The sequence below is a fragment of the Adiantum capillus-veneris genome, chromosome 4 (assembly GCF_014529385.1).
Source record: "Adiantum capillus-veneris isolate H3 chromosome 4, ASM1452938v2, whole genome shotgun sequence".
Lineage (NCBI taxonomy): Eukaryota > Viridiplantae > Streptophyta > Polypodiopsida > Polypodiales > Pteridaceae > Adiantum > Adiantum capillus-veneris.
In genome coordinates this window covers 117,989,468-118,061,556 of record NC_140934.1, presented here as the reverse complement: position 1 = coordinate 118,061,556, position 72,089 = coordinate 117,989,468, and the positions used below count along the sequence as shown (strand labels likewise).

At 40.4% G+C, this 72,089-nt stretch overlaps 1 protein-coding gene across 3 annotated transcripts; it reads left to right on the top strand.

Moving 5' to 3' along the window:
- The first annotated feature begins 15,303 nt into the window (after positions 1-15,303).
- On the top strand, positions 15,304-50,417 carry LOC147459880 (uncharacterized). 3 transcript variants are annotated; one of them, XM_086511062.1, is made up of 3 exons: positions 15,304-16,218; positions 16,358-16,562; positions 50,008-50,417. In XM_086511062.1, exons 1-3 carry the CDS (start codon positions 15,399-15,401, stop codon positions 50,153-50,155), a joined length of 1,173 nt encoding a protein of 390 aa, XP_086367188.1. In that variant the 5' UTR covers positions 15,304-15,398; the 3' UTR covers positions 50,156-50,417. The 3 variants fall into 3 exon arrangements, with proteins under 3 accessions (XP_086367188.1, XP_086367189.1, XP_086367187.1); XM_086511063.1 differs by lacking the exon at positions 50,008-50,417 and adding an exon at positions 16,809-16,983 and having other exon boundaries at positions 15,307-16,218; XM_086511061.1 differs by lacking the exon at positions 50,008-50,417 and adding an exon at positions 16,688-17,251 and having other exon boundaries at positions 15,313-16,218.
- The last annotated feature ends 21,672 nt before the right edge of the window (positions 50,418-72,089 follow it).

Genomic DNA, 72,089 nt, shown 5'->3' with positions numbered 1-72,089 from the left:
TAGTATGATGGGATCCGGTGAAAGAAGTATTTCATTGAGTCTTTTTGGGTCAAAGAAAAACACTATACGTTGTTGAAAGTATATTTTGTGGCTAATCTATGCGTTAATTGTAATAGATCGCACAGAGTGGAAGCGATAGAAATTCACATCATGTGGATTATTCATTTAGGATAACTCTAGTATGTGCAACATGTAGATATGAGAGAAGAGAATTTTCCCTTCCAAGCCCTATTCTTGCCCGTAGGCAATAAAGATATTGTGGAAACAGATACACCTACAGTAAGGAGAACCTAGAATTTATAGAGAAAATGACTTTCTAAGAGTGAGAGAAATAGATATGGTTCGGGAGATGAAATTAGATATATATGCTGGATTGGAGATGAAAAAGAAAACAATAAGAAACCAACAAAAGATCAAAGTAAAACACATCTTACTTGACAAACTCTTTGAGAGCTATTCACCATTATGATGGATAGATAAGAAGAGGGAAGACTCTAGTGAGAATTTGTGCTGGCCTTTCGGGCCTGTCATTTGCTCCCTCATGCCTTGCTCCTGCTACCTTATCCTCTCCCTCACGCCTTGCTCTTGCTACTTGATCTGCCAAATGTACCCCTACTCATGCTTGCATTTCCCATCTTCTATCCTTGCTCACCTCCATGTCCATGCAAACTCTGCATATGCTTCTCTGAAGCATCTATCAAAGATTCGTCTTTGCATAATTTTAGGCCGGGTTCAAACGGAATGGTGGCACAAGCATGCTATTGAGTTGGCATCATTTTATTGGCCAAAAAATTCAACTTACATTTCCGGACCTACCACTTCTTGGGCGACCCCCAAAAACAAAGTGCTACTAGACACTTGTCAGTGCAGATTGCGGAGAGCACTTTTTGATCTCAGATTGACGGCACAAGAGGCCTGTTGCAAAGCAGTATGCTACAACTCTTCAGATGCTCCTCTTGTGAACAGTTGCCTAGAGGCAGTCATTGAGCTCGCAGGTTTCCATCGTGCTTGTGTGAACCCGGCCTTACTTGAATCATGTACACATACCATCACTTTATATATATAGAAAGCTACCATGATGTACGCTCTATTTTCCTAAGTTGCATCTATTTTCTTGCTTGTTCTTCCCATTGAGCCTTGTCAATAGCTTTCAAGCCCGATCACCCGATTGATGAGATGCACCATCGTTTCCTACAAGTCGTTGGCCAAGTGTTTGAAGCAAGAGTTGAAAAAAAGGAGATGTTACACCATCTGAATTCTTAGTGTGAACACTGAACATTGAGCTCAAAGTGCAACACAAATTCAACTTGCCTGCAAGCCAATGTCACATTTAACCTTTCTCTTACAAGTATGGTTCACACCATGCACGAACGATGTCAAAACTACAATAAGACACTTCACATCAACCCATTCCATTATAGGCCCAAAAACTATTCTTTTTCTTTTTTCTCTAGCCAGCTTATACCACGAAGGGTGTGCATCCCTGTGCAAAGAGCTTGACTGAGCAATATTTATGCAAGGAGTTGTTGCACCCATGGAAGAGTTTTGGATAGACAAATAAACCACATCTATGGTGACTAGGTACCGTGATGGAAAGCTGCCCCAAAATTAGAAGGCTCCAATACCTTCCAAGGGGTGTTACCCTTTTGGAGAAGAGCTAGGAAAATGCTAACCTTCAAAAGGATTGTAGGAAATTGGAAGAAATACTTGAATACCCTTCTAGTTTGTATAGAAAGAAAAGGGGAGTTTCTTCAAACCTTCAAAATGAAAAGTAGAGTCACACTTAAAATTTGAGGGGGCTGGTGGGAAGGCATCTTTGGTGAAATTTTTCAAATGTACCTATGTAGTAGTTTGGTGTGTTGAGAGCCGTATAAGTTTATGGATGTAGAACATAAATTGTCATTCATATACACACAACCACATCCTAGAACTCCATAACTCTTTTAAGAACGTCCACTTGCAAATGATAACACTCATTTTTTGAGCCTCACCTTCCATGAGTTTCCATGTGTGCTTGAGTACTCTATGGGACACTCTCACCTTACCCAAATTTTGGAGCTTTACAATGAGATCCATGTACAAAGGGAAGATTCCCAAGGAGTAAGTTGCATCTTAGATCCCTTCTATAATAATTTCAATGTACAAAGAAATTTATATTCTCATTAGTATCATAGTTACCTAAATCTTAGACTCTTCCCCTCTCCTCATCTCTCATCCCTAGCCAGTACATGCTATTTATATTTTACTACACAAAATAAGTCTACAAACAAAAATGGTATTTTTAAAATCTAGATACATAGAAACTCATCAAAATTTACTACTTAATCAAGAAACATAGTCTTTGTGTACAGCCTTAGGTGTCCTCTTTTTTGCTTCTAGTATCCACTTTCTATATAGGACCTACAACTACTTTGTGATTTGTGTGTGCGCGCATGTGCATGTATGCGAGAGATAGATAGATCGATAGGTCCCTCAGAGGTCAAATATGATTATATGAGATACGGGACAAAAGATACACGTGATTTAGTATGTATGGGGCTAATAAGTGATTCTCAATGCTCTAGGATTGTGGTGATGAGAGTCATAAATGAAAAGCCCACAATGTGGTTGGGAGAGAAATTGGATAGGTCAAAGTCATGGTTGAAAATATGAGGGAAGAAAGTTTGAAAAAGAGTAAACACTTAGCACTCGAGTAGAATGTGGTAGTCAGACTCTCAAACTTTGTGTGTGTGTGTGTGTGTGTGTGTGAGAGAGAGAGAGAGAGAGAGAGAGAGAGAGAGAGAGAAAGAGAACAATAATGTTCACACCATCAACAACCACACATGACCTTGAAAATGACATGTGAAGGCTATAAATATGTTATTTGTTGGACGCAAGGGACACACATTACAACTTATAATCTAGCTCAACAATGCTATTTTACAATGCACTAGCTATATCTATTCATCACATGAGAAGATCTTTTGAAAAGAGTAGTAAATTTGAGCCCAAATTATAAAAATCTCTTAAGTTTTAATAAAATCTCTAACTAAGAAGCTCACAAAATTATAATCCCCTCCCGATCATTGATTGCGCCAATGATACATGGTTATTAAACCTTTTAATAGGCCGCGGTTTAATGTTTACTTGTTTGAAAAGATGCATTGTGTACTTAAAAAGGTTGCGTGATTTTGTATTAGTTGACTTAATGCTCGCTTGATGCATTGTTTATAGAACTTTACTAGATGCATCATTGTTTACCTAATTAAAAACATGCTTAAGTGTCTATAGGCAAATATGTCTAGTCTATTGGTCCGGTCACGTTTGATTTAGCACCCTAGTTATTATATACTCAAAGGATGTATTGTTTACCTTTTGGCATTGTGGTCATTGTTTACCCTTTTAAAAAGATAGAACATTGTTTATTCAATTGTATCTACCATTGTTTAAATGGCTGAAAGCATGCAATTGTGGTACAAAAAAGGACCTTTTTTGTTTGTACCTAGTTGGTACTTCTACAAAAGCAAGAGGTTGTTTTGAAGGGAACCGTTTTCAGCCTCTAAAATTAAATGGTGTCGGAGGGAAGCTAGTAAAAATCAAAAATCCAGTGACCACTCCGTTTGAAGAGACATTGTGGGTGGGGCCAATGATGGATTGGAGTTACAGCATGTTTGAACTCGTGTGACATGCCATGTGTGTCCTGTGTAGTACCAGTGGCCTTTTGTAGTCGTTCTCAACTGCGCAACGCTGTCACAAAGCTCTTAGGCATGACCTTCAGAATTCCCCTGTGCAGCTAGCGTGGTCTCTTGCTGTGCATTGTGCCACAATGAGGATGCTCGCGAGGAATTCTGCTATTGCCAAGGGTTCACCTGACAAAGGCAAGAAGCCCAGTAAAATGGATGCAACCTCTCTCCTCAAAGGCACAAAGTCTCCCCGAAGCATCAACACACCGAACACAAGGGCTAGCAAGGGGAGAATTTCTATGAAGAAATTAGCAAAGTCTACAGCACCTTTTGTGAAGGACGAGAATCGGTCTTCAACTAAAACAAGAGGTTGGTGTTTCTACGATGTCATGTCCTGTTACAGGATTTGATTTTGTTTCATGAGAGGTAGCTATGTCAAAGGTTGTAACGTCATTGCATGCAAGTTTATGTACTGTTTCTTGCCCAAGAGCCTTGCATTATGCATTCATGAAAGCATATGTTCCTTGAACCGAACACAATTTCAAGAGAAATTTCAACAATTGCACGAGTGTATTGTTTCATCTATGCATTTCATGTAGGTCAATGTTTTGTTTCTTGCTCAGGAGCTTTGCATTTCTATCCTTTTTTTGCATTGCATGCATTCATGACTCAAGCATATGTGCCTTCAGCCAAACACAATCTCGTGAGATTTTTTAACAATTGTGAATGTATTGTTTCATCTATGCATCTATGCAGAAGGGTCTTCTTGTATCCCTATAATCATACCCTGTAGGACAAGAGGGTTTACTAAGAAAATGAGGAAGTTAAGAGTTCAAAATATGGTACTGTACACTACCAAATTTGGTACTTTATAGTACCAAATTTGGTATTGTACAATGATAACTCTGTATAGCCTCAAATTTGGTCAGTACCAAATTGTGCATTAGCAAGGTCATCTGTGTGACCAAAGGGCTGTTTAGGGTGTAGGTTTTAGTTTGACATTACTAAAATGTTGCCAATAGAAGGTCATTTAGGAAGCATGCTTAGGTATTTTGGATTGTTAGACGGAGGGCATGTCTAACATTTGAGCTTTGTGTTTCCATATTGCAGGCAAAAACAAAATGGAAGAATACCCTATTTTGACCAAGTTCTGTTGTATAGCCGAGGAGCTTCACGAAGAGTATGGTCTCAGCATGGAGGGGGTGCTTGCAAAGGATCTTAGGGATGAAGACCTCCTACAAGATGAGTAGATGACGGTGTTCAAGCAAAGCTACCAGAAGAATGCAAAGATCTGCTTGAATCACGTGCACCCAAGACTCCTTGAAGATTGTAGGTTCCTCTTCCACAAGGTATATCAAGCCTCTCCATCTTGTGGGGAAATCACTGCAAAGTTTGCACGCTGCTATACTTTTGAGAGATGCCATGCGGCAACAAAGGACCCTGCACGCCATAAAGTCGCATGGGTGAGGTTTGGAGAGGCAGTACTTAACATGTGTGCCAGCCACCCGGGAGGGTTGGAGCGGAACGTCGAAACTTGGCAAAGGGCAAACGGTGCCTCCCACGACGGTTTAGGGTCATCTATTAAGAAGCCTCGCCTTACACAAAGTGGTAATAACCTCTATACAAAGGTAGACCCCCCACAACTTCACGTAGAGTCGCCTGATTATGTTATAGAATTGGAAAGTATTTTTGAAAGAGTGCCTCAGAAAAGTGCAACTGCATCGGACAGGCTGAAAGAGATGAAAGCATCTCTGTACATAAGAACAAGGAAACATTGTTGAGAGCCAAGGTTTCCAATGTTTTTGTGAAGTGGATAAAGGATGACATAGAGCACTATGAAGTGCAGCTTGCAAAACTAAAGCAGGAAAACCCTTTCAATGATGAGGACATCAAAGAGGTTGAGGATGATCTGGGAGCCAGTCGATGCATGCTTCATCGACTTGGAAACAGTGAGGACATGCTGAAGCTAGAGATGGAGGTTCATCTACAACAAGTAATTCCTATCATGTCTTAAGAAAGTGGTTTTGGTAGTGCAATGCAGCTTTTTAGTATCTATAAATGCTGCTTTGCTAGTTTGACAGAGTTTGGTGGTTTTGATTCTGTATGGCAATTGCATATTCTAGGTAGATTGCTAGGTCTAGGTGGATTTTTTGAATTTTCTCTATGTTATTTTGGTACTTTTTGTCCATATTGGTATCTTTTGGGTTTTTTTGGATATAGCTTCTTGTTTTGGTATCTTCTCTCATGTTGTTTTTAGTAGTTTGGTAGTCTGATAAATCTGCTCTTTTGGTAGTTTTGGTAGTTCTGGTTGTATTGCTAGTACCACTAAACCCTTACAGGTAGATTTTGGTAGTTTGTAATGCTTTGGTAGTTTCTGGAGTGGATCTAACAATGTTCTTTTGGTAGTTTTGGTTGCTTTGGGTAGTTTATTGGTGAACTTGGGTGTATTCGTAATGCTTTTGGTACTAACTGGTAGCATTTGGTACTATTCTAGAACTCCCTTTGGTAGTTTATGGTTCTTTTGTAACGACACTACTTTGAATGTATTGGTACTTTTAGGGTTTTAGTGTAGATTCTTATAATGCTTTTTTGGTGGTTGTTTGGATTTTTGGTATTAATTGGTAGCTCATGGTTATGACTTGGTACTAATTGGTAGCTCATGGTTATAATTTGGTACTAATTGGTAGCTCTTGGTTATGATTTGATACTAATTTTTGTAGTTTTCTTACATTGATGACCTGCTAGTTTTTGGTACTAATTGGTAGTATGATGGCTTTGGTATTGTCTGCTAGGTTCTGGTACTAATTAGTAGTATGATGGCTTTGGTACTGTGTGCTAGTTCTTGGTACTAATTGGTAGTATGATGGCTTTGGTATTGTCTACTAGTTTTTGGTTCTAATTGGTGATGGCCTTGGTACTGTCTGCTTGTTTTTGGTAATAACTAGCAGTATAATGGCCTTGGTACTGTCTGCTACTGTTTGGTACTAATTGGTAGTATGATGGCCTTGGTACTGTCTGCTACATTTTGGTACTAATTGCTAGCATGATGCCTTTGGTACTGTCTGCTAGCTTTTGGGTTCTAATTTGGGACTGTTTATATTGTTGTTGACAACAGGCTGAGTATGATATGCCGAAAGAAACATGGAAGGAAGCACAAGGCCATGTCCTATTTGTGAAGCAGATGATTGCTGATGTTCAACGCGGGAAGAGATTTATGTTATATCCTAGGCCCCAAGTTGTTGATTCGTGGGAGATGATCCATGTGTTTGGGATCTGTGTTGCATGTGGTGAGCTCTTAGAGTCTGCAAGAGTTGTAGAACCTTTATGCTTGAGTGTCGACATCAGTATCACCCCCTTTGCTTCAGTGCTTTGCTACTAAGCAGGGATCATTGTGGCAAACCTAGTTGTAAAATGGTGATCCCCGAGGTGGCAAAGTCTTGGGTCGGTGGGCATCGTGGTGTGAAGAGTAAGTATGGGTGTGTTCTGCAAATCATATGCTTACCTGCACTGAATGTGAGGTTGTTTGTATGTATGTGTTGTCTTTCTCTGTTTTTGCAGAGAAAGAGGATGCTGTAGTGGCTAGGACCAGTGGGAAAAATGGAGAGGCAGTCAAGGATGGACCACATGCCACAAAATCTGTTGCAAGTCATGCATGGGAGGAGGATGAGGATACTGCACAGATAAGGGATGTTCTTCGGGATTTAAAGCATGGTGGTGTGGAAGGGAAAGGGACTGAGAAGGGACATCATTGTGATACCATGCGGGACAACAAAGAAAACAGTGACTAGAGGACAAAGATGCTAAAAGGAATAAAGACAATGTCAGAGGTAAAGTGCTTCACATAGTGGAGCTGGATGGATCAGATGCTGCTGCCAAGGGGCTTAAGAATCAAGTCAATATCCAGGACGAGAACAGGCAAAGGGAAGGTGCAAGAGAAAAGGCCACTATGGGGAGGAGGACAAGAAGGGGGTTGAGGGGGAGGCCAAGAGGGGGGTGGAAGCCAGGGATGACAAATGTGCAGAGGATGCAAAGAAAGGGGGTGACGGGGAGGCCAGGAAGGGGGAAGAGGCAGAAAAGGAAAAGGTAGGCAATGTAATGAAGGGGGACGGGCCCGAGGATGCCAAAAAGGAAGTGGTAGTGGAGGATGCAAAAGTGGACAGTACTGACGGGAGTGCGGATCCTGAAGTTGAAGATGCTGTGAAAAAGAGGTACAGATGGAGGGGTACTCTTACAGATTAGATCCCCCTGACCTAGGAGATTCCTTAAGTGTTGTACTTGGTGAACTTGTGTATCATGTCACATAAAATGTAATGGAGATTCCTGAACTTCGGTACTTGAACCAAATTTGTATCGTGGCGTGCACATATATAATGGAAACCCACTATTTTTGTACACTGTCTTGGAGCTTGAACTGTACTGTATTTTTTTTGTGTATTGTCTAGTAGTTTCTAGTATAAAAGCATCTTTTTTAAGATCCCTGACATTAATGTTAAGACAATGGTATCAGTAAGTACCAGTACTGTGTGTATCTGGGTGTTACACAGTACCTGATTTGGTACTCACAATACCAACTTTTGGTAGCCTAAAGTTGTAGCTTGGATCCATGGTCTTGTGATTATGCAAAGTTGGCTAAAGTACCAAATTTTGGTACTTCTTGTCATTATTTTGGTACTGGTTAGCACCCTTTCGGTACTGGTTAGTACTGTTTTAGTTCACTACAAGAGGTTGTGTGCTCTTGTGACGCTGTTAGCGACGGAAATACACTGGGTTTTTATAACCCCCGGCGTCGCTAAAACCGTCGCTACGAGAGCGTCGCTATAGGCGTCGCTATAAGCATCGCTATATAGCGACGGTTATAGCGACGTTTACACAGAAGACTATAGCGACGCTCATAGCGACGCTACAGAGCCATAAATAGCGACGCTTATAGCGACGCCCGAGAGAATTTTTTTTTGGTGGCAGGGCATTGAATGCCCTGCCACCCATCAACCATATTGTACTTGATTCACTTTTTAAAAAAAGTGCAAGGGTAGATAATAGACCCAAAATAGTCACCCACAAGACGCATTGTTTGCAAAATTGACAATTGTACACATCATAGGCAAAATGAATTGATTGGCAAATGTAATAATGACAATTGTACAACATCATAGGCATAAAGAATTGATTGGCAAAAGGAACTGCGGTGACAAATGTAATAATATACATGGTTCAAAAAGATGTATAAAATCCGTCTCATGATACATAAGCTATGAGAAACCCTAAACTAATGCTATCTAGCTACGGCTAAACTGACGTCGTCTAGTGAGACGTCTCATCGCGTCCAAGCGACGTATCTGTCGGATTCTGCAAAAAAAGACAATAATACAGCTTTCAGTAAGTATAAACATATAACGACATTTATAAAACAATACAAAAAATAAAAAAGAGTAAACCCTAATACTAACCATGCCGCCGCGAGAACTGAGAATGTCTATCAAGGCGTTTAAGCCCTTCCTGCCTGCGTACTCGCGCTCGTACGGTGTGGGATCACGTCCTGTCATCGACCACTGTCAAAACATACAAAGATTTCATTATGTTAGAATTAAAAAACTCATAAACCCTAAACTATTGAACATAAAGAGCAATGTGAAAACACTTACAAAATCGGCCTCAAATGATGCCCATCCACCGCTCCCCAAGTGGTGCGAGCTCCCTATCTCTACTCGCGCTCTGGCTGCATCCTTTTGTTGCTTCCACTTGTCGGGATTCTCTAGCGCTGCTTTCTTCGTATTCTTCCAATCTTCTTTGGCCAGCCAATCTGGCATGTTTCACCCATTCTTGATTGCTTTTTGCACTTCGGAACGCTTGTGTTTGCAGTATTCGCGCATTCGAATCTTCATCAGGTCTTCATTGAAGCGCTGATCCCGTGTTGGAACGGGAAACTCATCATGAAGTATGCTGATGACTCTGTTTTTTAAATCACTTGGTACTTCACTCCATTTGTTTAGTATGTAGTGTCTAAACAGCTGAGAGCAAAGACCACGCATGCGCGAGATCACCTTCTTGCCGTCATTATCTATGATGATGCCGCCGCTGAAGTCGATGGAGTAAGACAAGCCCTCTGACCAGTGACGCGTGAACCTGGGTGTCCCGGCAGGGGTCTCTAGCGGCGTGTCGATGGGGGTACGGACGTCAGGTGTCTCCACCGGCGTTTGGGCCCCGAAGCGAGGAGTGTCGAGTGGGGTGGCTCCTGGCGGAGTAGGTAGAGGTGTGTAGCTTCTAGGAACAGTCAGCCGTGCAAAACCTGGCGTAGATGGCGATGCTGTGGCTGGTGTGGGGGCGGGCAAAGAAGGGGAGGGTAAAGAGCCTCGTCGAACACGAGGCGGTGTGGAGGCATCGATGACGGAATCCCCACAACAACCGCCACCGCCACCACTAGAGCGCCGGTGTCTAGACGAGTGTGAAGCTCGTCTCGTCGACGCCGAAGCTTCGGAGCGTGCCGAATGCTCCGAAAGAGAGGGAGATGCGGATGGAGTAGGAACGCGTGATGATGCGCGATGTGACACATGCTCTGTATCCACCACCTCTATGCCAATCCACAATTGTTGTAGCTCTTCCAATAGTGGACGAAGATACACATCCATATTCCCCACTTTATATCGCCCTGGCACAATCAAGCTTAGCCATAGGTGCCCCTTCTTCGTAGTCAACCACGGGGGAATGTTGTAGTTGACGATGACAACGGGCCATACACTGTAAGATGTTGATCTTTGACCAAATGGATTTACGCCATCCATAGCCAGGCCTAAGCGCAAATTTCGAGCTTCCCTGGCAAAATCCGTCGCACAGTATGCTTGCATTGATTACAAGGACATAAGACCCTCGTTGAGAGATAGGTGTTTTGGTTGGACGGTCCCACATCCTCGTCGCTACTCATAATGAGGATAAAAAACTTATAACCTGGACAAAAAATTTAATATTCTATTGGAATTCTTCGTCTTATCTCTCTCTCTCTCTCTCTCTCTCTTTACCTCACATCCTCTAGTCATGTCCAATCCCCGCACACCTCGGTCTAGAGGTGCACGAAGATCAGAACCACCGGGTTATAATCTTGTCTTTATTGGTCAATACCTATATTTGTGGGTACAAGAAATCTACACACCCACGTCTACATGATACTGCATGTAGTGGAGAAAACCCCTTTGCCTCTTCTCTAGCTGTAGCACTTCACAGCATCTTAACATCTTTTCACAGTAGATCTTTTCACTGTTCGTCTAACTCCAAACCCTAAACCGTAAGTAATTCTTGCGTGGACTCGATCTAACGTAAATAAGCGTAAATCTAAATAAACGTAAATCTAACTAAAAATAAACCTAAATCTAATTTAACGTAAGTCTACATCTAACCTAATCTTTAACGTCTTTTGGGATAGTTTCCTACGACGTTAAAACTCTCTTCTTTTGTGTGTGTGTGTGTGTGTGTGTGGGTAAACCTAAATAAACCTAAGTTTAATCTAATATAACATAAATCTAAATCTAACGTAAATTATGTTATATTAAAAACAAAGAACTAAACTAACAGGGATTATAAGAACCTTAAAACTGATTTAACACATAATTTTTCACATAACTCAGCAAGAGTTGGCATTCTCATCACTAAAGATGTGAGAGTTAACTTCCGGCGGTGACATTGCCTCATCTCCATCCACATCTGACGACAGCAATTGGCCCTTTAGACCGTTCTTGCTCTTGTTACTAACTTTGAAGTTGCTGTTGAATGACTAGAGGTTGTCTAGATGGTCATTGTGTCGGGGATGTAGTGACTCTTGCCGCTCTGAAGATCCACCTTCTTCCCTATCTTCTGAAGACATTTCACCAGTACTTTTGGATCGACGGAGCCCACCATGAGTGAAGGCAGCAATACCCTATATTCCATTGAGGGCTTTCTTCACCCGCTTCATGCAGGCATCGTAGTCTATGGAGACCTAAATCTAATCTAATATAACGTAAATCTAAATCTAGCGTAAATAAACGTAAATCTAGTTAAAAATAAACCTAAATCTAATTTAATGTAAGTCTACATATAACTTAATCTTTAACGTCTTTTAAGATAGTTTCCTACGACGTTATAACTCTCTTCTTCTTGTGTGTGTGCGCGTGTGCCAATAAAAAGAGATAAATGGTATAACCTTTCTATCACCCATGCCAAGTATGATAGATTGATTATGCCATTTCCCTCTTGAATAATAGGTCTTGAGTTCAACTCCTCGTCGGCTAGATCTTTAGGTCTTTTAATTTTAATTAGTTTCCTACGACGTTAAATTAGTTTCTCTCTCTTTCTCTCTCAATGTGTGTGCGTTTTTTTGGATCGTATGCATGTTTTCTCTCTCTTTTCCTCTCTCAATGTGTGCGTTTTTTGTTTATGCATGTTCTCTCTCTCTTTTCCTCTCTCAATGCGTGCGTTTTTTGTTTATGCATGCTCTCTCTCTCTTTTTCTCTCTCAATGTGTGTGTGCATTCTTTGTTTATGTATGTGTGTGTGCGTTTTTGTTTTTGTTTGTACTCTCTCTCTCTCTCTCTCTCTCTCTCTCTCAAAAACACTATGTGTGTGTGTGTATGTGTGTGTGTGAGAGAGAGAGAGAGGGAGAGAGAAAGAGAGGAAGGGAACATAAGAATGAGGAGAGGGAAGGAGCATACCTGGCTCTCCTTCCTCTCCTCGTGTGTGTGTGTGTGTGTGGAGAAGAAAAAGAGAGAGAGAGAGAGAGAGAGAGAGAGAGAGAGAGAGAGAGAGAGAGAGAGAGTGAGTGAGGGAGAGCGTTACCTGCTCCTTGCTTGAGGGCGCCGAAAAACTCAGATCTGAGATCTGAGTTTTTGGGCGCGCTCGGTTTATTTTTTAGCCCAGCCGGCGTCGCTAGGAGCGTCGCAAATTTACAAAGAAATTTGCGACGCTCATAGCGACGCCAGGATTTTTTTTTTTGAGCATCACTGTGTGAGCGTCGCTAATATGAATAGCCTCTTGTAGTGGTTCTGGTTAGGGGGAAGTCTTAAGAGACAATTAGTAATTGGAGACCCTGCTGTTCATACTTGTATTTTGGTGGCCTAGGGTTGCAGCTTGGATCCATAGTCTTGTGATTATGGAAAGTTGGCTACAGTTTCAAAGTTTGGTACTTCCGGGCATCACTTTGGTACTGGTTAGGACCCTTTTGGTATTGGCTACAGTACCAAAGTTTGGTACTTCCTGCCATCATTTTGATACTGGTTAAGATCCCCGGGGCAGTCACTTATCAAAAGATCCCTATATCACGTGCGTTCAAGAGGTAATTAATAATACCCCAATATACATACTATACTTACACTGTGAGCCTATTTTAAAAATCCCCACCCCCCTCTGTATGTATACATTTTTATACATTTTGGTCTTGTAATAATCCTCTCCGGTTAACTCACGTGATATCATACACATTCTAAAAAGTGACCGCCCCAGGTTAAGACCTTCGTGATACATGATTATTAAATCCCAGTGAGTGTATATGTGTATGTATGTATATATCTCTCTATATATGTCTACCTTATATAAAGAGATAGAGGTGTGAAGATTAGGTGTAGAGGATAGACAAGCGGTGTAGATTGGGTGTAGACATAGAGAGGTGCGTAGATTAAGTATAGGGAGATTAGATGGATGTTAGGTTCTAATAGTTACAAACTAATCTCTTATAGATATCGGACAAGAGACCACCTACTGGGGAGAAAGTCTCGCATTCTTCCTTTGGTTGGTAGCTTGGTTCATGTCCTAGATGGGGTCCCATCTAGGTTGAACGTCGCCTCTAGTGGACTCGAATCTTGAGGAGGTAAGTCCAAGCAATGGATTTAGGTTTCATTTATCTTTAGATAGTCCATAGGTGCAATGGCATTCATATCAAGGTAGCGATCACCGTGACAGGCGGAGAGGTGGGGGCTCATGTTGAGATGCATGTTTTGGTGGTGGAGGGGGGATGGGGTCACCTTGCCGCTCCAGCCACATGTAGTGGATGAGGATACTAATGGTCCCATGATATGCATAGATGCTACTATAGGGTCAAGTATGGTGGTAAGGTCAATTTTTCGCACTGCGTATGGTAGAGCATAGGGCATTTTGACTCCACCTGCAGTTTCTTATATACTCGATGTATAGAATTATTTTATTAAATTCAAAGACCAATTGTCCGATCATGCACGCTATGTCTAGGAAACGTTGAATACTTGATTTTTGAACGCTTCCAGTGAGTATTTCTCGATGCAATGGTTGGAGAAGTATATCAATTTTTTTTGCAAAACAAACAATCAAGTGTACGGCACACCATGGCCAAGCAGGTCGCAAATCCAAAGAGGAGCTATCGTGAAGGCAACATGTCAGATACACAGTGGGAGTGGGCTATGCATGAAAAGGGGTGAAGAAGCAGTAATGGGCTCATTCCACAATCAACAGCTCAAAGCTCGAGCCAAGCAAACTTCTATGCACTATGGCTCGGGAGGCAAAGGAGATTGGAAACATAAATATGTAAGTAATTTTTAGTTGTGCAAGTTCTGTATAGAAGATGTTTTAGCTTGTAAAACTTTTGTGGTTATTTTTATCTTAGGAAATATCACTCTAATTTGTCCTTTTAGAGAGATGGTCAAGTATCGAGAGAGAGAGAGAGAGAGAGAGAGACACAATGTTCGAAACTTAGCAATGGTTATTGGAAAGCCATCATATCTCTTAGGGGCATGTAGACTCAGCAATCGGATGTCTACAAGCGGTTTTATTGAATTATCTAATTTGGTTTTGGTTATTGTAGAGTTGAAGTGATCAAACTTATGTACCTTAGGACGATGAACAGGAGGACTCAGATTGATAAATATTTTTTTGTAGTCCTCTTTTATAAGTGCAAATATGGCACAATAAACACTCGTGATTTGTATATAAAACTTATTTAATTTGGTTTTATTTGTAATTGAATTTAAGTATTATTCTTTTGTGTTTAATTCGAATTATGCTAATAAGGTGTGACATGTAATTTCAAAGTTTATTATCTTTATTTTTGAAAACCCATGTAGCGGCAATATACGTGGTATTACTAGCGATAGGTGGCGCAATAATAGTCATGGATATATATCCACGACTATCACCACACATTGTTGTTGGACCACTATCGCGTCCTTTGTAGTCGCTATTGTCGCTCACACATTTGTTTCTCTTTTTATTTTCTTTTGTTAATCCTCGACAATGCTAGCAGTCCTTCACTTTTTGTCTTATAGTGCCTTGAGCTCATCCACGTCAATCACCATGTCCTAGTTTACAAAATGTGTCTGAAGTTACGAATTGGGACACATGGATGCGCACAATGGCCTCCCATTCGGTGCCCCAATTCCTACGCATTGATCCCATCATGTGTGAACATGGGGTCTTCAATGAAGACCCCATCCCCATCGTGGGATCCACGGCCGAGAGCTGGGTGCACGAGATGCTAGGTGATCCGATTTTACTTCTTTTATTCTAGTTTACTTTTGTACAGGAAAAAGTCACCCGGTGGATTCGTCGAGATGAAATCCCAATGTGGATCCGTTTAGATGTCAAACTTTAAGGAGCGCCGGCGAGCGTGCAGTAACTGTAGCAAGCGTGAATCGAGCGTGTAGCAGGCGCCGGGCTATATTATTAAATTGGTCACAAAGGAGCATTTTGACGACGCCATAACCAGGTGAACGAGCAGTGGCCTCCAGTTAAGTCTCGCCAGAAGACAATGGCGCCTATTTCAGAGATATTGGGAGCACTTCTGAGGGCCATTTTACGGGAAATTAGTGCAGTGACAGGCGCGAGTTCTACGAGTGGAGACGACGCTGCTTCAGATCAAGAGCCACATCTGTACAACAGCAAGCAGAAAATACTGCTTGTGGGAGAAGGTGACTTCTCTTCCTCAAAGACTTTGGCGACAACACCCGTAGCTGCTGCTCATTCTGTAAATAGGGACGACGCTATCGCAGTTCAGGAGCCGAAGAAAATAAATCTGTACAACAGCAAGCAGAGAATATTGCTTGTGGGAGAAGGTGACTTCTCTTCCTCAAAGGCTTTGGCGACAGCACCCATAGCTGCTGCTCATTCTGCAAATAGGGACGACGCTATCGCAGTTCAGGAGCCGAATGAAATAAATCTGTACAACAGCAAGCAGAGAATACTGCTTGTGGGAGAAGGTGACTTCTCTTCCTCGAAGGCTTTGGCGACAGCACCCATAGCTGCTACTAATTCTGCAAATAGGGACGACGCTATCGCAGTTCAGGAGCCGACGAAAATACATCTGTACAACAGCAAGCAGAGAATACTGCCTGTGGGAGAAGGTGACTTCTCTTCCTCAAAGGCTTTGGCGACAGCACCCATAGCTGCTGCTCATTCTGCAAATAGGGACGACGCTGTCGCAGTTCAGGAGCCTAAGAAAATACATTTGTACAACAGCAAGCAGAGAATACTGCTTGTGGGAGAAGGAGACTTCTCTTTCTCAAAGGCTATGGCGACGGCTTTTGGTTCAGCTGCGACTAATATGGTAGCCACATCTCTAGATTCCCGAGGTATGAGTGCACAACGCAGAACAATATTGGGATTAATGTCTTCTCCTGTAATCATAGAAGTCAAAAGATGGCGAAAGTAGAGGAGAAAATGTACAATTGCTAATTTATCGTACTAATTGTGCTTGGTTGAATGCTGCAGCGAAGCTGCTGATGTGCTACCCTAACTGCGAGAGCACCCTTGAGTTTTTGAGGCGCGCAGGAGTCGAGCTTGTGCATGGTGTGGATGCCACCCGCATGGCTGCCGATGAGCGCTTCATAACACGACGCTTCGATCGCATTATCTTCAATTTTCCGCACGCAGGCTTTGCAGTGGGTGTCAATGAGACAAGCCCGGCAAGAATCGCGTAAGCTTCTCTCTCTCTCTCTCTCTCTCTCACACACACACACACACACTCACTCACACACACACATACACAGGCTGACATGAGCTAATTCAACGTTGTACCTGCTGATCAATATAATCCTGCAGAGCGAATAAGGAGCTACTGCGTAAGTTCTTTCCAAACGCTAAGTCATTGCTGAGGGAGGGAGGGGAGGTCCACATCACGCACCACGTGGGACGACACCCTTACACGGCGTGGAACTTGCAGGGTGCAGCTGCTGAGGCGGGATTCCTGCTCAAGCAGTTGAAGGCTTTTGACATGAGCAATTTCCCAGGCTATGTCAACCGAAAGGGGGATGGTGTCTTCTGCGCAGACACCTTCCGCCTAGGCCCCGTCTCGGCTACCTACATCTTCGCACTCCCCTCTTTTTCTTCATACTTCAGTGTGTGAGTGCCAATGACGTATCAAGACCCATCACGTATTGAGCACTCATTTGGCTAATCAGACCCCATCTTTAAGTAAAGTTTCTACTTAGTTTTTTTGCAGAAAACTAGTACCACTCATGCGTACGCTTTACTTTAGAGTGTTGAGGTCTTGGTCATTTCGCTACGAGATGACAATAGGATTAGGCCTATGGAAGAGACACTAGCCCCCTTGTATATTAATGCAACGACAGATCGAAATAAAATTTCTCACTAGAATTAATATTATGAAGGGTGCAAAATTTTTTAAAAATAGAATACAAAAGGGCTTTAAATTGCACATTGTAAATGACATGGACATTGGTCAAGCCATTAAACAAAATTTGGGCATAAAGGAACTTTTTAAGGAGTTTGAATTTATCTCTCTTTATTAAAACGGACGTATGGATAAATTTTTGTAAACAAATTTTAAAATTGACGGAAGTTTGACAGTTAGAATATCTTCTTCAAGCTCTATCTACTGATATATAGCACGTTATGAGATTTTTCATATTTTAAAAGATTTTTTTTTATTCACTTAAATTTCGACAGAGTTGTCATATCATAGGTGAATTAAAAAAAATCTTTTAACATATAAGAAATATTATGGCGTGTTATATATCAGTAGATAGAGCTTGAAGAGGACATTCTAATTGTCAAACCTCTGTCAACTTTAGAGTTTGTTTGCAAAAATTTATCTATGCGTTCGTTTTGGTAGAGAGAGGTAAAGTCAAATTTTTTAAAGGACTCTTTTGTGAATCCAAATTTTGCATAATGACTTTTTGTTGCTTCTTTGTTCCTCATGCAAACGACGCTCCGAAGGATTCACCTAAACAATGTCGGGGATATATTGTATTGTGCTCGTTGCAGGAAAAAGAATCCTTTACCTAAACAATGTCGGGGATATATTGTAATGTGCTCGTTGGCAGGAGAAAGATTAGACCAAGAATAGCTTGCCTTGCACTTAGCAAGGTTGCTCCTTATAATAGCAATAGATAGTTACAAAGGGATGTTCACACTACACCCTTTGACGGATTAACCCTACACACCACACCTTCTCCCTTGGGAGAAAGAAGATGGGACATCTTTTTACAATGTTTGAAACTAAGAAGATACTTGACATAAAGAGACCAATACCAATGCTTCGTAGGGAGGAGTTATCATACAACGACTTAGGACTCATGCTGGACTCGAAGAATTTGATGACTTAAGAGAGGAAAGATCATGACATCATGTCGAAAATCATCAAGGCATGCAACTCATACATCTCGTTTAGGCAAACATTAGGTTGCTATACCAATGTAATGGACATACGAGGAAGACCAAGGGGCTACTCCAAAGCAATGGGGATGAATTTTTAGTGCGACATGTATCAATTTTCAAAAAAGGGTTGAGCAATTGTGTAAACGAAAATGAATTATTGCGAAGGAACCTAAAGACGAAGCTCAAATTAAATATATAAGGAATTTTTCTCTGGTCTTTTTTCACTAAACTAAAATAACAAGTATCTCTGCAGCATGGCAACTCTTGTTGCTCTTATTTAGATCTCTATTGGTTAAAAGTCGACTTGTAAGATCAACATATTGAACCGGTGTTAAACTTTTCTCTGCAAGAACCTCATTATCAAGGCACTTGTAGATGATACAATATTGAAGTTGAAACTGATCATTCCTAGGTTAATGTGGTGTATACTCCATGTAGGAAGACATCATATAGCGTTGTAAAAATTGAACTTCGGAGACCATTTGTATAGTGTATCATGAACGTTGCCTGGCATAGACTTTGATTGAAAATGGAAAAATATTTTAGAATATCTTGAGAGAATCCAATGGTTGATCCACATGTAACTCCAACAATGGAAAGTTTTACTTTACATGTCTTATCATAATTTGCATACTGTGGGAGTGAGATTGTATAACAAGACCCCAACATGTGTACTGCATAACAAAGAATTACTAGTAATGTGGATTCATGAAGCTCTATCAAAATTTTAGTGGATTGAAAGCAATAAAGCAACATAGAGAGGTTGCGAGGAAAGGTGGTTGTTGACAATGAGTACCACAGCGACGAACAAATAAATATGTGCAACAAATCTAAAGCAACGATATTGCTGCATCGACACTAGAAGGATAGATGGCATAAATTAGAAAATAGGCTCCTTGTAGAAAAACCCCAAGTATGGAGCCTGATTTACCCTTGTAATTTTCTGTGGTAAAATCGCACATTTGTAAGGCTCCCATTATGAGGAGAAGCCATCGTGCGTGAAGAAAAATCACTCACCGGAAACCAAAATTTTCATGGACAAAAATCAGGGGCAACTTTAAAGGCCTCGGGGGCGGAGGCCCCTGAGACTTTTTTTTTTCGCCGGAATATTATGGCTGGACGGCGGCCGGAAAGTGGTCGGAAAACAACTGGTCGGTTGGCCGGTGGCCGGTAGTCAATGGCCGATAGCCGGTGGTCGGAAGTCAATGGTCGGTGGCCGGTGGTCGGAAGTCAATGGCCGGTGGTCGGTGGCCGAATTCAATGGCCGGTGGCCGAATTCAAAAGCGGACTTGTCTTCTCAAGGGCGGCCACACATGGGCGGATTGGAGGGTCCGATTTGGACTTATTCGCACAAGGGTGGCTACACATGGCTGCCTCTCATAAGAGAGGGCAGCCCTTTTGGCCTATAAAAGGAGGCCATTTCTACACACATTTCATAGTGTGAAGTTGATGCAACAAGGTGAGTGTGAGGTGGTGAGAGTGAAGCAAGGCGGGAGCTCCATTAAGAATATAATCCCTTTGTAAACTACTTCTTGTTTTGAAGTACTAAAGCCATTGAGTGGCTGCTTTCCCGTGGACGTAGCCCACATTGGGTGAACCACGTATATCGTGTGTACTCTCTCTCTCTCTCTCTACTCTATAATCTCGTGTATGTAAATCTATCTCTCTCCATTAAGTAATCTAATCAATTATCTATTTAGCTACGTCTTATTTCCTAACAATTGGTATCAGAGCAAGGTTTGCTCGTAGCTAAATTATCTCAAGGAAAGGATTCCTTGAATTGAGTGGGAGTTATGGCGGAGGAAGGGAAGCTCAAGATTGAGAAGTTCAACGACAAAAACTACCAACATTGGAAGATGTAGATTGGAGACTATCTTTACCAGAAAGACCTCTATTTGCCACTAGGCGGTCTTGCGAAGAAGCCCGCAACAATGGCAGATGAAGCATGGATTGTCCTTGATCGAAAGACACTGGAAACAATCCGGTTAAGCTTGGCGTCAACGGTGGCCTTCAATGTTTCCGAGATGAAGACCACGGAGGACTTGATGAAGTCACTTGATGACTTCTACGAGAAACCATCGGCATCCAATAAGGTATTTCTTATGAAGCGCTTGTTCAATCTAAAGATGGCAGAGAATGGTTCAGTTGCAGAACACCTAAATGACTTTAACACAAACATAAGTCAACTTCGATCAGTGAAAATCAATTTCGATGACGAAGTGCGAGCTCTCCTTATACTATCATCTCTACCGGATAGTTGGGACAGCCTTGTGATGGCTGTAAGTAATTCTATCTCTGGCACAAATACTCTTAAGTTTGATGATGTTGTGGGTGTTCTCCTAAGCGAGGAAATGCGAAGGAGAAGCACAGGAGAATCATCAAATGCTGCACTATCAGTGGAAACAAGAGGAAGGCTTAAGGAGAGGTTCAAAAACCAAAAGGGTCGTGATCGCTCAAGGCGGAGCAAATCACGCACAAAGTCAGTTCTTGAATGTTGGAACTGCGGCAAGAAGGGACACGTTAAGAAGGATTGCTGGTCCAAGAAGAAGAAGGAGACAGAGTCTCAAGACAACAAGCCAACATCGGAGGCCAATGTGGCAGGTAAAGTAGAGCAAGATGCTCTAATTCTCTCATTAGACAATGTGTCTAATTCCTGGATAGTAGATTCTGGGGCTTCATTCCATGCGACACCACACAAGCAACATTTCCAAGACTACACCAAAGGTAATTTTGGGTATGTATACTTGGGAGATGATGAAGCTTGTGAGATTGTCGGCAAAGGTACAGTTTCTGTCAAAACTGCTAATGGAAATGAATGGAAGCTTAATGATGTTAAGCATGTTCCTTCTCTTCGCAAAAATTTGCTCTCTACAGGACAATTGGATGATGAAAGTCACAACATTGCATTCGGAAACAAACGGTGGAAGATCTCAAAGGGATCTTTGGTGGTTGCCAAGGGTGAAAAAGTCGGTACACTTTACTTATGTACTGTTAGCACGCAACCTTCAGCTTGTGCAGCAACTACAGAAGTTGACAGTGCGGTGTGGCACTACCGACTTGGGCATATGAGTGCCAAAGGAATGCAAATCCTTCAAACAAAGAAGCTTCTACCAGGTTTGAAAGAAGTGGACTTAAAGTTCTGTGAAGATTGTGTTTATGGTAAACAAAAGAGGGTAAAATTTCAAAAATCAGGAAATGAAAGAAAAAATAAAAAACTTGAGTTGGTTCATTCTGATGTTTGGGGTCCTGCAAGTACACCATCACTTGGTGGCTCATTGTACTATGTAACATTCATAGACGATGCAACTAGAAAAACATGGGTTTATGTCATGAAGAATAAATCCGATGTATTTTCCATATTTCAAAGGTGGAAAGCCTTTGTGGAGAATGAAACAGGTACCAAGGTTAAATGTCTCAGATCCGACAATGGAGGCGAATATTGCAGCCAAGCTTTTGAAAGCTTTTGTGCTAGCAATGGCATTCGGAGGCAAAGGACAACCCCAAGGACACCTCAACAAAATGGGATTTCGGAAAGGATGAACAGGACAATCATGGAACGAGCACGAAGCATGCGGCTACATGCAGGCCTACCGCTTGAGCTTTGGGCGGAAGCTGTAAGTACGTCTGTGTACTTAATCAATCGGTCACCCTCAACGGCATTGGATGGGGGAGTTCCAGAAGAGGCATGGACAGGTAAACCGGTGAATTATGCATTTCTCAAAGTGTTTGGGTGTGAGGCTTTCATGCACATAGATAGAAGCCTAAGATCAAAGTTAGATGCAAAGTCCAAAAAGTGTTTCTTCATTGGCTATGGAGAAGGAGACTTTGGGTATCGCCTATGGAATCCAGAAGATGGTAAAATCTTAAGGAGTAGGGATGTAATTTTTAACGAAAAAAATATGTACAAAGATTACTTGGAAAGAAAACAAACAAAAGAAACAGGTGATGAGTACATGGAGCTTGAGGACGGTGAAGACTCAAGGACTGCAAACGGTGACAATGTGCAACAACGTCAAACAAATGAGGAGCCTCAACTTATTCCCCGAAGATCTACAAGAGCAAGTAGACCTCCAGAAAGGTTTGTTCCTTCCTTCAACCATCTCTTGATCTCAGATTCTGGAGAGCCGGAATCATATGAAGAAGCTATGCAACATGAATCCAAAGAAGAATGGACGAAGAGCATGCAAGTGGAGATGGACTCACTACATCGCAACCAAACATGGGAGTTGGTTGAGTTGCCTAAAGGTAAGCGGGCACTTCAAAACAAATGGGTGTACAAGCTAAAGGAAGAAGAAGGTGGGAAGAAAAGGTACAAGTCTAGGCTTGTGGTAAAAGGTTTTTCTCAAAAGAAAGGTATTGACTTCAATGAAATATTTTCTCCTGTTGTAAAAATGAACTCAATTAGGCTTGTCTTAAGCCTTGTGGCTGCTCATGATCTAAATCTCGAGCAAATGGATGTAAATACAGCATTCCCTCACGGTGACTTAGAGGAGGAAATCTACATGCTTCAACCAAAGGGGTATGAAGTTAAAGGTAAGGAGAAAATGGTTTGCAGATTAAAGAAGAGCTTGTATGGTTTAAAGCAAGCATCAAGACAATGGTACTTGAAGTTTGATCGATGGATGTTGGATCATGGATTCACAAGATGCAACTCGGATCACTGCGTCTACACGGAGAATTTGGGAGATGGGAAATTCATCATCCTAATGTTGTATGTTGATGACATGTTGATTGCAAGTGCTAACATGCAGGACATCAAAGACCTCAAAGAGGAGCTGTCCAAATCTTTTTCAATGAAAGATTTAGGTGCTGCAAAGAGGATACTTGGTATGAAAATATCAAGGGACAGGACGAAGAAGACAATAAAGCTATCTCAAGAAGATTACATCAAGAAGGTACTAGAAAGGTTTGCAATGCAAAATGCAAAACCAGTTTCTACACCTTTGGCTGTTCATTTTAAACTAATGAAGGATATGTGTCCAAAGACACAAGAGGAGATAGCCTATATGTCTAAAGTTCCATATGCTGCAGCGGTAGGTTCTCTAATGTATGCTATGGTCTGGACAAGGCCAGACATTGCACATGCAGTGGGAGTTGTGAGTAGGTTCATGGACAACTCAGGTAAAGAGCATTGGCAAGGTGTGAAGTGGATACTTAGGTATCTAAAAGGGACAACAACAAATGCTTTGTATTTTGGAGGAACTGATATTTTTCTAGAAGGGTATGCTGATGCAGATATGGCAGGTGACAAAGATACTCGAAGGAGCACTACTGGCTATGTGTTCACGGTTGGAGGCACAGCAGTAAGCTGGGCTTCAAAGCTGCAGAAAGTGGTTTCACTTTCTACCACGGAAGCAGAGTATGTAGCAATGACGGAGGCAAGCAAAGAAATTCTGTGGCTTCACAGATTCTTAGAAGAGCTTGGATTCAAACAAGACAATTGTGTCTTGTACAGTGATAGCCAAAGCGCTATCCATCTTGCGAAGAACTCAGCCTTTCATTCAAGGACAAAGCACATTGAGGTGAGATATCACTTCATACGCACTCTTTTGGAAGAGGGACAACTAAAGCTAGGAAAGGTGCATACAAGTGAAAATCCTGCAGACATGTTTACAAAGGTGGTCAACAAGGAGAAGTTGAGCTTTTGCTCATCTTGAATCGGCATTCAAGGATAAGAAGCCATAATGGAAAGCAGTCATCGGTTTGGTTTGGAGATCAGTCTCCAAGTGGGAGACTTCTTAAGTATGGAGCCTGATTTACCCTTGTAATTTTCTGTGGTAAAATCGCACATTTGTAAGGCCCCCATTATGAGGAGAAGCCATCGTGCGTGAAGGAAAATCACTCACCGGAAACCAAAATTTTCATGGACAAGAATCAGGGGCAACTTTAAAGGCCTCCAGGGCGGAGGCCCCCGAGACTTTTTTTTTTCGCCGGAATATTATGGCTGGACGGCGGCCGGAAAGTGATCGGAAAACAACCGGTCGGTTGGCCGGTGGCCGGTAGTCAATGGCCGATAGCCGGTGGTCGGAAGTCAATGGCCGGTGGCCGGTGGTCGGAAGTCAATGGCCGGTGGCCGGTGGCCGAATTCAATGGCCGGTGGCCGAATTCAAAAGCGGACTTGTCTTCTCAAGGGCGGCCGCACATGGGCGGATTGGAGGGTCCGATTTGGACTTATTCGCACAAGGGCGGCTACACATGGCTGTCTCTCATAAGAGAGGGCAGCCCTTTTGGCCTATAAAAGGAGGCCATTTCTACACACATTTCATAGTGTGAAGTTGATGCAACAAGGTGAGTGTGAGGTGGTGAGAGTGAAGCAAGGCGGGAGCTCCATTAAGGATATAATCCCTTTGTAAACTACTTCTTGTTTTGAAGTACTAAAGCCATTGAGTGGCTGCTTTCCCGTGGACGTAGCCCACATTGGGTGAACCACGTATATCGTGTGTACTCTCTCTCTCTCTCTCTACTCTATAATCTCGTGTATGTAAATCTATCTCTCTCCATTAAGTAATCTAATCAATTATCTATTTAGCTACGTCTTATTTCCTAACAACTGGTATCAGAGCAAGGTTTGTTCGTAGCTAAATTATCTCAAGGAAAGGATTCCTTGAATTGAGTGGGAGTTATGGCGGAGGAAGGGAAGCTCAAGATTGAGAAGTTCAACGGCAAAAACTACCAACATTGGAAGATGTAGATTGAAGACTATCTCTACCAGAAGGACCTCTATTTGCCACTAGGCGGTCTTGCGAAGAAGCCCGCAACAATGGCAGATGAAGCATGGATTGTCCTTGATCGAAAGACACTGGAAACAATCCGGTTAAGCTTGGCGTCAACGGTGGCCTTCAATGTTTCCGAGATGAAGACCACGGAGGACTTGATGAAGTCACTTGATGACTTCTACGAGAAACCATCGGCATCCAATAAGGTATTTCTTATGAAGCGCTTGTTCAATCTAAAGATGGCAGAGAATGGTTCAGTTGCAGAACACCTAAATGACTTTAACACATACATAAGTCAACTTCGATCAGTGAAAATCAATTTCGATGACGAAGTGCGAGCTCTCCTTATACTATCATCTCTACCGGATAGTTGGGACAGCCTTGTGATGGCTGTAAGTAATTCTATCTCTGGCACAAATACTCTTAAGTTTGATGATGTTGTGGGTGTTCTCCTAAGCGAGGAAATGCGAAGGAGAAGCACAGGAGAATCATCAAATGCTGCACTATCAGTGGAAACAAGAGGAAGGCTTAAGGAGAGGTTCAAAAACCAAAAGGGTCGTGATCGCTCAAGGCGGAGCAAATCACGCACAAAGTCAGTTCTTGAATGTTGGAATTGCGGCAAGAAGGGACACGTCAAGAAGGATTGCTGGTCCAAGAAGAAGAAGGAGACAGAGTCTCAAGACAACAAGCCAACATCGGAGGCCAATGTGGCAGGTAAAGTAGAGCAAGATGCTCTAATTCTCTCATTAGACAATGTGTCTAATTCCTGGATAGTAGATTCTGGGGCTTCATTCCATGCGACACCACACAAGCAACATTTCCAAGACTACACCAAAGGTAATTTTGGGTATGTATACTTGGGAGATGATGAAGCTTGTGAGATTGTCGGCAAAGGTACAGTTTCTGTCAAAACTGCTAATGGAAATGAATGGAAGCTTAAAGATGTTAGGCATGTTCCTTCTCTTCGCAAAAATTTGATCTCTACAGGACAATTGGATGATGAAGGTCACAACATTGCATTCGGAAACAAACGGTGGAAGATCTCAAAGGGATCTTTGGTGGTTGCCAAGGGTGAAAAAGTCGGTACACTTTACTTATGTACTGTTAGCACGCAACCTTCAGCTTGTGCAGCAACTACAGAAGTTGACAGTGCGGTGTGGCACTACCGACTTGGGCATATGAGTGCCAAAGGAATGCAAATCCTTCAAACAAAGAAGCTTCTACCAGGTTTGAAAGAAGTGGACTTAAAGTTCTGTGAAGATTGTGTTTATGGTAAACAAAAGAGGGTAAAATTTCAAAAATCAGGAAATGAAAGAAAAAATAAAAAACTTGAGTTGGTTCATTCTGATGTTTGGGGTCCTGCAAGTACACCATCACTTGGTGGCTCATTGTACTATGTAACATTCATAGACGATGCAACTAGAAAAACATGGGTTTATGTCATGAAGAATAAATCCGATGTATTTTCCATATTTCAAAGGTGGAAAGCCTTTGTGGAGAATGAAACAGGTACCAAGGTTAAATGCCTCAGATCCGACAATGGAGGCGAATATTGCAGCCAAGCTTTTGAAAGCTTTTGTGCTAGCAATGGCATTCGGAGGCAAAGGACAACCCCAAGGACACCTCAACAAAATGGGATTTCGGAAAGGATGAACAGGACAATCATGGAACGAGCACGAAGCATGCGGCTACATGCAGGCCTACCGCTTGAGCTTTGGGCGGAAGCTGTAAGTACGTCTGTGTACTTAATCAATCGGTCACCCTCAACGGCATTGGATGGGGGAGTTCCAGAAGAGGCATGGACAGGTAAACCGGTGAATTATGCATTTCTCAAAGTGTTTGGGTGTGAGGCTTTCATGCACATAGATAGAAGCCTAAGATCAAAGTTAGATGCAAAGTCCAAAAAGTGTTTCTTCATTGGCTATGGAGAAGGAGACTTTGGGTATCGCCTATGGAATCCAGAAGATGGTAAAATCTTAAGGAGTAGGGATGTAATTTTTAACGAAAAAAATATGTACAAAGATTACTTGGAAAGAAAACAAACAAAAGAAACAGGTGATGAGTACATGGAGCTTGAGGACGGTGAAGACTCAAGGACTGCAAACGGTGACAATGTGCAACAACGTCAAACAAATGAGGAGCCTCAACTTATTCCCCGAAGATCTACAAGAGCAAGTAGACCTCCAGAAAGGTTTGTTCCTTCCTTCAACCATCTCTTGATCTCAGATTCTGGAGAGCCGGAATCATATGAAGAAGCTATGCAACATGAATCCAAAGAAGAATGGACGAAGAGCATGCAAGTGGAGATGGACTCACTACATCGCAACCAAACATGGGAGTTGGTTGAGTTGCCTAAAGGTAAGCGGGCACTTCAAAACAAATGGGTGTACAAGCTAAAGGAAGAAGAAGGTGGGAAGAAAAGGTACAAGTCTAGACTTGTGGTAAAAGGTTTTTCTCAAAAGAAAGGTATTGACTTCAATGAAATATTTTCTCCTGTTGTAAAAATGAACTCAATTAGGCTTGTCTTAAGCCTTGTGGCTGCTCATGATCTAAATCTCGAGCAAATGGATGTAAATACAGCATTCCCTCACGGTGACTTAGAGGAGGAAATCTACATGCTTCAACCAAAGGGGTATGAAGTTAAAGGTAAGGAGAAAATGGTTTGCAGATTAAAGAAGAGCTTGTATGGTTTAAAGCAAGCATCAAGACAATGGTACTTGAAGTTTGATCGATGGATGTTGGATCATGGATTCACAAGATGCAACTCGGATCACTGCGTCTACACGGAGAATTTGGGAGATGGGAAATTCATCATCCTAATGTTGTATGTTGATGACATGTTGATTGCAAGTGCTAACATGCAGGACATCAAAGACCTCAAAGAGGAGCTGTCCAAATCTTTTTCAATGAAAGATTTAGGTGCTGCAAAGAGGATACTTGGTATGAAAATATCAAGGGACAGGACGAAGAAGACAATAAAGCTATCTCAAGAAGATTACATCAAGAAGGTACTAGAAAGGTTTGCAATGCAAAATGCAAAACCAGTTTCTACACCTTTGGCTGCTCATTTTAAACTAATGAAGGATATGTGTCCAAAGACACAAGAGGAGATAGCCTATATGTCTAAAGTTCCATATGCTGCAGCGGTAGGTTCTCTAATGTATGCTATGGTCTGGACAAGGCCAGACATTGCACATGCAGTGGGAGTTGTGAGTAGGTTCATGGACAACCCAGGTAAAGAGCATTGGCAAGCTGTGAAGTGGATACTTAGGTATCTAAAAGGGACAACAACAAATGCTTTGTATTTTGGAGGAACTGATATTTTTCTAGAAGGGTATGCTGATGCAGATATGGCAGGTGACAAAGATACTCGAAGGAGCACTACTGGCTATGTGTTCACGGTTGGAGGCACAGCAGTAAGCTGGGCTTCAAAGCTGCAGAAAGTGGTTTCACTTTCTACCACGGAAGCAGAGTATGTAGCAATGACGGAGGCAAGCAAAGAAATTCTGTGGCTTCACAGATTCTTAGAAGAGCTTGGATTCAAACAAGACAATTGTGTCTTGTACAGTGATAGCCAAAGCGCTATCCATCTTGCGAAGAACTCAGCCTTTCATTCAAGGACAAAGCACATTGAGGTGAGATATCACTTCATACGCACTCTTTTGGAAGAGGGACAACTAAAGCTAGGAAAGGTGCATACAAGTGAAAATCCTGCAGACATGTTTACAAAGGTGGTCAACAAGGAGAAGTTGAGCTTTTGCTCATCTTCAATCGGCATTCAAGGATAAGAAGCCAGAATGGAAAGCAGTCACCGGTTTGGTTTGGAGATCAGTCTCCAAGTGGGAGACTTGTTAAGTATGGAGCCTGATTTACCCTTGTAATTTTCTGTGGTAAAATCGCACATTTATAAGGCCCCCATTATGAGGAGAAGCCATCGTGCGTGAAGGAAAATCACTCACCGGAAACCAAAATTTTCATGGACAAGAATCAGGGGCAACTTTAAAGGCCTCCAGGGCGGAGGCCCCCGAGACTTTTTTTTTTCGCCGGAATATTCTTTTTCGCCGGAATATTATGGCTGGACGGCGGCCGGAAAGTGATCGGAAAACAACCGGTCGGTTGGCCGGTGGCCGGTAGTCAATGGCCGATAGCCGGTGGTCGGAAGTCAATGGCCGGTGGCCGGTGGTCGGAAGTCAATGGCCGGTGGCCGGTGGCCGAATTCAATGGCCGGTGGCCGAATTCAAAAGCGGACTTGTCTTCTCAAGGGCGGCCACACATGGGCGGATTGGAGGGTCCGATTTGGACTTATTCGCACAAGGGCGGCTACACATGGCTGTCTCTCATAAGAGAGGGCAGCCCTTTTGGCCTATAAAAGGAGGCCATTTTTACACACATTTCATAGTGTGAAGTTGATGCAACAAGGTGAGTGTGAGGTGGTGAGAGTGAAGCAAGGCGGGAGCTCCATTAAGGGTATAATCCCTTTGTAAACTACTTCTTGTTTTGAAGTACTAAAGCCATTGAGTGGCTGCTTTCCCGTGGACGTAGCCCACATTGGGTGAACCACGTATATCGTGTGTACTCTCTCTCTCTCTCTCTCTCTACTCTATAATCTCGTGTATGTAAATCTATCTCTCTCCATTAAGTAATCTAATCAATTATCTATTTAGCTATGTCTTATTTCCTAACAAGAAGATGAAAGAAACTACTCCACTAGTGTAACATGCTTGCTAAAGGAGAGATTAGACCAGGAATAGTGTGCCTTGGCATTGAGTAATTGGGACTCCTTATATTAGCACTAGGTAATTACAAAGGGATGTTCATAGTACAACCTTGGATGGACTCACGTTCTATACACCACAATATGTAGGACGTGTCACCTATGAATTATCAAAATGGTTATATTAAATTTCTAAAGTTCTATAAACTTGCATATACAGTTGGAGTTTTTTAACCAATTTGGATGTTTCTCGAGAAAAGATAGTTATTTGTAAATATTTGTGAAGAGAGTTTTTTTTAAAGGTACTCGTTGCTTCCCATGTGTTTTAGAATTCAAGCGTTCACTACTTTGTGTGTAATAAGTGAAGTTGAGTATGAGTGGCTTCTTCCACTTGATAGATCCGTATCAACAAGGATCATATGTACAAAAAGAAAGAAAAAATGTTTCCTAGGAGGAAGAGAGGTGTGTGTTGTATGCACAAATATTTGCGGGTGTGTATGTGTGTGGAGATAGATACCATTAAGACTATGATGTTATCAAAACATTATTTGAACTATTAATCAAGTTGAAACACACATTATAGACTTCTGTAGATTAAATGGCTATATTGCTTCTTCATTAATTCAATATTACTACTCTTGGTCATGTAGCATTTAATGGTCTAGTAGCTTGTGTGAGCATTTCATTAGGATAGATTCTTAATGAGACTAACAAGAGTGTTTGGGTGGAGAGAGCAACAGAAAGCATACCACCTAGTTAGATAGTCATAAACAATACTTCAAAAAGAGAGAAATTAAGCTATTGACAACAGTTGAGGACTTGATTTACATAGAACCGGTTCCCCTTCCAGAAGGCTTTGTATTATGGTTTCTCCCATCAAGAGAGACATTTTACAATAAAATTCTAGTTGTTCCTTCAATACTAGTTAGTGCTATGAAGATAGAAACTTCAAGCACTAAGGACAACACTTATTAAACACAACATCAATTTGTTGTACGCGTGTAGCACGTGTACGGGGTGTGTGCAAGAGAGGGGAAGAAGAGAATGGGGAAGGGGATGATACACAGACAGTCTTTGTGTTTGGTTAGTGGAGAAGAAATAGAAGAATCAACCTTTTCTCTTTTTCTCTTTATATTGATTAGGTGAAATCAAGTATACAAGGGTGGTTTCTTACGACCACCTGACCTACATCCCAACAACCTCCCACTTGAAGTTCATGGTGGCCAATAGTGGCATTAGTATAGTTAATTTATACAAAGTTGATGAAGCATTGCCGAGGCTTCATCCTACACCCATAAGTTCTATACAATGTGTAAACCGTTCCGAGGTTAGGCTCTTTGTGAGAGCATCTACGGGGTTGTCGTCAGTGTGAACTTTGACAAGCTCGATACGCTTGTCAACCAATGCATCTCGTATGACATGGTATCTGACCTCTATGTGTTTCGATTTTGAGTGAAACACTGGATTCTTTGCCAAAGCAATGACACTCTGACTATCACAATGTAGTACTGGAACCTCGTGAATATCCAAATCTCCCACTAGACGAGCCAACCATATGGCTTCCTCGTTGGCGTCAGACGCAACAACATATTCTGTCTCAGTGGTAGATGAAGACGTACAATCTTGGAGACACGATCTCCAAGAGATAACTGCTCCAACAAATATGAATACATAGCCAGATGTGGATCTTCTACGATCCACGCAACCCGCATAATCCGCATCCGTGTAACCTACAGTAGATGCATCATTGTTTTTGAAGCGTAAACACTTGCTAGCTGTACCTTTCAAATATCTGAGGATTTTCTTCATTGCTTTCAAATGCTTCTTGCTAGGGTTTTCCATGTACCTACTAACCACTGCCAGTGCATGTGCAATGTCTGGTCTTGTGGCTACCATAGCGTACATCAAACTGCCAGTTGCTGAAGAATATGGTACTTTCGCCATTTCCTCTTTTTCAGCCACTGTCGTGGGAGGGTCTTCCTTGCTAAGTTTGGAGTATGCTTGCATTGGCATACTCAATGACTTCCCCCCCTGCATACTAAAACGTTGCAAGACTTTGTGAATTTACTTTTCTTGAGATAATTCAAGAATTCTACGTTGTCTGTCTCTCTTGATGTGCATACTAAGAAAGTGATTGGCATCTCTCAAATCCTTCATGGAAAAGTGAGTGCTCAACATCTTTTTCAAGTGATTGATCTCATCAATTGATTTGCCTGCGATAAGCATATCATCTACATACAAAATCAAGATGATTAAAGAACCATCATTCAATCTTTTTGTGTATAAGCAGTGATCCTCTTTACTTCTTATGTAACCCTGAGAGTGTATGAATTTGTCAAATTTTTGTTACCATTGCCTTGAACCTTGCTTGAGGCCATAGAGTGCCTTTTTAAGTCTACAAACCAATTCTGTCCTCGTTGGTTTTTGGGTTTCACATATGAATCCCTCTAGCTGTTTCATGTAGACATCTTCATCTAGAGCTCCGTGAAGAAATGCTGTGTTCACATCCATTTGGACAAGTTCCATGTCCTTAATAGCAGCCAAGCCAAGCACGGTGCGAAGTGTAGTCATCTTGACTACTGGAGAGAAAATCTCATCAAAATCCACACCTTTTTACTGCTTGAAACCCTTGGTAATTAGACGAGCCTTGTATCTAGGCTCGGGATCTTCCGCTGTATACTTGTTCTTGTATACCCACTTACAAGGTAAAGCATTTTTGCCTTTTGGTAATTCAACCAAATCCCATGTTTCATTAGCCACAATCGAATTGTATTATGATTACATAACTTGCTCCCATTTAACGCTAGCATCCATCTGTATAGCTTCTTTGTAGCAGGTTGGCTCTCCACTGTCAGTGACCAAAATGTGGTGTATACCCGGCTCAAACCGCTCGGTCACACGTGATACTCTCTCAGAGCGTCTCAGTACTTGACTGCTGGACTTTGCTCTCTCCGGAGCAATAGTAGTATCTTGCACTTGAGGAGTAGGTGCAACACTACTGCATTGAGTTGGTTCGGAGGCTACATCCTCAAAACGAACACGTCTGTACTCAACATCTTTGATGGGATTCTTGTGCATTTTTGATTCATTGAAAATCACATGTGAGTTACGAATGACTTTGTGTGATTCTGGGTGTTAGAGACGATATCCCATCTTTCCGTTTGCACCATAGCTAATAAAAATACATTTGGAGTAAGCTTCGCCATAGACATCATAGAAACAACTCGCTCTTGAATCATACGATTCATTCTTTCAGCTATCCCATTTTTTGCAGATGTGTATGGAGCAGTAAAATGCCACCGAATGCCTCTTCTATTGCAAAAATCCTTGAACTCTCTGGAGATGTATTCTCCACCATTGTCCGTGTGAAAAGCTTTGAGCTTTTATCCTGAGTTGGTTCTCAACCATGGCGAGGAATTTTTGGAATGTCGAAAAGACTTCCTCCTTACACTTAAAGAGATACACCCACACCTTTCTGGTAGAATCATCTATGAATGTGAGAAAGTAGTTCGGTCTCCCTAGAGTTTTATGTGGCATTGGACCACACAAATCACTGTGCACCAAGTCTAGAGGTTTGTCTAGTTTCTTATTCAATGGCAAAGATGTCAATCTGGTCTATTTGCCATATTGACAGTGCTCACACAATGGAAAGTCCGTGTAATCTAACACAGGTAAGTAGCCAAAATGCTGAAGTGTTTTCATTCCCTTTTGGCTAATATGTCCTAGTTGGCTATGCCACAACTCAGTAGACAGCAGCTCGACAGCATAGATAGAGTGTTTGTCGACACTCGAAACAACAAAGAGTACAGGGATCCGTTTTTATTACCTTTCATCATGATAAGGTTATTCTTGCGGATTATCCAAGAACGATTACCAAAAACTGTAGTGTAGCCAAGATCATCCAATTGCCCTATAGAAAGCAAGCTTTTCGTAAGCTTGGGCACATGTCTGACATTCTGCAGCACAAAATTAGTGTCATTATATATCTGAAGTTTCACATCACCAATGTCAATAACGTCAAGCTCATAGGAATCACCAAGCTTGACTATTCCATGCATGGATGCATAAGAGGAAAATCCCTCTCTATGCGGTGTGACATGAAAACTTGCACCAGAATCAAGAATTCAATTCTGTGCATAACCCTCACGTATCCTGTGCAACCAAAGCATCTGGAGTGAGATTTGAAGTGAAAATGAGAACATTAGAAGGATCTGTTGTCACCTCGACATGAATCTCTGTGGGCATAATGAGCATCACTGGAGGAGGAGCATCTGCTACTGCACTGGTAGGTATGGGAGACTCAACAACATCAAGCTCCTCAATCTTTACTGTACTTTTTCCTTTGCCAAAATTATCCTTTTGCATGTTTTTCTGATCTCTTAGGAAACTACGACAATCCTTTTTGTAATGACTCTTCTTGTGGCAATAGTAACACGATATTTTTGGCATTGCGGTTTCTACTTTGGCTCCTGTGCCTGCTAGTACTATGAGGATTTTGCTCTCTACTTTTGTTTTTGTATTTGTTCCTATCACGGCCTCTTGATTTTTGTTGAACTGCCAGCCATATATGCATCTCCATGACTAGCACCATCGAGAGATTTACGACGAATCTCTTGAGTGAGCAACGCATCTGTGACAACATTGAACTCTAACTTGCCATTCGGAGCTGAATTGCTAATGGCTGTGCAAAAGATATCCCATGAACTGGGTAGAGAGCATAATAAGAAGATAGATTTGAGTTCATCGTCAAACTCCTTGAAGCCCTGAGATGTCAGCTGACTGAACAAGGAGTTGAACTCATTTAAGTGACCAAAAACTGTGCTACCTTCTTTCATGTTGAGCTTCATAAGCTTTTTCATGAGAAAAACTTTTTTGGATGCACTTTTGCTCTCCCATGCTGAACATAAGCTATCCCAAAGTTCCTTGGTTGTTTTATTCCCTATGATAGTGAAGACGACTGATTCGGCTAGATGTAGACATATTGTAGCCATGGCTTTTGCATCCAAAAGCTTCCATTGAGCTTGTGTATAATCATCATCCTATGCGCGCTCTTTCAATGGTTCTAAGAGACCTTTGTTTATCAAAACATCTTTCATGCGCTCTTTTCACATGGTGAAGTTGCTGCCATCGAACTTTCGAATGAAATACTCCTCCTTTTCTGAAGAAGACACCATCGTTGACAAGAGGGTTTGAGAGGTGTCAAACTATGGCGAGAAGCTGTAGAAATTTGGGCAGAGTAACCTTTGTATCGGGAGTAAAATCTCAATCGAAATAGACTCAAAAGTGCCAAAAATGGAAGTCACGACTGGCGGGAAGTAAATCCAGCAAGTCTCCTTTGTATGAGGAGTCAAAACTCAACTCAAAATACGCATAAATGTGCCAACTGCACTAACTGGGCATCTGACTGCACAAAACCACTATTGTGTGACTGCCAACTCGGCGTCAAAAGCATAAATAACCGTCCAGATACATATCCTATGGCGAGGGTACTGTAAAGGGGAACTCCAGCTATCTGTATCACCGAAGGTGTCTCAACATTGGAGCACACCCCAGCTCAAAGAAAACCTCACGCTATCGACCCTCCAAAAGGCTAATGCAGACACAAATAGACTAGCCACAGTCTTAGAAAGGGCTCTTTCGGTCCGAGTCTCAGAAACGGCCAAAAAAAACTGCCAAATTAGCCAAAAATGGCTCCACACGTAGTACACTGGGCAATGTACGCAACTTAACGTATGTCAAGCCAAGGGCCAAACTAATGGGGTCACGGACTCGGCCAAGGGCCGACTGCCAGTGGGAACGGGTTCAGGCAGGCTGGAAGCCTATAAAAGGGAGGTTGGGCGGATGGACCGAGTCTGGCAGTCCATTGGTTTGAGATTGGCATCAGAGCTTCATGCTATCTTTAGAACTGAGGCACGTTTTTACTTTTGTTTCATGTTGCATGCAACCTCAAAGGGAAGAGGAAGACGAAGCCGAGGCCGTGGCGTGCAGGAGCTTCAAGCTGGGAAGGGAAAAAGTTTCGAATTGTGCAGAATTGCCCGAAGATGGGCTTGGTTGAAGCGCAAGTTCAAGCTGAGAACAACTCGTCACAGTAGCGACATCAAATTCCTGAAAATTTGAGTGCTACTTGCTCCTTCTTGCATCACGCAGGTCGATAGGTTCTGTTGCAGTTCGAAACTGTTTTAAAAAAAAATAATTCCCTTCACATTGGCCATCCCTAGTCGCCTTGGTAAAGGGTGGTGCCCGTTGGCCGAAGCGCTTCCTCTATCTTCTATGGCTCTCTTCCTCAACTCCATGCCCGTCTACAAGCACTCATTGCTGGGATTATTGCGCGTTCAGCATTCCGAACCTGCTGCAAACCAGGTTTTGAAGCTTCGACAAACTGCAACTTGGTCACCAAGCTTCAACCGATTTGGTGGTTGCATACGACGCAAGCCACCTCGGCAGTGACTATACATTGATTTGTGTTTTCAACTTCCTCATCGGCTGCCCAAATTGTCGGCAACTTTCAAGTTTATTTGGTGTATTGCATACGACGCAAACCAGACTATTGGCAACTCGAATTTGCTTCGTGCTTTTGAGTGAATCATCCACTGCAGTTTTGCTCGTTGTTGTCAAGCTGGTAGTGGTCTTGGATTGAACTTCACTTTCGAAGTCGGCGTTCTTTCTTGTCAAAGGCGTAATTATACGATTCCTTATCGCATATAGCTATGAGCTCGTTGGAATTCAGGTATTCTCCTTTCTTTTCTCGCACAGTATGTCCACAATATGGATTCGGACATAGATATGCATCATGCATTCGATTTCGAGCAGTCCGCACACGTTTCGTCTATCGATGCCACGCGGACGGTTCCTCTCACGGAGGATAATCGTGCCACAATGGTGACAGACGATGCGTATGAGTTGCTGGACATGCAAGATTTCCGTGCATTGCAAACACGCATGATTTTGCTTGAAACGAATTTTGCACAATTAAATCAAAATGTCACAGCATTATCCGATTTGATTAAGTTGCATATGCGGCAGCAGGCCACGGGCCCTGCTGGTTAGCAAAATCAGGAGCACGGCTCCACACCAAGCCAAGGGCTAGGTGCCGGGCAAGGCCCTCCCTCGGGACCACTGCACTCTCTGACCCAAAAAGAGGTGGACGATTTGTTGAAAAATACAAAGCCACCAATTTTTCGGGGAGAAGAGCATGAGCGAAACAAGGACACCGTGAATATTTTTCTCAGTAAGTGGGATGGTATTCATGACCTTAGACGTACCCCAGATGCAGCCAAGGCGCTGCAGACAAGTCTGACTTTGGATGGCAAGGCCTACAAATGGTGGATGTCTCTCAAGGAGAAGGGCATCCTACCACAGACTTGGGTAGCTTTTGAGACTGTCTTCAAGAAGGAATTTCTACCTACTAATGAGAAGGATAGAAATTGGACCGCATGGGACAAATGTTCTATGCGTCAGCATAAAACATTATTGGAATATATTTCCCATTATCGGGATGTGATCCTCCAGCTGGAAGGGATGGACACCTTTCAACAGGTACGTGGGTTCATCCGTGGATTAAATCCCGAGCTTAAGAAGCACGTTAAAACCTAGGATCCACAAATACTTGAGGAAGCAATAGTGCAAGCTCACATCCATGATGATCTCGATGATCGGGCATTGCATAGTTCACATGTGCATGACACTACACCTGTTTCAACACGTCCACAGTATGTGCATCATAAAAGAAAATTTGCATCTGCTGCATCAGAGACCTCCAAAAAAACCAAGGGGTCTAGAGGTCCTCTCTCAACGGAAGAGTTTGAGAAAGCCAAAAAAGAAAAGTTGTGCTTTACATGTTTGGGAACTGGACATAGCAAAAAGGATTGTCCCAAGGGGAAATCTGCTGCTCAAGACAAGGGGAAGGAAAAAGCAGTGCACATGGTGTAGCTTTTACCTCTTGAATCCTCTTCCCAGTTTGCTAATGTGGAAGTAACACACACCGAGGCGGTGCATGAGTGCTGTATCACGGCCTCCATGTGGCAGCAGACTTTCGGACCATATGAGTTGGTGCGTATGCATGGCTCTATCCAAGGACACAGGGTGCGGATCTTGGTAGACGATGGTGCGTCGCACAATTTCATCAATTATAAATTGGTGAAACAACTCAAATTGCCCCAAACCCCGAGTTCCCATCGCTACAAGGTAGCAATGATTAACGGCCATGATGTTGAGATATGGAAACTCAGGGTAAAGATGTACCTCTGGAAATTCAAGGATACCGTACCTCTTTGGATTTCCAAGTCATGAATATGGAGAGGACAGATCGGTTCTTAGTCGTGAGTGGTTTCATAGTTTAGGATCATCACTTAGACGTAGCTATGAGCATAATAGTCTAATGTTCGAATCCAATGGTGTGCACGTGCTGTTGTTGGGGGAGAAGGATGTACCTTCCTCACCACTTATTTGTACAACTGAGCTTATGAAGCTCTCTTCTGATGATGCAATAGAATAACTCTTTTTGTGTTACTCATTGTGCCATTTTATTTCCAATGTGGATGATGTTTCCAATGTTGATAATGTTTTGAATAAAACTTCCTTAACGCCACATTCTTCTCTCTCTCCTCTTCCAGCTATGCTAACTAATTCAAAACAAGCAAATGTTGCTAATGAATTAAAGGAACTTTTAAGGGAATTCAAGGATGTTTTCCCAGATGATTTACCACCAGGGCTACCGCCGACACGTTCTGTGCAAAATGGCATATAGACGTGGTTGCAGGCAGTAAGCCAGTGAGTAAACCGTCTTACAGAATGAGTCATTTTGAGGCTGCTGAGGTCGAACATCAGCTTGCTGACTATCTTAGTAGAGGGTTTATTCAACCAAGTTCTTCATCATGGGCCTCTTCCATTCTCTTTGTGAAGAAAAAGGATGGTAGTATGCGCATGTGCGTAGATTACCGTGGATTAAACGCGGTTACTGTTAAGAACAAGTATCCATTGCCACGAGTGGATGAGTTGTTTGATAAGCTCACCCACGCTCGTATATTTTCAAAGATTGATTTAAGATCTGGGTATCATCAAGTACGCACCAGGATTGCAGATATACCCAAAACAACGTTCCGAACAAGGTTTGGACATTATGAGTTTTTGGTGATGTCCTTTGGGTTAACCAATGCTCCAGCTACGTTCATGACACTCATGGATAGTGTCTTGAGACCGTACTTGGAAAATTTTGTTATCGTTTTCCTCGATGACATTCTTGTATATAGTGCTTCTGAGGAAGAGCACTTAGCACATTTGAAACAAGTGTTTCATTTGCTACGCCAAAATCAATTATATGCCAAGGAATCCAAATGTGATTTCCTCAAGGAAGAAATTCACTACTTGGGGCATGTTATTTCGGCTGCAGGGTTACACATGGATCAATCCAAGGTGGATGCCATTCGAAGGTGGCCCTCTCCCAAAAATGTGGAAGAGCTCCAGATTTTTTTAGGCTTTGCAGGTTTTATCGTCGATTCGTTAAAAACTATGTCCATATTGCTGTTCCCATGACAGATCGGCTAAAAGCCAAGGGCAAGACCTTTCAGTGGGGATTAGAACAATAGCAAAGTTTTGACAAACTTAAGGACACATTAGCCACAACTCCTGTTTTGGCTATTGTGGATCCCTTAAAGCCATTCGTTTTGGAAACGGATGCTAGTAATCGTGCGATTGGAGCAGTCCTTCTGCAGGAGGGAAGGCCAATTTCATTTGAAAGCAAGAAGCTGGATTCAGCACAACAGAATTACTTTGCTTACGAACAAGAGCTCTATGCAATAGTGTCTGCTTTAAAGACATGGCGACATTATTTGTATGGTGCACAGTTTGAGATTGTGTTTGGCCATGAAAGCATCAAGTGGTTTACACAACAAAGTGATTTGAAGGGTCGCAAGGCCAGGTGGGCTGAGATTCTTCAGGAGTATGATGCCAAGATATCGACTAGGATGGGGGGATCCAATGATGAGGTTTGTACACCATCGAAGAATTAGACCTTCTCAAGTGCAAAAATGGGTAAACAAGAAATACACAGGAAGCAGAGACCCAAGAGATCATGTAGCAGCCTTTGTGCGTGTAATTAGAGCCGAAGAGGTGTTAGATTTTCCTACCCAATTTGTAGGGTTTGGACTAACCCTAGAGGATGATGCTGCCACTTGGTTCGACTCTGTAGAGCGTAGAGACTTTGAGTCTATGGAGGAAGTGTTTGACGATTTTATCGAGGAATTCTCACAAAGGGGAATAGCTCATAATACCGTCTCACAGATCCATAAATTCAAACACAAAGATGGAGAATCTGTACGAAAGGCGGCTCCTAAGACTAAAAAGATATGTTAAGTTCTGTCCTGTTGAAGAACTGCCAACTCAGTCCAGACTTATGTTGATATTCATCAAGGACTAAGGAATGCAGATCTCCAGAAAGACTTACATATGAAGAGGAGCATGACATTGAATGAGTTAAACAAGGAGGCTCTTTACCTTGTGGACAATTGTGCGGTCTACAAAGAAGGGGAGTTCAAGGACCTTGATGACGATTCTTCTTCACAGCAAAGTGGAAGCAAGTCTTCTAAGAAAGCACTGAAAGGAGAAGTAGCTGTAAAATAGGAGTAGCTCGTAGATGAAGTGCTAAAAAAGATGAACTTGTACGCCAAACCCCAGGCTAAACAGCCCAAGTGATGTGCTATTGAGAAAAAATGGAAAAACCATGGGACTGAGGAATGTTATTATAACAAGGGATATGTGAGAGAGAGACCTTACGCTCCCCAAGCTCTAGTAGCTTCCCCTCAAGTTCCACCGATGCCTAGATATCAAGCAGGCAACTTGCCACGACCTGTAGGTGTAGAAAGAGCACAACTGGTGTTGGGGCAACAACCACCCCTACCAGGATTACGACCAGTTGGTATAATATATACACCAACAGTAACTGAATCAGAGGATAAGGCTTTGGTACCTATGCATGCATATTATGAAGATCCAAATGGATATGCGGCAAACCTTATCTATTATCCACCGGAAGAACCCTCGACACTAGAACCGTGGAGCATGATAGGAAACACAGGACCACCAACTGCTACACTGGCAACAGGAGAAGGAAGATATAGCTTAGATGAACGAACATTGTTGCTCATAGCCAATGGAGGCATGGGCGAATAGAGACATACTTACCAACAAAGAGGAGCTCAAGGAGCACCTCAACAGCCCAAGGGACCCTGTTACAAGTGTGGTGGAGACCATTGGCTGAGAGGCTGTCCTCATGATGAAATCATTAGAGTCAATGCGTATTGCCCAGAATGTGGAATTACTCATTTGATTCCCGATTGCCCTAAAAACCCGAGCAAAGGAGCAAAAACCACCTTGAACATGTTAAAAACAGTACCGTCCAGTGGAGGATTGGAAAATGAAACAATCATACCTATTCAAGCGGTAACACGAGCCCAAGCTCAGAGAAGGACGAATAAACCCATAGTTGAAGAACCAAAAACCGATGCTCAAAGTTCAGAAACGAAAAATCAAAGAAGCACTTGGAAAGCTAGAAAGGCGCGTAGGAAAGCCAAGAAAGAACGAGAGCATATATCCTTATCCGAGGAGTTGAAACATACAAAGGACAGATTGGAGCGGTTAGAGGATCTAGCTAGCTTAAGCTCACACACCACAGCAACCATAGCACCCAAGGAAATAGCAGAGCCCAAAAGTGCAGGATCAGGAGGATCTGTACTGGCAGACAAGGTAAATGAGCAATTGGATGCGCTTCTAAAAGCTTATGAAGCTCGACTTAAAAAGAACCAAACCCAAGAGCAAAGGTGGATGACTTATCCATATGCAGAAATAGAAAAACAGAGGTTGGATATGTGTAAAAAGATGATTGAGATGGCTCAATCGTTGATGGAAGACCCGCTGGGTAAACCTGCAAATTGGCATGAAGAACCAGCTCAAACCCCTATCCAACCAACTTTAGAGAAACATGTGGAAACAAAGGAAAAACTCACTAATGCCTATGAGTCCAGAGGAGAGCCTATCATAGTGCCAAATACCACCGATGGGGCAAGTGACGGGTTCCAGCCTAAAATATTGGCAGAAATGGGTAAGGACTGTAACGGTTTAGACGATCTATGCAAGAAAAAATCCAAGAGGCCAACGAGGCTAACAGGATGAGTAACCACATGAATAGCGCGAGAAAAGAAAAGAATGTGATCTTACCTCCTATTGAAGAATTTGAGGCAAGGTCGCAACTGAACTTTGAGATACATTCACAAGGGGGAGACCAAGGATCGATTAGTTCGGGGCACAGCCAACCAGACTCGTTGAGAACTTTACCCTCTTACCTAGGAGAGTATGAAGCTAAGTCGGAGGTGAGAGCAATCCCATCTCAAAGACTTTCTTCTAACAAGGTGATGGATTTGCAAGGATTGATTGAGTTGTTATCCACCCTGGTGGCATGCACAATCACGTTAGCAGAACTCCTAAGGTTAAGGCCAAACATGTGGACCACAGTAGGAAAATGCTTAGAAAAATTTGGAGTGAAAGACCCCACCTTGAAGCTACAAGAAGGAATCACAGAGTTGGACATGCCTCAGCTAAACACTAGGTCAGTACCATTGAATAAGGTTGGAGAATATTGCGAGGGAGAAGATGGAAACACCACGCTACCAGTAGAATTCCAAGGAGTAATTTCCAAAGCTATTCTTGACAGTGGAGCGGGAGTTGCTATCGCCGCTAAGGAAATCTGGAAAAATGGGGAAAACCAGCTTTGAGGGCTACCGGAATGAAACTGCAATTGGCAGATGGGTTCATGGAGAAGCCTCTAGGACTCTTAGAAAAAGTGATTGTCACTTCATGCGGAATCAAGTATGAGCATACATTTGCAATAGTCGATTTCAACAAAAAGAACAATTATGAGATCATCTTGGGATGACCATTCATGCGACAATTAAAGATGGTCCAAGATTGGGGTTATGACCACATATATCTGAGACATGGCGAGACAACAACTAAAATACACCTGAAAGACCATAGTTACAAAGATGTGAACCAAACACCTGAGGAAGAGTTTGATTCAGCTACAGTAGCAGGATCAGAACTACCAGCATGGTTAGGGCAACCAAAAGAGCTATGGATGTGCGGAGCTTCACATTGTGGAAGCTTAAGAAGAGAGGAATGCGTCTTAGAAAGAGCAATTGAGGACAAGGAGTATATTTCGGAACCTTTCCCTGAAGATGCCTTGGAACCTCTAGAATGGGAACACATACTAGCAACATTGAATGTCTGTACCATTATTGACAGTCCAACAACAAAATTTTGCGATAAGGATAGCTATGATGTGTTACCCTATTACATGGTAAGCGTTATACCAGAAAAAGAGACGGTAGAACCATCAGAACAAGAAGAGTTTTACAACTCCTCTGAAAATTTGGAAGTAAATGATGATGCAGATAATGAGTGTTCAGACACCTCAAGTGAGCGTGGAAATGAAACCGAGAATATCAAGTTTTATGATTTTGCTAATCAACACCCCAGACGCCAAGAACGCTATAAGAGGAAACGAGCATGAAACAAAGCTAGAGAGAACCTGATGCCCAGGATAAAAGGTAAAACTCACTATTTGATACTTGTAAAAGCAGAGGATTGTGTAAAAGATCAAATATCAGGAAGATTCTCAAAAAATCGAATAGAAAGAACGTGAGAGGAAATAAAACAAGTACAAAAAGCTAAAACCGAAACAAAATCACAAAAATCACAAAAATCTCAAAAATAAAAAAAAGAAACAACAAAAGACCAAGAGCGGACCAAATTGGAGCGTAAACAAAAATACCAAGAACTGAAACGTTCTATGAGAGAGATATGGACTACTGAAGAAGATAGTGATGGTAAAGGGGAGTCAGAAAAGAGGAACATGAACGTACCATCACACTATCAGAAATTTACTATCCAGGACTGAAAAATCATCATGACACCACCAGTTAGGGAAAGAACCAACCAAGAATCTTACGATGGGCATGAAAATGCAAAAAAGATAGACCTCGCAGAACCAGGTGAAAAGCCTCAGCCGGTCTATATAGCTAACGATTTAGAGCCTAAAGAGGAAGAACAACTAACACAACTTCTCAAGAAGTATAAAGATGTGTTCGCCTGGTCCTATAAAGACCTCAAAGGAGTTGATCCATTGATATAATTTTTGACCTATTTATTAAAAAATTCAAAGAAAATAACAAAATACACTAAAAAAAGAAAAGTGAAAATCCAATAATCAAGAAAATCCATTGAAAAACACAGCTATATTGTTTTTTGTTGGATTTCTTCATTTTTAAGTCTCAACATCAAGAAAAATGATAAAAAATAACCAAAAAGGACTATTTTTTGATGATTTTTTGATAGTATATACGCTTTTTACACTCATCGGGGAGATATCATTAGTTAAATTCCCTTGTTAATGATTTGTAAGGGCATAACTAGTTGATTTTGCAAAAAATCACACGTTAACATCAGACTTTTTCCTCCCTCTTCAAACATTGCCCTTAATTACTTAGTGCCCTTCCACCCCTAGATGGCGTACTCCGGTACGACCGTGTGCATGGGTTAAACAATCGTATCTATGCATAGCCTTGGTTGGATCTACTATGCTTTGAAGATGAATGCAGTTCAAACCATTATGCTGTGCAAGAGTTGGGTCTTGAGTGATTAGCTCAAGGGTTTCTGATGTCGAGGCTTGCTGATGCTGTCTTCCAAAGAGCAAATCTTGTAGCATGTGTGTTCTTTGCTTGATTGTACCATCAGGATGCTTTAGCACGATGATTTCTTGAGCTGTTGGTATCACTTTTGACTGTTGTTGAGCTTTTATTTGCCATTGATACCTTGGTTTTCTTGGTGTGGAGTGGTGTGGTTGAGGTTCCTGAGACTTAACTCTCCATTGCTTGATTAGTTTTCCAGATTGCTGAGAAGATAAGTGATCTTTTTTCTTCCAAACCCATTTTGTGTTAGGTTGCTTTCGCGAAGATGCTCATCTCTGTGTTTTGATCTTTGGAACCGTCTTTGGTATTGTCCATGATGTTTTGGGCACCCAAATTTGAATCGGCTTGTCCTTAAGCTCTGCTTTCGGTACTCAAATTTTCCCGACTCCTTGCATGCTACTTGTAGCATTTGCTTGTCGATAGGATGGAGAAGATTGTTTACTTCATGGTTTGCTCCACTAGTAGTTGCCTTTCCATTCCTCCTTGCTTGGTGCAATTGGAAAAATGAGTTGTCCGCCTTTAGGTGATAGCTGAGCTAATTTGTATCCCATTCTGGTATTGCCTTGTATGTCCACATCCACGGAATTCCTAGAATCATCATCTCATTCATGTGTTCTTCTGATAAGCATACAAAATGATGAGGACATGTACTATCACATTCAAGTTGACTACTCCTAATGTTGGTGTTGGGTTCTTGTTGCATCCTTTGATAGTCGCTATTCTTGCTGTTAGAGACTGATTTGTTGCTTTCTTGTACGTGGAATAATTGACTGCATTTACTCGAGCTCCTGTGTCGACCAATGCATTTGTGCTATGATTTTTGAGTTGTACTTTGATGCGAAGGTCCATTCCATCTAACCATTCATCATCTGTTGATACTGCATCTTTCGGCAATTCCCATGGTCGGTCATCTATTTCTAGGGTGTTGATGAAAATAGGTATTTGTAGATTCTTGAGAGCATCTTTTCTTTTGAGTACCCAAAGCCGAGCTTCTTCTTGGGCTTCATCAATAACCTGTTGTCATTTTATCCTCCTTTGCTTGACTGCATGCATTCTTATAGCAATTCATTGGTTAGAGAAAAATTGTACTTCTTTAAATGACATCCACTAATCTAATTAGCCATTGGTTCACCATCAAAAGTGGACAAAATAACTGCTCCACTTGGAGATACATCTTCAATGATAAACGGTCCGTTTCCCTTTTTCTTAAACTGTGTTGCTTAAGGGAATAGACTAGAACTAAGTCCGCTTTTTTGAAGTTTTTTGTAATTAGATGGAATCTTTTTGGCAACTCATGTTCAGTCCACTCAAGATGCTTTTGCTACCCTTAATTCCGGCAATAGAAACTCTAATGGCAGTATGGCATCAAGACAATAAACAAGGTTAAAGGGTGTAGCATTTAAAGCTGTTTTGAATAAAACTCGATAAGCCCATAGAGCTGCATGGAGATTCATTTCCCGATCTGTTCTTCCTGAACTAATTACTTTAATTAATACTGAGCTAAGAATTTTATTCGTATGCTGATTTGTTATGGATGACCATAAATTCATTAAGCAGACACTCGATTATCTCATTAAGGAAATGAGTTTCCCTATCACTAATAATTTCTATTGGAAGTTCGTATCTTGTGAACACATACTCATATAAGAATGCGGCAGTGGTTCTGGCATCATTCTTTTGAGTTGCTTTAGTCATGGTCCACTTAGTTAAATAGTTCGTAGCTACAATGATATATTGAGCTTGGGTTCTATAAGCAAGTGGCTATATTGGACCAACAAAGTCTATACCCCATTTTGCAAAATCTCTAGCTCCCATCATTGGTCTTAAGGGCATACTATCTACTTGTGTTGGCATTTTTGCATGTTGACAAGCATCACATCTCCGAACATATTCTTTGGCATCTACAAAAAGTATTGGCCACCATATGTCTGCCATTAAGATTGCTCTTGCGCTGGTCTCATTAGAAAAGTGACCTCCAGCTAATCCAGCATGTGCTTGTTCTATAATTGGAATATATTCATCTTCATTTTCACAAAGACGCAAATGTTGATCCTTACCTTTTTGATACAATTGGTTTCTAATAAGAGCATAGTCTCTTGCTTCAGTTTCAATTGCTCTTTGACGGTGTTTACTCATATCCTGAGGAAATGTTTAGCTCGTTAAGTAAGTAACAAGATAGTTACTCCACTTAGGAACATGTGACATTTGAAACAATGTTACATGAGGTATGGGTGTCTGTTTTTGACATTGAGGACAATATTTTACGAAAGAGCGAACATCACTCCTCATAGCTGGCCAAAATACTCCAAGTCTCAAGATCCTTTGCATAGTTTGGTCTTCCACAAAGTGAAGTCCTACTATGGTAATATGTGCTTGACTTAGGTATTGGGTTTTCTCTTCAGGATTAATTCATAAGAGTAATATTCCATCTGGATTTCTTTTGTATAGCCTACCAGCTAATAATTGATACATAGCCAAGTGTTCAATTAATCCGATTGTAATAGGACATGGTATTTTTGAATCCACTTGAGCTATGGTCATCAATGATACCATATTTTCTGACCATCGAGGTATCATTTCCACGGAGAACAGATAGGCATATGGTAGATCATCATCTACTCCTTTAGGTGATTCCCCTAAAACAATTCTAGACAAATGATCTGCTCTTTGATGAGTACTGCCCTTTTTGAGGTGTTCAAAATGATCAGCCCGGATTGATGAATGTACGTATAGATCATCCATATATACTTCCAACAATTTTCTAAGATATTCTTTAAAATCATGGCTCATCAATATTAAGAAGGTAGCAAGAGAATTAGTTAACCCAAAGGCATAACCCGATAGGCAAAAATACCTCATTCCGTCACAAAAGTAGTTTTATGCTGATCTTTTGGGTCAACCAAAAGTTGATTGTATCCCAAAAAACCATCTAAGAAGCTGTAAGTTTCTTTTCTTGCAACTCATTCTAACACATGCTCAGTGATTGGAAGAGGAAATTTCTCTATAATGGTTGCTGCATTCACTTTCTTGAGATTGACACACACTCGTAATTTTCCATTCTTCTTGGGTACTACCATAATGGGAGACACCCAATCCGTGTGTTCAATTTCATAAATGAATTCGGCCTTCTTTAGTTTTTCAATCTCTTCTTTGATTTTTCTGGCAAAGGTTTTATTGTATGTGTATGGCCTTTGTCTACTTGGTTTTGCATTATCTCTCATGGGTATGGTATGTTGACAGATTTCTGGATCAACACCCTTGAGATCCTTGTAAGACCAAGCAAAGATATCTCGGTATTCTTTTAGTAAGCTTATCAAAAGCTCTTCTTCTTCTTTTGTCCTTGACACAATCATGTGCATCTATACATCAGGAATTGTGTTCTACTAGAGACTGATGGCATAGGTCTAGCTGACATGTTTCTGGTGTCCCTTTTTCGTTTATACCATTTTTGGCTTCTCGGTTTTCGGTTAGGAAAGTCAAAAAAATTTGTAATAAAGTCATAAAGATCAAATTTTGATGAATAAAAGAAGCATAGACTTAGTTTTGGTTCACATGTGTACTAAGTTTTCTCTCTCATTGTCTTGTTTTAGATGGATTTTCTTAATTGTCTTGATGAATCTTTTTGAGTTAGACGGTTGGAATTAGTTCAATTAGGAAATTGAAGTGGCTTGAGTTTCAAAGGGGACTGGAGATTACCTTGTACCCAACACTTACGTAGCATGGGAGTTATATGTTGAAGCTCAGCCTCCTGAACATCGACACAAGTGCCTGATAGGTTCATGACCAACCCACATCTTTGGGTGAAGGAAAAGATCCAAGAAGGTGATATTAAAGTACAAGGATATGTTCTTTACCTTAACTTATGCTCCCTTTTCAACATACCGAGTCGTGAACTTATACTTAGTAAGAAGGCCTTTATGCTAAACCAAAGATATGGCTGTTGTGAGAAGGTCAGAGTATGGAAGAAGTCCAATGGTAGCAACCAATTCTATTATGTACCCTAGGATTGGTTGATAGATTCTAGGGACCTATTCTCAAATACAACCCTCACAATGTTACCATTACCTTTGATGACTATGAGAAACGAAGGTACATTAGTGATTTTGCATGAGCACAACCAATAACAGTGAATTAGAGTAGATACTTCTACAAAAATGATGTAAATGAACAACATGCTCATGTAAACTTGTTTATTGGATTATCACCCAAGGATGTATCATGGGGGGAAGAATGGCACAAAAAGAAAGACGTGACTTTTAGTGCACAAGTTGAAGTGTTAAACTTTGACACTCGAGATGTGGACACATATAACGGTAGAACCACAATTGTAGTGACCAAGAATTGGTTCATAGGACCTTTCGTATATGTGTATCTCCCTTGAAATACTATGTATCTTTTTTATCTTTTGCGGTTATAAGAATTTGATTTTGATATAAAACATATTGTTTTGAAGATAATATTTGAGTTTGAGTCTTGGTTTTTATCATTCTAACTAACATGAGTGATGGGGTGTGTGTGTAGATGACTGACTGTTTACCTCGAGGGATATGGGCGGATATACTCTCTCGTCTTATGGTGGAAGAGCATTTCCAAACTAGAGTGGAAGTGCAAAGGCTTGTCAGTACCATGCACAACGGGGGAGAGAAGAAAATATTGATTTCTATGGATTTCATTGTACCAAATACCTTTCAATCTTGGTATCATTATGCTACAGAGAATCCCGAGTTTAGACCACCTCAGCACGAACCCTCGCCTGTTGGGAGTATTGAGTGGATACAATCTAAGTTGGGAACAAAGATTGTAGTCACTAATCAAATTTTGTACATAAACGCTTATGAACTTAATCTAAGACCGGCAAAGGAAACGTGGATGGCCACAAACATACTTCCTTTAGTAAAGGCTACGGGATGCTTTGACATTGTTATGTTTAATATATGAGGACGGCAAGGCAAAAACAATGACCGACATTCCTATAGTCCAGTACCTTGGGAGTTATTCTTTGACTTATCTGGAAAGTCACTAATCTACAATCTTCACAATGTAAAAATTTTATACAATGCCTACAACAGACCTCAGTGCAATGCAGATTGTGCAAATATTCACAGCTCAGTAGGATGGGACACACCGGATGTTTTTTCAAAGGAATCTGCTTTCTTCGATGACTACTTCGTATACAGGAAGGCAATTATTCACACCAAAATGGTGTAACAAACAAATCTCTTACTCAAAAATGGTATGACTCACACGCCAACAAAGAAATATTCCAGCCAAAGATCGTAAAGGATTATTGGAGTCAACCTTCAGACATACTCAAGGAATGGGACAACTATACTCCATTGGTGGAAGGATGTCACAATGGATATTACTGAGTGCATTATGTTAGAGCCACTAAGATTTATTAGAAACTTTCAAGACAACTTTCAAGTTTTATGATATAGAAATTGGGTTAATTTATTCATTATTGTTTTTCCTATTTCTTCTCATCTTATCTTTAAATGTCTATTCTATTTTATTTAAGGACTTCGAATGGGATATAATATTTTACTAAGTGTGACCTTGGTTGATATGGTGCAGTAAGTTACCATGCCTCCTAGAGGAAATGCAACTGCTGCTAACGCAAATGCACCTATTGTTCCTCAACACACCATCATCGATAGAGATATCAATGCTATGCTTCACAAGTCTCAATGTGGGAATTTTAGCGGGGAAGGCAAAGATGTAGGCAAAGTGCTTGAAGATTGGATTGAGCGCATGGATGACTACTTTGATTTTGCTCATTCATCAACGGTAAACAAAGCTATCATCGCTAAGCTCAAACTAGAGAAAATAGCCAAGCATTGGTGGAGAGACCATTGCACAGAAAACAATGTTGATCCTAATGCTGCAACTTGGGCTTATCTTAACACTAGAATGGTAACGGGACACTTTTATGTCCGTGGACACTTTTGTGTCCTGTTAAGTGACCATTTTGCTTGAATTATTTGAAGAGTATGAAAATGAATTTCTAGGTGCTATATATCCGCAAAGTTGCCTTATGAGCTTTAAAAAACTTAGCATTTTCTTTTAAGTATCAATCTCACCATTAACCTTACTCTTGCACAACATTTTTGAACCTAAACTATGTGAAAAAACGGGTCCTGTTTTTGGCTTTTTTTTTTCAATTTTTGGCAACTATACCACTCTAAACTTCATGTTTGTGAAGTTTAGATGGCTAGAGGTTAGGCCTTCATAGTTCTCAACATGTTTTGATGCTTGTAGGGAGAGATAAGTGTTAAAATTGAAAGTTATGACCAATTTACAAGAATTGCATAATCCTGTTTTTTGGCCAAAATTAGCACTTTTATGATTTTTTTGGTGTCTTTCTTGATATCCAAATTCAATTTTGATTGTGTAAGTGTAATGTTTAACATAAAGCTAATCTTCCTTGAGTTTTGGGGGACCTAATATGCTATATAGCATAGTATATGATGATGGTTGAGTTATTTGAGTGGCTTAAGGATACGATACATTTTAGAGTAGCAAGTATAACTTTCTCAATATTGCTAGTTTCTTAGGCAAATTGTGTGTATTTTGTATGTAGTAACCATATCTAATCATAGACTACAAACTTGGCTAGATATTGCGTAGTTTCTATGGGTTTCTAGAGGTCATAATGCTAAACCCAATTTTTTCATGTTTGTTGTATTTAGCACTTTATAATTGCCCCCAAAGTTCCAATTGTAAGAGATTCATTATCCTTTTGAGATGCTCCATGGATCCTTTTGAATCCAAAGGCCCAAAGGGAACTAAGAAAACATGTATATAGTATCTGTATTGAGCGTGACTATAGAAACTTTGATGATAGGTCCGCAGAATGGCAAAAATGCAACTTTTTTGTACCTATTTTTTTTTCCAATCCTATGCCGTGTGGAAGAGATCGTCCAAGCTAAAGAAGTTCACATAGGGAGGAAAGAGAATCTCTTTCCTTACCTACAATGGCACCTTTGGTGCTACAAACAAAGTCTTGGCCTTCATTCAACAATTCAATGTGGCGTTTGGACATGAGGGCTTCACGGAGTCCTCCAAGCTACACCATGTAGCTATGCATTTTTAAAAGTCCACTAGGCAATGGTGGTCTAGCCTACGGGCAAACGGTGAAGCTCCACGAATATGGAAAGCTTTTAGAGCTTCCATCATGAAGAAGTTTTTGTCTACCGATGCGAAAGGCAAAGTACTCACTAAATGGCGAAGCTTGAAGCTCTCTCCTTACGAATCTATTCACAAATATGTAGAAAAGTTTTGGGACTTACATCTCAAAGCCACTGTTTTTGAAAAGATGGATTTTGGAGAGAAAAAACAACAATTTTGTGTGGGCTTAATTGAAGATATGGTGGAGTATGTCAACTCCCAAGGCCACGCAGCATATCTGCGGTCATACACCATACCATGGTCGCTTCATGAATCAATTTCCAACCAGGGGCTCATAGAGAAATCTTAAGCCCACTGAGAAAAAGGACCATAACAATTATTCTAAGGGGAAGGACAATGTCCAAAAGTCTGATAAAGGCAAAAACAACAACAACAAAGCTAAGGAGAAGGGAGTTTATAAAGGCAAAAATAAACTCTCTCCTGAAGAGCTTGAGCGTTATCTTAAAGATAACCGTTGTTTCTAGTGCAGGGACCAAGGGCATGCTTATCGTGCTTGCCCCCACAAGAATATAAGAAATGAGCCTCCTAGAGCTACCTTGGTCAAAATCCAAGAAGAGGATGCTCATCACAAAGGATCTCCTATATGCCATGCTTGGAGAAAGGTAAGAGAACATGATGCTTTTATTCTCTTTGACCCTGGTTCTACTCACAATTTCATATCCATAGAGTTGGCCACCAAGCTAGGCATCCAAGCCTGTGATATGGGAGATGTCCTACCCATCGATGGTGCTTTCAACGGGCAAGAAGCTTCAGTCACTCCCTTCATTGGGAAATTGAGGCTCCATGTCTAAAGCTATGTGGACAAAGATGAATTCTTTATCTATCCATTCAAGCACGAGGATGTAATCCTAGGGGATTATGGTTTGATTGCATGGTTGCCAATGTTAAATTCCCTGAAAAGAAAATCTACTTTAGGTTTAGGGAAAAAGATATGTACATAGATGCTAAGGAGTTGGGTAACACCATACCCATTGTACATACACAAGCTTTCAATAAGTCAATAAAGATCTCTATTTCCATGTACATGATTTTTGTTAAATATTCTCAAAATGAACCTAATATTTTAGCAAAAGAAAATATAAACAATCACAAGAAATTAGAGTTATCCAATTTTCTCAAGGGATTGCAAGATGTTTTTATTGACGAAATCCCTTGTGAACTACCTCCTAAAGGAGGCAATGATGACCATGCAATTAAACTTCTTCCAAAAAGTTCACTGCCTAATAAACCTCCTTATAGAGTTTCTCAAGCTCAACAAGAGGAGATTATGCGGCAAGTGCATGAGTTAGTTGAGAAGGGCATGGGTAGGCCTAGCTCATCTCCATTTTGTTCACCCGTGTTATTAATGCAAAAGAAAGATGACACATATCGTATGTGTATCAACTATAGAGCACTAAATAGGATCATTATTAAAAATAGTTTTCTCATTTCACGGGTAGAAGACTATTTGATAAGCTGCAAGGGTCGACCTACTTAAGTAATATTGACCTAAAAAGTCTCTACCATCAAATAAGGATAGTTGATCAAGACATGGTAAAGACCACATTTCGCATTATGTTTGGTCTTTACGAATACATTGTCATGCCTTTTGGTTTGACCAATGCACCAGCCACATTTAACCGCTTGATGGAGAAGCTATTCATGCCTCACCAAACCTTTACTGGAGGGTTCTTTGATGATATCATAATCTACTCTAATTCACAAGACAAACACAAGCAACACCTCCAAGTAATATTTCAAGTCTTACGAGAGAATAAACTTTATATTAATTGAAAGAAAAGTGAGTTTTTCTTACAAGAGATTCAGTATTTAGGTCACAATATCTCTCAAGATGGCATCCCAATGGATCCATCAAAGCTAGAGGTAATAAAAGGATGGCTTAATCCAAGGAATCTTCATGAACTAAGAAGCATTATAGGTATGTGTCATACTACAGATGCTTCATAGAAAAGTTCTCACAAATTGCGGGACCATTACATGACCTAACAAAGAAAAATGTTAGGTATACATGGTCTGCCAAGGAGAACAATGCTTTTGAAAAGCTTAAAGAAAAGCTTATCTCTCAACCTGTGCTTACGCTGTCGGATCTCTCCAAGCCATTTGAGGTCCAATGTGACGCTTGTGGTGATTTCCTTAGAGCTGTTTTGCTCCAAGAAGGGCATGCCATAGCCTATGAAAGTGGAAGGCTTGACCCTATTGAGCAAGCTCTAAGCATATATGAAAAGGAACTCCTCGCAGTTCTACATGCCTTAGACTCATGGAAGCACTATTTATTGGGGACTCCTTTTCTTCTGTGGACGGATCACCAAAGCCTTAAGTACTTCATGATGCAGACCAAGCTCTCCGACAAACAAATGAGGTGGGCAAATTTCCTTTCCCAATTTCATTTTCATATTGCTCACATTGATGGCAAGCATAATCAAGTAGCCGATGCACTCTCAAGACGGCCAAGAGTGAATGCGGTTTCCATAACAACTCACAATGATCTTTCTTCTATTGTAGATGAGTATGCTATTGATCCCAATTTTTGAGATGTGATTTCAGCCCTTGCACTAGGGAAGAAAGAGGAACCATTTACCTTACAATATAGGTATCTCCTCTGTGGCAATAGACTATGTGTTACTAACTCACTACGTGAGAAAGTAATGTATGAATCTCATGCTCCTCCTTATGCGGGACATAGAGGGATTCAATCTACCCTAAAAGGGATTGAAACATATTTCTATTGGCCTGCCATGAAAGCAAACATACAAGAGTATGTTTCTAAATGTTTGGTATGCCAAAAGACAAAGTTTGATAGAGGGAAGCAACCCAGATTGCTTCAACCTTTTCCAATTCCTAATTCACCATGGGAGAGCATATCCATGGATTGTATCTTTGGATTACCCAAGTGTATCCATGGGAATATGGACGATAGTAGACAGGTTCAACAAACAAGAGCATTTTATACCTGTCAAAAAGACTATCAAAGCCCATCAAATGGCAACCCTCTTCACATAAACAATGTTCAAATACCATGGCTTGCCAATGTCCATAGTGTCGGATAGAGATCCTAGAATGAGCAGTAATTTTTGGAAGGGTCTCTTTGAGAATTTAGGGACAAGCCTAAATTCTCTTCGGCCTATCACCCGCAAACAGATGGCCAAAGTGAAATAGATAACCTAACAATTCTTGATCTACTAAAATCCTACGTAACGGAATTAGATTAAAGGTCCCAATGGGAGAAGTACTTACCCTTGGTGGAGTATTCCTACAATAATGTTGTACAAACCTCCATGAGAAAAGCACCTTTTGAGGTAATTGAGGGAAGATAAAAAATTCCCCTACTACTTAAGGTACCCGAGAAGATCCTCACTGCAGATGAGTATAGCTGAGACCTACAAGAATCTTTCGAAAATATTAAGGATGCTATCTCTATCTCACATCAAAGGCAAAAGGCTATTGCTGATAAGCAGAGAAGAGCCCAAGTCTTTACAAAAAATGATTGGGTCTTGCTTAAATTTCCGATAGGTCAATTAAGACACACAAAAGGAAAGAATCCTATGGGACACCAAAAGGACTATGCTAAGTTAGCAAAAAGTTACTATGGTCCCTACCAAATTCTTAGACAAATCAATGGGATGGCCTATCAACTTAAATTGTCCAGTCATTGGCTTATACACAATGCTTTCCATGTGAGCTTACTAAAGCCTTTAAAGGAGAGCCACTTCAAGAACCAACTATTGAAGACCCACCGGAGATCGAGGACCAAGAAGAGGTGCTGCAGCCCGAGTCCATTCTCCAACATGAAGACAAGGTTTTGAGAGGCGGTAAGATTATCCAACGGTATCTTATTAAGTTTAAGAACTATCCTTTTGAAGATACTAGATGGATGCAAAGCGTACAATTAAAGGATAACCTAAACCTTGTCAATGGTTACAATGCTTCCCTAGAATAAGCAAATGTACAAATATTTAAAATGAACAAAGTTTTTGTCTTTAAGAGTCTCTTTTTCTTTATTGTGCACAAATTTAAGTAGTATGCATGCTTAGGATCAAGTTTGCGGAGACAACGTCTTCCAAACACCAAGTAGAGCTTGTCACTCTACTATGGAAGACTCATAGGACTAATGCGCAGACATGCTTGCGGTGGCAGCTTGGGCTCTCAAGCACCAAATGGATTAGTCACCCATTCTGGAACGATGTTGTAGGGTAACATAGGGATCCTCTACCCGCTAGAAAAAGGACTAATGAATAGGCTCGATCTTCTGTATCCCATAGTCGAGGACGACTATGATTTCAAGAGAGAAATAATTTCATAATACTAATATTTAATTCTCCTAAATGATTTTGTCATGTTAAACGGATTATTTAATATGGGAAGTACAAGGGAGAAAATGCTAGAATATGGATTAAGCTAGCAGACCGGTCACAATAGGGATCCAAAGGGGGGGGGGCATCTGCAAAGAGAAATGTGCAAACAATTGGCTTCAAAGACCCTCAGGTTCAACCCATTAAGACTTCCAAAATGCTAAGGTTCCAAATTCAAAGGTTAGATCCAATGGTCAAACTCTAGGTAATATTGAATTCTTATGTGAAGACCAAAAAGTATTCACATATCCCTAGATAGGAGGGGGCGAGCCCTTTTAGTAGGGGATGAGAGAAACACACACACACACACACACACTCACAGTCTCCCTTTACACAAAGGGAATAGGGAACACATGTCAACTTCCTAGCCCAGTTGCCCCCAAGGTGCATTCAAATCATATTGGATGGACATAGAGGTGGACCAATGATAATTAGGCTATAGCACATTTAGTTTAATTCATTTTAAAACACTTGATAAAAGAACCGATAGAAATTTAGCTCTCTAGAAGACTACTGGAGAGTCTCATAAGGGGTCCAATGAGCATTCAATAGCCCAATGGCTTGCATGATTCCTATTGGCCAGAAGACAAAGGGGTCCAATGAGAGTTTAATTGCATTTATTTAATTACCTAAAGCTATCACAAAAGGGGAAAAGGGGGACACAATGTCACAAGGCTATCACTTATGCTTCTTAATTATCATTCACTAAGCTTTGCATGTCCAATGGAGAGAGACGCGGCTGATTTTGGCAAGGCATTATCTCACACACACACACACACACACACACACACACACACACACACACACACACACACACACACACACTCACAATCTCGTGTGTGATGCAAACAAGACTCTCTCTCCTTCTCAAGCTTTAATGGAAATCTCATCATCTACTCCAAGCTTGTGAGAAAGGAGGCCTACACCAACAACTCTTGGCTTTGTGATGCAAATCCAACCAAGAGCCAAGCTCCAATGGATGCTCATCTCCTCTACCGTGCTAATTACTAATCTATGCTAAGATTTTATGAGTGATTATGTGAGGAGATATACTTCCTTCTTGTAAGACTATTCCTTCTTCCTCTCAATCTACTCTCATACCCCGCTAGCTCTCACCATCTTCGAAGGTGTGTGAGGTCTTGGGTCTAAGACCATGAGAAAATTGGTATTGTGTTTTACAAGTGTGTGCATGGTGCTTGAAGCTTCCATCTTCAATATTGCACGAACAAGTTATTGAAGGAACACAAAGTATTGTATTGTAAAATTTCTCCCTTGATGGGGGAAACCTATAATACAAAGCCTTTTGGAGGGGAGACCGGCTCCATGTAAATCCGTTCCTCAACTGTTGTCAATAGATTAATTTCTCTCTCTTTGAAGTATTTTTCATGCCTATCTAACTAGGTGTTATGCTTTTTGTGTCTCTCTCCATCCAAGCACTCTTGCTATGCTCATTAGGAATCTATTCCAATGAAATGCTCACAATGTTTATGCTGTTTTTCGCTACACACAAGTTACTAAGCCATTAAATGTTACAATCGACACCCAACCTGACCTTAATATGCGTCAACAAAGATGGATGGAGTTGTTATGCAAATATGATTTTGGAAACGAATATAAACCTAGGAAGGAAATCTTGTGGCCGATGTTTTGAGCAGGAAGAGTACTGTAGTGACTGTCACAACCTCTACTACTTCTTTATTTGACCTTATTCGAGAAGTACGACTAATGACCTCTAGTACTTTAAGAATCCAGTACTTGATGGTGTGGTCTAGTATACTTATGGTCTCATTAGTATCTTAGATACCATTTTATTGAATGGGTTACTGTAGGAAAATTGAATGTTTTGGCCAGAGTTGACTTCCAAAAACAAAACCATGCTTTTAGCAAAGACTATAGCTTTTCATAAAAAATCTTGGGCTATTCCCAGCAAGAGAGGGATCCCTCCATATTTCTACTTAGGGTACACTCTAGACTAGTAGACTATATAAAGAGGGCTTTGGTATTCATTTCTTGATACTTATAATTGCATTCAATATTGTGGAACTCTACGTACGTATCGTACAAGGTCTGCAAGATCTCCATCACCATCTTCATAAGAATCTCTCTCTTGCTCTCAAGAAGAAGAAGAGGAAGAATCATCTCTTTGTACTCTGTTACTATATTATTTTCTCTTTTCATGGTGTACACACTCTACATCAACTTCTTGGTGGAATCCTCTATCTCTCTTTCTCTCTATACTTTTGTTTTCATTATGTGTAGGGAAACTATGCACTTGATAGTTACTTTTTTGTATATGTAGGCATGTATGGACTGTGTAAAAAGATGATCCATGCTTTTCTGATAGTGTCTAGTATGCTAGTATATTCATACAATGTGTTGATGATCACATAGATACATAAAAAGAATTCTTTGCATTCACATCATGTAGGTGGTAGGGACATTGTTTTGGATGTATATCCTAGACCTTATAAATCACACCAAACACTTTGAGTGAAGGATTAACCACATCATTTGTAGAAATTTTTCTTTTATGTGTCATGTGAAAATTCCTCTTGAATAAGGAGTTATGTTCAAATTACAGCTTGCTTCACACTACACTTGGTGAATAATTTGGACTCAAGGATCCTTTGAGAGCCAATATATAGACTTGTTGAATGGGATACACCACTTAGCCAAATCAAGACCTTGATTAGATATGTTAATAACTATATTTACATCATCATTATCACTTCATGAGTGCAAGTTACTAATTGTTTTTTGTATAGGTTGTTGATTTTTGTATAACTCTTGATTATGGTTTTCTATATATGTGTAGGGTTTGCTACCAAGGAGGGTTACCATATGGAGTCGTGTGTCACGTATTTGATTCCATGTGTTTGAGGTCTGTAAACCTATGTGTAGAGGTATGGTTAGACAATCCAAATAATATGGACAATTTGCATGAATCGGATTTCTTTTTGTGTCACAATTGTTAGCATAAATTTTGTACGGGTAATGTGATATGACAAGGCGATTTTCTAAAATATAGAGCTAATCTTGATGCATTGTTATGAGGTCAAACACTCTCTCTTGTATGTTATATGTGCATACAAAAATACAAAAAAAATATTTTGCACCTATATGTGAAGTTAAGGCATATGATTGATCAGAAGGATGGGGCTATTTTGCATCATGATTGGGGTGATGTGATGATTCTATCTAATGCATGGAACCTTGGAAGAAAGATGTGGATGTCTCATGCGCATATGTATACTACTTTCCACCCTTTTGAGCCAAATTTGCAAGGGAGGTAAGGTGTGTTCATGGTACATCACTTATATATGGTTAATTGTCTCCAAAAATGGTGATGTGAGATTATGATTAGTCACTAGTTGGACCTTTGTTTTCATAAAGATTTTATCTTTAAGGGTCATATGTGTTGGCTCAGTTGAATGCAACATGTACAATTAAAACGTGCGAGAGTTGGTTCAATGAGAAATATGGTTTATGGTGGTCAAGGGATTAAGATCCCTTGTGATTATGGTTGTATTGTTTGGTTGTGGAAGCCAGCGTGACTCTTGGATGTTTTTTGGGTCATGGTTATGCTGCCAAAAGTTTTGCATCCATGTTATGTGCTAAAGCCGATGTGGTTCTTGGATTATATTTTTGGGTTATGGTTATGTTGCTAAATTTTCTGCATCCATGTATGTGCTAAAGTGGTTTTCTAGGATGGATGTGCATCACCTATAGTAGGTGAAGCGCTCATCCATGTGATAAGAACCTTGATTATGGTTTTGGACTCAATTATGAAGTGGTATTTCATATGTTATGTTAGATGTGTAAGGTTGGAGACCCTGTACAACTGCTTACCTTGGAAAATATTGTATATGCATATACAAGATTCTATGATTATATTTCCTCATGATAGCATTAATACAAGATTAGTGTCACCATTATCCAGTCTTAGATAAAAGAGTGGATGATCTAGGGCTTTGTTGGATCAAGGACATTGCTTAGATATTCTTATTTTTTTAGGTTCATCTACGCGGCTAACGTATCAAGGAGCTTGCCTTGCCTTGGCTTAAATACTTGGTGCAGCATCAACGAGGAAATGGTGCTTAAAGTGGTATGGTTGGTATTGATATCCTTCCAGAGCTCTAGTTCATGGAAGGAGGAAATTAGCCTTATCTTATGCCTAGCTTAGGTAAGTTGGAGGTCTTTTAGATAACTCCATACAATGTGAAATTCTCTCTCTTTGTAGTAGGAGAAGATGTGGATGTGTGGACCAATTGATCCCACATAAGGTCAGATGCTTCTACTTTGTCATTTATGGTTTTAAAGGTATGGTATACCTACGTTTTTTATAGCATAAATTCATGATGTTCATTTAGATGTTTCATTTCAAGATTCTTTTTTTTAATTCTCTTATGTCATCTATGAGCTCTATTTCACCCTCAAAGTCTCTCTCTCTCTCTCTCTCTCTCTCCAAGTGGTGTACATATATATTCACCTTCTACTTGTTTATTTATTTTTAGTCCACTTTTATTCATACGCATTCAAGGGTAGAACTAGTCACCAAGTACCTCTAGATTCAATTTGAATCATGGCTTAAACTCCATGCTAGGTTGGGTGCTGACAATTCCTCCCATATTTTATTGCCTCCACACTCTGATGTATATTGAAATTGTTATAAAAGTTTAGATTCTGTAACTTTTGCATTGACTCTTTGGTAGGGGTAACTCTCAACACTACAGAAATCAAATTCTACCACAAAGAAGGAAATTAAGTCATGCCCATTTAGATGATTTCACTTGTAAAAAGAAATGAAATAAAAGTAAAAAAGAAAGATCATGGTTATGTATGTTGATCATGAGAATCATGACTTAGATGATAAACCAGATGCAAAGCCATGCATTCAAGTAGACTTGGTATAGGGTAATCTCATTTTTTATGCTTATGTTGATGGGGGGAAGTGCTTTAAACCTCATTAGCTTTGATGCAAGGGAAACTTTGGGAAAACCAACTATCACACCAAATAAAATAAAGTTTCAAGCATGTTTTGGATAAAACGCTTGTTTCCTTGGATAACTAATGCTCTAGGTCAACATCAATGATTACATTGTGATGCAAAAGTTTTATGTGTTGCCTACAAGAAAGCGAATAGATAAGGTATTTTTGGAAGACCACGGATTCAAATCCACAATGTCCCTGTGAGTTGGGCTAAACAAGGACTACACTTCTAGAAATCTTGTAAAACTTGTTTGATTTCATTCATCGAGAAGAATACAAGAGAGCACGAAGAAGGTGGATTCTTAGGGATAAAAGATTTGCAATGGATTCATAATAATCCAAGAGCATGTGTCAATAGACAAAATTGAAAACACATCGAATCAACTAAGGAATCTCAAAGAGCTTCAACAATTACTAGGATGTCTCAATTGGATAAATTGGAACATTCCTTACCTATCTACCTTGACAAAGAAAATTTGACAGCTTCCACATAGAAAAAGGTGGAAAAAAATGGGATGCTTCACATACTAAAACTATCAAATTAATAAAGATGATATGCAATCAGCTACCTCCTCTCATGTTGCCTGGTGATTATAGAAAATTCATTCTTTATGAAAATGCTTCTCAAAGCAATGGGATGTGTTCTCTATGGAGAACATCTAAACAAAAGTTTCATGATATGTAGATTTGCTAGCAGCACTTTTCTAGAGGAAAAATATAATTACCCATCTTCTCAATGAGAAATATTGGCATCCAAACTCAACATCAAGGAATTTTGGCTCTCTTTACTGGGACAAATTTTTAGTCTCCACATGGATCTTAATAATTTTTGCATATTTTCAACATCTAAAAATGTAAGTGAGATAAACATATACCCAGATGAGCATCGTACTTTTCTCAGTGGGATTACATTTATGAACATGTTAAAGGTTAAGAACATATTCTGGCAAACCTACTAAGCCTACTTCTTCCAGACATAGGTGGAGTGATATCATTGATTAGCCAAGCACAACGAATCTTACAAGTGACATAATCGCTTATGTCATATGCCATGGCTATGCTAGCACTATGTGACTAAAAAAAGAGGGTTCACAATAAGATTATCCACCTCCCACCTCCTTTTGACCTATCCCCTTTGTAAAGTAATAAATCATCTCGGAAAATGGAACCCACTAGTGTAAAGTGATAACCACTATTGTAAAATATAACATCCATTACTTTTCCCAACAAGGCATTAGCTTGCCCCTCAAGCTACCATGCCTTTCTATATAAAGGTGGTGATTCCTCATTTTTAATCATTTCAAATGAGCGTAGCATTTGCAAGTAAGTGTAGTTTTATCTCATGATAGAACTCCGCTTTCAAGATTAGCCTCTTGTATACATTTCCATAATGATCCCTACATACCACATTTTTTCCATTTAACATCATAATACATATCTTTGGCTTGCCTCTTGCATATGTATGCATATTCTGGTATGAAGCATAGTTATTGATTAGCATTTAATGAAGTTTTGAATTCATTAATATATGAAAATTACTCTCCCAAATATTTTTTCAATGAGTTGCAAAGCCTAGTTCTTAATATTGTCTACATAATTATTCATTGTTGTTCTAATATATGTCAACGGCAAGGTTGTATGCTAGCGAGGTTGCATGGTCAGATGGTCATTGTTGAAGGTTTGAGATTCTAGCTATAGACAAAAATCTTCTAAAAATTCTTGCAAAAAGTCCCTCATAAACTTCCTCATAAATTTCAACAAAAACTCCCACCTCTTGAAGTAGATTCATGTAATATTTCAATGGCATTCTTAAGTAGATCATTATTTAAAGTGAATAAATCCCTTGAACACTTCTCAATATTCATAAGATAGGCAAAACCATCTTCAAAATGTATAATATCCCATTTAAACTAGATCAAGCACATAGGCATAAAAATTTATTTAAGCTTAGAGCATCTACCTATCTTAACAATCGATCTAGTGCATCTATCCCTTTTGATAATCATATTCATTTCATTAAGCTTACTAAGATCCTCTAGCATGACAAAATGGAAGCCATAAAAAAGGGCTATCATTTTGTACATTTTGGCTATGTAAAAATAGGATTTAATCCTCTCTTCAATGCTAGATTAACAATTTCTTGTCTTACAATGAAACTAGATGTGAGACATAGGAACTTGAAAGATCAATTCCTTGGCAAAATTGAGACTACCTTTGAAGATGGTCTAGTCTATTTGCAAGTAGGGCCTAATCATAATGTGTTTCTAGCAGACCCGTATTTTGTTGAAGCCTTAATGCTTGCTATTAAAATAGCGGGTTGTGATCTAAAGAATTGAACTTAGATAATGTAGAGATTGCTTTTTTATTTTAGAAAGAGTAGTAACTTTTGGTTTTCCAACAATCTAAGATTTAAAATAACATCTCGTGAAAAAAGATCATGAAGAGAAAAATATTATCATGCATTCAGATCATCATTCATAGATGTTAAAATGTGATTAGATTTCTTGATGTGAGTTACACTACCAAATAATTGTATAGTTGATATGTACCTAACTACCTACTCTAAAATTAGAATTAGTAAATAGAGTTCTTAGTATAGATAATTTAGACTCTTCTCATCATATGATGTATTCAAAGAAGCCAATTGCATCTTCTCCTGAGCCAAAGTCTTTAGCTAAGCCTAGAGCATTGCGAATAAAAGATATCAGCACTTAGAAACGTTTCAGTCCAATGAGAATTTTTTTATAGCTATTAACTCTGAAGATACTAAAATCTTTATTTCTTCTTATGGTACAATACCTCATAAAAAAACCTAAACATGAAGTTCTTCAAAGTAGTTATCAAAATGTACATTTGCATTTTCTTGAAAGGCAATTGGCTTAATTGCATAAGTTAGTTTTTGAGTCTTCTCACAGACTAAATAACTTGCAAAAGAAAATCAAAATTTTATTGAAGCCCTTCCTTCTTCTATGCATATTGAATTAATTATTTCCTTATCATCATCTACACATTTATTGTACTTCTCATTCATCGATCCCTCTGCACATTCCAATACTAGTCACTCTGATAATTAACATTTGCTTTCAAATGTTATGAAATCTAATGACCTGTTATCTAACTCTTTTAATGTAGAACTAGGGAGAGAAGATTGAAAAGTTACAGACATGCTTACGACCAAGCTGGAAAGCGGCTTGCCTCCATCTAAGTTTGAGGCATAGAGAGATTTATATACAATTGATTGTAGTCATCACAAGAACCACAACAAATTTATTGACAACACAAGAAAAACCCCTCCAAATTCCTTGAAGGTATTAATTGATTATGCATGGGAAGAAAACTTAGATGAACCTAGATGGGATATGACAATTGCAAAACCTAGTGTAAGAATCAAAGATTGGTTTTTATTCTGTAATGTAAACTTGCAACAATATGATTACTTCTACACTAATCAATTTATAATGATTTCCAAGTAGAATGCATCCCTGAATACATTTCATATCGTCAATTGGATTACGAAGATGATGATGATAATGATCCATGTGAATCAAAAATAGATGAAGAACCTCAAGTTCCTTTATACATGGAGAAAGATGCACCAACAGAAGAAGCATCAACTTGCTCGACCAAAGCACCTCCAGTTTCTCAATTTGTGAAAGGTAAAAAGAAGGTTGGCAACATCATCATCTACAACATTGACAATATAAAATAGGAAGATATTATCTTGCCGCTTGAATACATGCACTATTGGATCTACCAACAAATACTTTTTGGTAGAATGAGGCAGCATACAACTATTGAAATTGTTAGCAATGGATTTACAAGAACTCTTAAGAGACAGTGAGAGCTTCTTTTGGATCAATTGAAGAATTTAAGTGTAAGGTTTTAAAAAAATAAATCTCCTCTTCTTGTCTTGATCAAATGAATCTGCAAAGAATTTATAGGACATAAACAAAATCAATCAACCCAAGCAATACAAGAATTCCATGAAGCATATATCTATAACTTCTCTTCTATTTGAAATTTCTATATAAAATGTAGAAACTTAACCTATAAAGCAAGTAGATACAACTTTGAAAAATAATTTGGATCTTTAATCAACAACATTAGGAGATATTATCCAAGATTTTTAGGTGGTAATGTAAGAGATTTGCATACAAAAATAGGCACAAAAAGATCTGAAAAAGTCTAGACCTTCAAAGAAGTTCTACAAGTAGAACTACTACACTGAAGTTTTTGCTTGTGCTAATTCTAAAGAAAAATTCTCCTTCAAGGATGAAAACAAGAGTTCTAAGGGAAGAAGTTCGGAAGAAAGCCCAAACATCGGTTTTTAAAAAATGTAAGTCTACTTTTTCTAAAAATGATAGCAAATATCTTCTATGTGGAAAAATAGGACACTAGGCTTCTGAATATTCTAAGAAGAAAAAATTGCTGGATTTTTAAAAATATTGTTCCGGAAGATGGATATAGCTATTTAGATCTATCATCAAATGAAATTTGTAACTTTGAGTTTATCCTTACTTAGTTAAGAAGCAAAGCCTCTTCATGAACAAAAGCCTGTGAAGCCCTCATCTCCAAATACCGTATCGAATTGTTGGATAAAGGCCAAGACTTTGTCCGTAGCACCAAAGGTGCCATCGTCGGTAAGGAAAGAGATGCTTTTCCATCCCTCCTTGAGCTTCTTGATCTTGGATCACCTCTTCCACGTGGCATAGGATTTCCTATGGCCTCTTCTTTTTTATGGTTCAAAGGTTGCACCATCACTTTCTTCAGAAAGTGAAGAATTTGAAGAAGATGGAGAAGAGGGCAACCTCTTTCTTGCCTTTTTCTTACCTTGATCTTCTTTGTCTTCACCATCACTTTCATAAGAGGAAGAGGATGAAGAAGATGGAGAAGAGGGTGTCCTCTTTCTCGCCTTTTTCTTCTCTTGCTTTTTGTCACCCCTCTTTGAAATAGGGTGTGGAGAAGTATGTGATGGTCTTCTCCATTTTGGAGGTGATGGAGAGTGTTTACCCCGTTGTCTTCGTGGATCCATCTTCACCGAGGTGGAAGGAGACTCACTTCTTTCTCATTCCTTTGGTGGAGGCTCTTGAATTCTCCTTGAGAAGGAGATGTGTCATTAAGAAGAAAATTTTTGAGCCCTTTATATGGATCCTCTTCTTCTTCCCAAATCGGAGAGAGGCCTCTTTTGGAAGTCTCGCAAGGAGGCTTCCTAGGTGCTCTCTCGTCATGGTGGGGAGCTTGGAAAATCCCATTAGCACGAAGCTGCCATTGCACTTCACTTTGGAGGGATGGATTTCCCATGGCTTGTTGAATCTTAGAAACAAGATAGTTAACAAGCATTGGGGCATCATTACTAGCGTGCTCATTAGCAAAATTAAAGTTATCAACATTAATTTCACTCTCTTTACTATTGTCAGCCATTCTAACAACTTTTAGGTGTACTTTGGAACTTCAAGCCCTATTTTCTACTCCTCTTTACCCCTTTAGAAAAAGCACTCAAGCTATTATACCCATGGCTCGAATACCACTAATTGCAAGGAATAGAAGAGAGGGTCGTTCAACACCAAAACAGCCCAAGTAAACAATCATGTCCCTATATTTGGCTGAAAGCATGCAATGGTGGTACAAAAAGGATTTCCCTTGACACACCATGGGCTTGGTGATTCATTTGTGTATGAAGTGGACCTTTAAATTTGAAATGGAGAGGGGCCATATATTTCTTTGTTTTTAGACGTTTCACTATTTGGAGGGGCCACTCCAAGAGAGGAGGTGGGGGGAGAGGGCTAGACCCACATTATGGTTATTGGCTTTCACGACCACCTCTCTCTCTCTCTCTCACTCTCACTCTCTCCACCAGAAAGATGCACATGAAACCCTAGTTTTGATTGATGTTTATTGACCACTGTTGCATCTGTGTGTGTTGCTCCTTGCCAATGGACAATACTACAAGAGTTTACCGCTCAGGTTCATTTACTCTCTTTTGACGAGCTAGATGAGGAGGAATCACGCTGTGAGCGGGATGGAAACACACAGAACGCCTCTATACTGACCTGACACACACTCTTGGGATGATATACGTACACACTATGGGGCACCACTCAGCTTACACAACCCACCTGGCCGAGACAGGGAACACACCTATGGAGTGAGAGGAGAGAGACTACCCATTTTCCCACTCCACAGAGAGATACACAGACACACACACCCAAAAAACTCAGCTCAAAAGAGGAGAGTTTTTTATGTTTAGATACAATAGATCTTGGGCCAGCACCAATGGGGCAAATAGCTCACACAATATGGGTAAAATATGCCAGATACAATCACAAATTGGAGCAGACGATTCTCTCATAGGAGAAACTTACACAGCCAAAATAGCAGAAAAACAATGAGGAATTTGACAAAATTAACAGTTTCATCGCGTCTGGATCGACCCAAAACCCCAGTATACAATGTCAAAGTGCTCAAATCCGACCTCAAATGAGCAGTTTACGGCCAAAACAGGTTCCAAAATGAGCAAAAACACAGTTGCGGCTGTTCCTCCTCTTCTCTCCATGTTTTTTTTGGTCTTCTCTCTATTTTTTCAGTTCCTACACTTAGCTTTATTACTTGGGCACCCTTGGCCTTTTAGTTGACCTCAAACGGACCCCGAATAGGCCAAAAATTGACCTCGCAGTTCATAGTTGTCACCTTTTTGCATCATCCGCACACCTGGTACTCAACTTTTTCCAATAATGCATACTGCCACCATGTGAAGTGGCCCCAAAATATGGTCCTCATGATGACCTTTCTGCATAATTATCACAAGAAAACACCCACGTTGTGTCCGTACTTATCCACGTGCAAATATTGACCCCATTCGATTGCCTGACGCCACTAGATGCCATCTGACTCACCTGTTTACCTCATGTCGTTGGCCCACGGATAGATTCCTTGAGAAGTGTTACGCACTACCAACTCCTCATTATTATAGAAAAAGCACACTGATACTGGTAACGATGAAAATCGATGCACTATGTACGTGCTATCCTACCTGTACACATGTGGGCCCCACATAACCACCTAGCTCTGGAAAATGGGCAATCCTTTATTTGATGCACCATGCATGTGTATGTACATATGCACAATCCCTTGCTCCAAAAAACTCCTGACAATGCATGGATGAACATATAAAAAAACATCCCATTGTCAGTTCCATTGAGACATGTGTCACTAATCAAGCTTTTCTTCGTGATTATTGGGCTGCAAAGAAATGAAAACAGAGAAGGAAAGAATGACATCCTTCTTTTGCACTTGGATTATCGAAAGCCAGGTCAAGGAAGAACATTTTTGCAACAGTGGCACGATGTTGGCGCAAGCAAACACTTGGGCTATCAAGGAATGAGAAAAAGGAAATATTTCAACAACTATTGAACCACCAGACATTTTTCGAGCTGCAAAAATCAAATTTCAACGATGTCGAAGACACCGTTCTATCGGGTGTGCGTAACACTTTGGATAAAACTAAGGTCCCGCACTCAGCAAGTGAGATTTTTGTTAAGAGAACCTCTCTAACGATGATCTTGAACAATAGTACAGGTGTAGCCTCAATAAACCAATCCAAAACTGCTAGTGTCCAAGGTGTCCATCAAAGGAATATAGCTGCTCCAATTTCAAGGCTGGAGAATAAAGATGAGGATGAAGTGCTGCCATTGAGTTCTTGTGAGAGACAATTTCCACAAGGAACCATTATCACTAATGAAACAAGAGATTTTGTGTATGTCTTTTGGACATCAGAAACCAAAGTTTCACCTAACAAGAAGGACATATGTAAGAAGAGAATTGGAAGGAAAAGTGTTGTCAAATATCCTGTGCATCTACTCTCGATGACTCTCAAGTACCAACAAATCTTAGCAATTGTAATTTATTTGGTGATTCTTAAGGCTGATTTGGTCAAGAAAGTACCAAATTTGGTGGTCTGCTATATAGCAGTGGTGGTATACAGTACCTTACAAAGGTTGTATACAAAACCAGTGCATTCCTGGGTGGTTACAGAGCTATCCTTTATAGAACCAAAGCCCTTGTGCAGTACCAAATTTGGTAGTCTACTATATGGTAGTGGTGGTATACAGTACCTTACAAAGGTTATATACAGTACCAATGCACTCCTATGTAGTTCCAAAGCTATCCTGTAAAGAACCAAAGCCCCTGTGCAGTACCAAATTTGGTAGTCTGCTGCATACTAGTGATTCCAAAGCCTATCTGTACAGTACCAAAGCCTTTGTATAGTACCTTTTTCGTCCCTACAGGCACCAAAGTCTCAATCTTTAGTACCAAAGCCTCACTCTATTTTACCAAAAGCCTACTTGTGTAGTACCAAAGTCTTTGTGTAGTACCAAAACTATTCCATGTATAGTACCAAAACATTCTTGTTTATCACCAAAGCATTTGCAAAGTTTACATATGTGTACTCTTCTGCAAACAATTCTAAATGAGTCAAAAGCAGACAAATAGTACAATTTCTGGTACTGCTTACAACCAATTTGGGTTCTATAGTACTATCTTTGGTACTGTTTACAACATACTTTGGTTCTACAGTACAATATTTGGTACTATTTACATCCAATTTTGGTTCTACATTACTAAAATTGGTACTATTTACAACCAATTTTGGTTCTACAATACTGTCTTTGGTACTGTTTACATTCAATTTTGGTTCTATAGTACATACTTTTTACATCCAATTTTGGTTCTACAGTACAATCTTTGGTAGTGTGTACATCCAATTTTGGTACATTACTATTTGTGGTACTGTTTACAACCAATTTTGGTTCTACAGTACAATCTTTGGTAGTGTGTACATCTAATTTTGGTAGATTACTATCTTTGGTACTGTTTACAACCAATTTTGGTTCTACAGTACAATCTTTGGTACTCTTTACATCCAATTTTGGTTCTACAGTACTATCTTTGGTACTGTTTACAGCCTATTTTGGTACTATAGTAAAAGCTTTGGTAGTGTGTACATCCAATTTTGGTTCTACAATACAATCTTTGGTACTGCTTACATCCAATTTTGGTTCTACAATACATTCTTTGGTACTGTATACAACCAACTTTGGTACTACTGTACATTAGTGGCATTTTACCATTTGCATGAAGTTGGAATTTTTGAAATCTTATTGTATTGGTTCCACAGGTAGAGCTATACCAAAGATTCAAGAGGACTCACCCTACAGTGGTCGTGTCTCTTAGATGCTTTGAGGCATTAAAGCCGTACTTTGTTTGGAAGTTGAAAGAGTGGTATACCTGCTGTTGTGTATCCCATGTGCAGATACTCTATTTCAAGGAGGCTTTTAATCAGATGCGACAAAACAAGTTTGGGCATCGCGAAAAAGGTCACCTTTGCACTTGCTCCGTGTGCTGTAGAAGTGATGATATAGGAGAGTGTTTTGCAAACCAGGTAGTTTGTCAGCTGTGCGCTCCTTGCCGCATTGTCGAAGCAAGGGACTTGCCAATACACCGTGTGCGAGCCACAGACGGCTCCAAGCACACAACAAGCCTAAACTAGCAAGCTCAAGAAAACAAAGGGTGTGTCACTCACCACTCTACGCTTGCCTTCGTGGTGGATTCCTCGCCGCGATGAAGAAGAAGCTGCAGACGTGCCGCGCTCAACCGCTTCGCCGCCGTCGTGCCTTCGTAATGCTCGATCGCACACACACTCTCCCTCTCTCTCTCTCTCTCACACACACACACAAGGAGGTGAAGAAGAAGAAGAAGATGGAGATGGAGCAAGAGCACTCTTCAATTGCACAAATGAGAGAATGAGTAAAAATTAGGTTTAGTTGGCTTTTATAGGAGCTCACCCCATTCACACTTGGGCGCCCATGCTTAACCAACTAATCCCTTGAATGTCCAAGTTAAAGTGCGCCTCTCATTGGCGATCACTCTACCTTTCCCTATTGGTCCGACAAGCCCGGTACCTGACTCTACCAAATACATAATACGCGTCCATCGTAGGTGATGGGTGTCCGTGTGCCATGAGGGTTAACATGCCCCCCTTCCTGATGTAGATTCCGTCCTCGGAAGCTATTGAGTTGAAGCTGGTTCGTCGAGGTGGAAGAGCATTTGAGATGAATGTCCTTAGCCTTCTTCAGTCACTGCAAAATCAAACAACATTGGCACAGTAATTGCATTCTCTTAAAAAGCATATGCAGTTTTAGGTAGACAAATTGATTGGTCAAAGAATTTCAAACAATTTGATAGCAATGAACATTAAATTGCAATGTAATCAAATGCATAAACAGATGTAAAGGTAAAAAATTAAACAAGTCTGGGGTCGCTAATTTGACGGTCGAAAAGCACTAGAGATCGAATATTAATACCATGGGTAAGCTTCTTAAATTTCTGTGGTCAATTAAGTTGTTTAATCGCGAGAGCCAAGTATTCATGTTCAAGGGCTGACTCGAGGCTATATCTAGAAAACCGTGTAGTTAAGCTACCATAAAAGGAATTTCTCATGAAATCATTGCCTGACTGATTACTTTTTCTTTGACCCCCCAAGGTCTTTTCACAGTGATTCAATTATGATGTGTGTGCTTATTTTGTATGCCTTGGGTTTTTTGCTTCTCAAGGAAAAGCGCCCACACTGGGAACCTCTAGGGCTCTAGTACCATAGGCAATACATGTGAGTGAAGTACCAAATCAAGCTGAGATTTCTCTTCCAGCTTAAAATTTTACATTGTGGCACTTTGATTTTTTGTTTGTTCATTTTCAGCATTTTAATTTTGTAACTTTGGGAGGTCATATAACACTGTTACATTCCCCAGGCTCATCACATTAGTAAACTCCCTTTATAATACTTAAGCTAAAGGTCAATAGGGTTAAGCCCACTAGAAAGCCCTAGTACATTTCATACAATGCTGCCTAAATCGGATTAAGAACCTAAGTAACCATTGCTTATTAGGAAGGCATTCCCCATGGTATTAAGAGAAGATTTCTAATACCTAGCTTGGTCAAACTAGCTTAGTCGGACTGCTTGATTTTTACACCTAAACAAGTGATTATGAAAAAAGATTGCATTGAATTAAATGTTGGATACTAAGCCAATGCGCTGAATAGTATGCTACCAATCACAATCAAAGCAGACAAACA

What these genes read in the sequence shown, in the direction of transcription:
- LOC147459880 (XM_086511061.1), top strand. Translation starts at nt 15,399, where the DNA reads ATGGCGCCTATTTCAGAGATATTGGGAGCACTTCTGAGGGCCATTTTA. An exon ending in CACATCTCTAGATTCCCGAG is followed by an intron (nt 16,219 to 16,357) that starts GTATGAGTGCAC and finishes TGAATGCTGCAG; the next exon opens with CGAAGCTGCTGATGTGCTAC. An exon ending in ACAAGCCCGGCAAGAATCGC is followed by an intron (nt 16,563 to 16,687) that starts GTAAGCTTCTCT and finishes ATAATCCTGCAG; the next exon opens with AGCGAATAAGGAGCTACTGC.